At 32.9% G+C, this 59,106-nt stretch overlaps 2 protein-coding genes and 1 long non-coding RNA gene across 3 annotated transcripts; 2 read left to right on the top strand and 1 right to left on the bottom strand.

Moving 5' to 3' along the window:
* The first annotated feature begins 25,392 nt into the window (after positions 1 to 25,392).
* LOC133195041 (uncharacterized) lies at positions 25,393 to 25,965 on the top strand. The gene has a single exon (XM_061330926.1). The coding sequence runs from the start codon at positions 25,393 to 25,395 to the stop codon at positions 25,963 to 25,965; it is 573 nt and encodes a 190-aa protein (XP_061186910.1).
* Positions 25,966 to 26,064: 99 nt separating this feature from the next.
* LOC133194575 (uncharacterized) lies at positions 26,065 to 27,083 on the top strand. The gene is made up of 2 exons (XM_061330511.1): positions 26,065 to 26,245; positions 26,502 to 27,083. Exons 1-2 carry the CDS (start codon positions 26,140 to 26,142, stop codon positions 27,044 to 27,046), a joined length of 651 nt encoding a protein of 216 aa, XP_061186495.1. The 5' UTR covers positions 26,065 to 26,139; the 3' UTR covers positions 27,047 to 27,083.
* Positions 27,084 to 39,788: 12,705 nt separating this feature from the next.
* Positions 39,789 to 55,002, bottom strand: LOC133194574 (uncharacterized). The gene is made up of 3 exons (XR_009722123.1): positions 54,975 to 55,002; positions 45,083 to 45,226; positions 39,789 to 39,914 (listed from the first exon to the last, which is right to left on the bottom strand). It is a non-coding gene; the product is annotated as an uncharacterized LOC133194574 (long non-coding RNA).
* Between the last annotated feature and the right edge of the window lie 4,104 nt (positions 55,003 to 59,106).

Raw genomic sequence — 59,106 nt, 5'->3', positions numbered from 1 at the left:
AGGTGATAGCCGTATCCGAAATTCCAGAGAGCTTGAGAAAGGACTACCATTTCTGAAAGTGATGCAATTACACGCAGTTTTTATCGGGGATGAATGAACAATTGTCGATAAAAGGAGATAAACGGAGAAAATGTTTTATTTATGTCTTACACATTACTTTATATACATGTTGACTAAAGTTTACTTAATGATTTATTTATTGCAATTAAGACTACTGTAATTCTTTGTGTACAAGCGAGATCAAAACTTTTATCCTTTATTCTGTGTTTTTTATTGCTCTGCTACGTTGAAGCAGCCTCTTCTCTTCAATTCTGTAAACTGCGTGTTGAATTGACTCACACTTGTCCCGATCTGGGCCAAAATGCATAAATAAATAAATAAATAAAATTAACAAAAAAAATAAATAAAAATCAGCTGGATGGACAAGGTAGCATAGAAAAAATAGATCAATCTATTGTTTTGGAATTTTTTTTAGCCTAATGTTCTTTTCTTTCTTATAAAAAGAGAGTTAAGATTTTTTGTCGCCATGAAGTCTTTTCAAGTTAATACTGCTGAAAGGACAAAATATAAAGCAAAATCAAGCCGTATGAGAATAGGCACGAAAGACGCAATTTCAGCTGAGGAGGGGAAGGGAAGACATACAGGTATTTGTCAAATAGTTCATTGAAAAAAGAATGAAGAAAGTCAACAGACGCTATGAAAATTTGTGTGTGTTCCCGGGGGGGGGGGGGGTGAACTGGCATTTTTAAGCATATATTGGTAAGGGTCTGGAAGCAAATTCTCTTTAGAAAACGGCTACAAGATTTTATTGATTGTGTGGATATTAACGTCTTTTGCATTTTAGCGAGTGTGTGTGAGTGGGGGGGGGGGGGTTAACTTTTATGTCATCTAATGTTAATCACAGAATAAATCAATAAAATGTCCTGATGTTAAGAGGGAGAGAGGGGGATCCCGATAAATGTTTTTAAACAAAATTGCAATCAAAGTTTTAAACAATATAATGAAAAAAAAATACAAATTTATTTAATTTCATTATCTATTTTAAAAAAAAATTTCCAGCGAAATGATAGGCGGTTATTTTTTATTAGAAAAAATACCATATGCTATTATTAAATGAATGGGGCTGCTTTAAAACCAAACAAACTACGATTGAAATTATACTAAATAGTTTAGACATCGAGATCGAGATGCCTCTCTCACCTCGATACGTATGCGGATACGGATACTTATACGGATACGTCAGAAAGAACAATCTCTATTACTAGTCATTTCTATTCCTGGTCTAGGAATATGATTGAATATAATCCCATTGGTATTCCATATCAAATATTTTTCTAAGGAAAGATTTCTGAACAATGTTTGTCAGACAACCATTATATATGACCTCATTTGACAAAAGAATTTTGCTTTTAATTGTTTTGTGTGAAAACAATTGAGACAATTGTTAATCCCAATTAGAAAACTATTTCACCAATTAATATGTACTGTTTTAGAAATTAGTCTTACAGTGAAATTAACTTTATTCTATATCTGTTTAAAAATGAGTATTTTCTATGAGTTCAGCATGGCGAAAAAAGGTTTTTCCCTGGTCTGTTTCGGTGACCTCACCTGACTGAGGACAATCGGAACACCACGAAGTTCAGTTTTTGGGTCATTTTAATTCTCACCTAAATTGAGTGGGAAAATTTCTGAAATGTAAAACAGAAATCTTTATTGTTACGGGAACCTATACTTTAATTGGACTCAAATGGAAAAAAATCCCCATATATTATCTTTGATTGAAAGAGAGATTTACAAAATACAGAGGTGGGTAGCGTGTCCTACCTGTACAAGGCACATACCAGATATCTTAGATAGATCAGATAAAACTCTGCTGGATTCACTGCTATATTTCTTGTGAAGCAAGCAACAAATCTGCGAAAAATGTTATTATGCAGAAATTGTTTCTCTTATAATGATATGTGTTGATCCCTTCTTGAAATGTCTTTTCTTGTTTCTTTATATACAATACGTATAATGTGCATCTAAGTGAGTAAACCAAGTAAAGGTGCGGAAGCAACTACTAAAATCAAATATATTCACGGTTAGTGGTTTTTAAAACGATCTAAGAATGAAAAAGTCTGTGCAGCAAATAGTTTACTGACAAAAATAATAAAAATAGTTTCATTAAAAAAAAAAAATTATTTTTATAATTCCGTTGGTCCGAAAGTTTAGAACATTTTTGTAGTTTTGTTTAACTTTATATTACTTTAGGCAATCTTCACGCAGTATTTCAAAAAAATTATTGAAAAAATCATTGAAGAAGCAAAGAAGATTTAGGATGCAAATATGAGCGAATTGCAAGAGATTATCTCTTTTTCGGATAATTCCAGAAATTAATAATTTCATAGAGGCGTGCTTCTCCTTTGTTCCATTCTTTTAAATCTAAATTGTGATATAATTTTCAACAACAGAATCCATCCAACGGATGCACTATAACACAATTTCATGACAGCCTATGAATACGCATTACGCCAATCAGTTTTATAACATTTGATATTACAAGGCTTTATTTTAAATTTAGATCAAAAATGTAAAATTTATCTCCAGGCTTCATATTATAATTCAAAAATAATAATGTGCGGATAAAGAGGGGAACGAGGAAAGTTTCCCGGGCATTTTCAAAGTTATTTTCTCCATTAAAGTAACCAATAATGAACTTGCTCCCTCCTCCTCCTCCCCCCCCCCCCCCTTAGGAAACATACACCCTCAGGAAATAGTGAAGAGAGTCATTAAATGGAAGGAAATTGATTAAGAGGCTAAGGAAAGTAACTGTCCAACCACCTCCTCTCCCTACCAAATAGGTTTATCAGGTTCGGACATATTATTCCCTTTTCTTTTGCTTGTTTACACATATAAATGCAATATTTTCAACTACCACGAAAATTCTTCAAATTCGATGACAACGTTAAGCCATTTAAAGGCATCTGTGTTTGTAATATATGATCGATCTCTGTTATTGCTTAATTTTACATTTTACAGGGTGTTTTCAATTTGGTAACACTGACCACGAACTGGCATAACTGGTGTTATTGCTTGCTTTCTAATGTTTCTACTGCAGACTTGGAAATTAACAGGATGGTTTTAAATTCTTTGAACTTTGTTCAAGATTTATTTTTTTCTCCAAGAAATTAAAGCCATGTTGAGCAGGACAATCAACATACAATAAAGTATTTGTCACACTGTACATGCTTATCATAGGCGTCGGAAACAAATTGAAATGTGGAAGGGGGGTTATTGAAAGTTGGGGACTAATTCCCCCAAAAACGTTAAGGACTAAGCACCAATTTTCAATGCCTATATTATGTCTATCTTTCCAAAAAAGTGGGGGGGGGGGTGGTGGTGGTAAGAACACCCCCCTCCTGCTCCGACGTCTATGCCTATAACGTTATTTTATTACCATTGCGATTGATACCGTAGAAACAAGTTTTAGGACCATGGAAATAAAATGATACACACAGTATCCTTTTTTTCTTGAATTTATTTCTAATATTTTCGGCCGTCACGGTAGCTCAGTAGGTAGAGCGCCCGCTCTTGATCAGAAGGTCGTGTGTTCGAATCATAGCCGCGACTGACCGAAGTCGATAAAAAGGTAGCAACTGTTCCTTCGCCAAGCGCTCGGAACGTACTTTGAAGTGAAAGTTGCAGGTCCTTCGGATGACACCTTAAAAGCCGAGACCTCCTTTCACGGTAGACTATGGCAAGATAAAGTACCCTAGCTGCTCAATGGCCCTGAGTGCCGAGTAAAGGTCTAAATTTGAAGCCCTTCGCCTGTGTATGGTGACGTCTGTATATGAGTGAAAAATTCTCGAACGGGAGGTAAAACAACAATCATTCAATCAATCAATCAATCTAATATTTTCTTTTCAATTCCCCACACATTACAAATGAAGGATGAGTAGTATGTTAAATTTCAAGGATGTGGACAATTGATCATGTCCTAAATTCGAAGTATTAAAAAAAAGGTTTCTAACCCGGTTTTTAAAATACATCAGCCATAAAAAGCGCTCTAAAAGCAAGTCTTAAGTCACCCTCCCCCCCCCTTCAGTTTTGAAGGGTATAATTTTCCATATGTCATGGAAAAGTTACAATATCTTACATTCTAGTAGGTATGAATAGTTTTTCAAAGTGTCGATCATGGAGTGTACTCTGTCCCATCTGTGGTTCATCATAAAGCATTATCTTCCCATGTGTCAAACCTCAGGCGTGTCAGGTTATATAAGAAACACCGTAGTACCTCTATGTATTTTAACTATTCATTTTATATATAAGGAGATTGGATCCTTCTATCAAAATTTTAAAGAATATTTTGTCAAGTATATTTTAGTATCTACATACATAATTTAGTTAAAATTCAAAACAAATAATAGGGTCAATAAGTTTCGTTTTGCGCTGCATTTAATATGACGTTTTTGCATTGTAATTGAGTCTTACAAATAAATCATTTTTTCGAAGTTTTTTCTACAATATTTTTATCCAAATAAATCATGGGACAAAATACCATCTTAATCTATTTTAAATAGACACATAAAAAATTCTGGAAAACAAAAACTTTCAAATTTCTTCGTATAATAATTTATTTGATTTGTCTGCACTCACAAAATGTCATTTTGTGGCAAGTAATGACCAGCATAAAACATTTCGCCTCACAAATTAACTTTTTGTGCAAACTGCTTGGAAAAATAGGAATCCAAAATTAATAGAACTGTAAAAACGTTCAAAGAGAAATCGATCATTTTATTTGAAAACCTTTTCAGCAAAATACACTTTCTCATTTCATGCTTTTTTGGAATTAATCATTTTTTAATTGAATATGGTAAAATTGGCATTGTAGAATCCAAATTTATCGTAAGAACTAAAATATGGTGCAGAACCTTGGAAATAAAGATCCAAACAAAAATTTGCTCAAAATCTAAGGATACAATATAGCACCTCCTCAAGGGAAAAAATATTACAGTTAACTAATTACAGCTGATTTGTCTTTGAAAAAAAGCGAGTTAAATTGAGCTGTTTCGTGTTGCCAAGTGTATATTATTTCGCCATGTCTGTAATTTTGTTTTTTCGGATTAATGTAATACATTTACCTCATAGTAATGGAATTTGTAACCCTTTAACAGATATCTGTTAACTTTACTGAATGTTGAATGAGTAGCAGTGCATTATGGGCTACTACAAGTATCAATACGAACTCAGTTGTGTTGAAAATGAAGGGCAACGTGAATTGTTCCTTGGGGACTCATCTTCAATTCTTTTATGATATTCATGAAAGACATATTGACAATGATGTATAATCTTTCATTTCTATGCTCACATTTACAAAATTTGTTTTGTGAAGCCTTATATCAACTTAATTGTAATACATCGGCGTAAACCATTGTTCAACAGTTCAAAGAGACGCAGGTGCTGTTGTGTCGATAAAGCATTGTGTTTTTTCACGTGATATACATGAACATAGTTTTAGACAGCAGTACAATGTGATCATTTATTATTCAATTAACTCCTCAATATCATCAAAATGCTTTATGTACACGCAAACGTCAAAGCGTTTGTACGGTATTTGAAGCAACTAATTATCATCTAAATGAACTCAAATATCAAATCTGAGCATGGAACAGTGTCTTTGGAATATAATCTTTCAATTTCAGCCTTTTAAAGAAATAAAAGCTGTATGGTTTTTCCGGTGACCAAGTAAATATTATGCAGAAAACCGACGAAACCACATGTCGCTGTTGAATCGTAAACACGTAGTAGACCTTCATGCTTTGCGACTCATTCATTTGATTGGAGAACGGGTTTGACGATAACATCGTCACTTGTAGAAAAGTGCCTTCCATAAAAGGTAGTGTACCCGACCTGTTTAATGTCCCTCTAACTTAATCCTACATTTATAAGATATTGAAATATTTAACAAAATTTCCAAAGTAGATCTTCCGTCATAGTAAATGGTTAAAAGAAATTAAACTATTTTTATTTAATGATTGATATGATTGCAATTGACGATTGGGGTGCACATTTATACAGTTGATAACTCTTTCAGTCATTCTTTAAAATAGACCAATTCCTGATCAGAAAAAAGTGCTACATGTATAATGACATTATTATTATTATTATTTGGATTTCCGCCAAAAAAAAGGAGAGGAGGATCACACTGACGACGTGGCAACTATGGCGACGTACATGTAGTTGGTAGGAGTGTGGCCTAACTGAAATCGGACTTTTTCAGGAGAGATTTTGTGTACTGTGTTCACATTCCCGGGAGTCTGTATTGCATTTCCCAAGGTGAGAAATATTGTCATCTGAAAAGGTGTGTCTCTCTTGTGAACTTCCTATTACACTGGAAAAAATAATATACTTCCTTGTCAGTGTGCTTTGTTTGTTATCGTAGTGATTTCAAAGAAATAAACATTCCATGAGAACATAAAAAATTTCAATTAGTCACTGTCGTGTATGCACATATTTATCAATAAAACTGAAAACACAAAGCAGTAAGAAAGAATTAACCGTTTCTGGAGACAATGTCCGGGTTACAGCCAATTTATAATGTTAATCTTTTCTAATGTATAATATTACGAAAGAATATTCGTCACATTTTTGACCCGTAGTTCTTAAAGTTATTTTTAAAAGATCAGAAAAAAAGGTCGGAAAATATCTATGTCACAATGGGGAAATTTAATTTCTAACTTTATATAACTTGATTCATGCGCTATTAAAATCAAGTAGTAAATGTAACTGACAGGAATTTAGAGAAATGAAGCATTTTAAGGAATGAAAGACTTAGTTGCATAGAAAGACACAGAAATGGTAGCCGCTTAAATACATAAGTGATATGCTGCATAACATATACATCGATAAAACTAGTTCAAGTGATCCGCGACAGCCAAAATATAAGACTTCTGGATATCTGCTGTTTAAGGAAACGGGGTAATATTTAACGGGCGTTTTAGATATTGTAACAATCACCATATAAAGGGGATGCCCTACTTATATAACCTTTTATTATGGCCATCACTTTTATAAAAAAAAAAGATACATGTGTTAATCAAACTTTTGCTGTTGAATGATCTTGATTAAAAAAAGTTCCGCACACAATACCGTAGATAAATTGAACCACCTATTTAAGCTTTGATAAAGTCTAACAAAAAGTCACGATATTTAAAGTGGACAAAATGTTTTATAATCTTTCAGAGAAAAAGGTCATGCCGGGAGTATATTTTGTTGTTCGTCAGACAAGCAGGAACGATAAAGAGAGTAAAATGAACCCTTTTCTCGAAAAGACCATGAGATCTATGAAGAAAGATGATTCTGGTATATACATTGTTGGGTTTTCTACAAAGAAGATTGAAAGACATCTGAAGACAAGTTCTTCTTTCATTGACCCGAACAATGGATCTGAGACACCTCAGAATGTAACACAACCACCTAAAGACATTTTTACAGGATCTACTATAAATCCATACCTTGGTATCCTATTGCCAGTAATTTTAATTGATGTTATAATTCTATTAATTTTATGTATAATAGTATGGTGTATTAAAAGATATGATGAGAAACATATTCGGGAAATGACTTCCGATCGAACAAATAACGTCGTCTAAGGGCAATGCAACACAGGAATAACAGCTGGAGATTGTGACGGGCAAAATGGTCAGTTAACTGAAGAATCAAGCAGCAATGTCGAAGAAAATCCTAGTCCAGCTTTCATAGGACTTGGATGCGACGGGACCAATAAAATAAAATAAAAAATGAACAAAAAATGACATAGTTATCTTCACTTGGCAAACTTCGATTTTTTTACAACTTTGAAAAAAGTGCTTTTTTCAACCACTTATCCGCGTCTCGGCAAATAATTCAAACAATTCATCGTGTTCAGTGATACAAAAGTTTAACTGTGTTTATGGCTATATAAAGGACATATACATGTATGTTTGTTTGTTTGTTGTTTTACGTCCCTCTGGAGAATTTTTCAATATTATGGAGACGCCACCACTTGCCGGTGGAGAGCTGCAAATTTTGACCTATACTCGGCACTTAGGGTCATTGAACAGTGAGAGATCTTTTCCGTGTCAACATCTACTGCGACACGGGACCTCGGTTTATTCGGTCTCTCCGATGGACCAGTCTCCACGGCCCACAGTGGGATTCGAACCCGCGAAGTAAGGATCAACTCCTTAATTACTCCGCAACTCTTTAGCAGACGCTCTACCACTGCGCAATGCGGACGACCATATCTGTTTGTAATACAAGGTAGTATCTAGAAGAGAATATTTTTTCAGAGACGTGTTTGGTGTATAATAAAAAAAAATGATTTTTTTTTTCTGATGTCCAATTGAATAGTAGAATTGGCATTTGAATCAATGATAATTAAATGTAAAAAATGAATAAATAAATAGATAAATAAAACAAATTCCACACACAGGTCAGAAGAATTCATTACAGCAGAATACAATACTGTATCAATTTCATTAATAGACATATGCATTTAGCCATTACAGAACTTGCTTTTTTTCGCCGACAAATTTATTATTTTCTAATGCATGGGCCAATCTTTCAAGAAAATTTGTTATTGGACTTGAGTACTTTTAAATTTTTTGTCGATCTCGCGTCCAGTTTCAAGTTTTAGATTGTGGGAATAAAGCAAATGTAGAAGGATGAGTCCTTTTAGAGCTTAATAGGATTTTGAATTAAAGGTCATACGAAAAAATGTCCTGAGCATTTTGGATGGATACGGAAATGAGTTCATCTGAGGTACATGTACTTTAATAAGCCTGAAATTATACATTTTGTTTTTTTTTTTTAATGCAAGTTAGCAGCAGTAGAGTCGATCAAAATTACTGACAGCAAAAATGAATATCAGCTAGCGCGGCGTATTTCCCTTCTCTTATGACGTCAGTAAGCCCCATTCGCTACATTCAGTACTAAAATTTATACAACCGATCATTTCTTTTGATGCGTAATTTGAAGAAATATCATTATCTTGGCTAGAACCTCGCATAAATATACGATGTTCAAACAAGTTAGTATTTGTCTTTTTACATCCAATTGCATATTTGCAAGATCTTAGTATGTTTTATCTGTGTAATTTATTGTCGACAAAGAGAGAGAGGTTTGTACTCGAAAAGGTGAATACAGACGCTCTCAAATATATTACAATTGAATAAATTTCTAACACAAGAATACTAATGATTTGTATTCTGATTAAATTTTTTAAGCCATGATCAGATGATGCTATGTATGTACTCTGTAGTACGCGCATTTGTAAGTAAAGCTGAATATTCGATTGACCACATTGTGTGAAAGTGAAACAAAACTTGCAAGTAAATGACTTCATTTATTTATGGGAAATGAAATGATTCTATCGCTTTCTCTCCCCCAACCCCTCTGACATGTATTTACATTCTGAATTGTTTAAATTTGTATCAGTTTATTTTAACACAGATTTTATACTAGAATAATTTAAAAAAATGTTTAACTGTAATATGTCGCAAATAATGGGGATATAGAATTTTTTAACTGATCAATGTATGCACGCACTGTATGATTATTTTCAAATTACTATTGGTAAGCCAAACTATTAGAAGTATAGGTACCGTAACATTACAGTGCATGTTTATACATACTCGTAATGCCGGTATATAAGTTTTGAGCCATTTTTTCTTGTGACAGCAAAAATACGATGATTTCGTTATAAACTCAGGTATACTCTCTCTATATCGTTTTTACATCAGTCCTCGTGTGTCGGATTGTAGAAAGCATGCACTCAAATACGTTTTCATTGATCCACGTTTATCATGAACTTCAATATCCCTGTTTTTTTTTTTTTTGGGGGGGGGGGAGGGGGAGGGGGGTTCTGTTGAGCTGGATATTTCTCCTCTCGATATATCTCACATGTTTATTTAACAGATTTTATAGGTCTATTAAAATTTTTATTGTAAGACGCTTCAGGTCAATGTTAATCAAATACTCCTTTGTTGTTCTTAATTTCAACAGAAAAAAATCCATTTTCATAATGCATATTAATAACATCATGTATCATATATGTATCAAACAGAAATAAGAAGATTTTTGTTTATAAAGTATTAATTTAAAATTAGTAATCATAGTTGGAGGGGGAAACTTTTTATTTCTATGGGGTATTCATCAGGATCATCCTATGAGGAAAAGCTTTCGTTTTCAGTTGCTGTGCCTAATTAAGGATTAGTTCAAATTGATTTAACTATACTTTAGAATCAGGTAGCTCATCAGAAAACATAATCACATTCATATCCACAAAAAAATGCTAAAATTAATTCAGTAAACACGGTAAAATTAAACTAGATCTAATGCGTTATTTACATCAATTGGTCTTTGTGACGTCATAAAACCACAAAGCGGGTAACAAATGTATCAAGTGAACATGTTAAGACCTTCATTTTTCAGTTAAGCACTGGGAAATTTTTTATTAGACTTAATTTGACATTCTTTCATACCAGTCGTTATATTTAAAAGTAAAATACTAGTGTTAAAATCCGTTTCATATGACCTTTAATGAAATGGTACATGAATACCCTGTGAATAAAATGATCAAATTATTAACAAAATAAAGTGAAATATACACCGTAAACTTTAGCAAAGAATTACTTGATAATTTCCTTGCTGCTGTTTATAATTATCCATTAAAAAATTCTTAATTATAAAAAATAAATAAATAAAAAAATAAATTACAATGATATATGGTTTCTCAACAAATGAAATGAATCAAATCCAAGGAAAACACACATAAAAGGTAGTACCTCCACAACATGAAATATGCAGAACATACAAATGGCATGCATAAAAACAAAACAAACAAATACACACAATCTTACCTGACATGAGGTGTGAAGGTAATTTTATCATATACTTGTGTACTTCTAATATTGTACAGCTTAGGACAATATTCTACATATAAAACGTAGCGTCTATTTAAATTTTACGACATGGTTAAATTCGCTCAGAAACACGAAAATTGACTTTCTCATCTGTTACTCATGGAATCTTTAATAAATAATAATTACTTAAAACATAATATAGTTATCTGAGTAAAATTAATCAACTATTCAGTGTGCACACAATACAATTACTTTAGCTCTCAAACTCCTAAATAATGAAAATGACGATAGTACATAAATATTTACATTTTTTTTCCAATGCCTTTCTCTGAGATACAACTACAAATAAGGTAATAGTTTTATAACCCCATAAATCATATGCTCAGCACGTGACAGAACTGCATGCTTTTTTGCTGCGTGTTGCTTAGTAATACATCTGGTGGGGATGCTGAGATTTCTTATTATTGCTTTTTTTTAGTAATAATTATCAATTTTCCTTCAGTGTAGTACATTGAAAACCATCGATAAATCTGCATAATAATTATTTCCTTAAAAACACTACGAGTGGCAAAGATATCAAGTAATGCTACTGTTTAGACAAGTGTGTTCTATATCAATTTTAATAAAATTTCAACAATATCTTTTTAGATACGAGACACGCTTTTTCATCAAATTTAACAATTGATTTCAAATCCGAAAATACGATTTTCCATGATTGTTGGTTTATTGTATTTTAGCACAGTTGTTGTCCTGTTGTGATTATTTGACTGTATATGCAGATTCGGTTGTTTGGCAAAAGAGAGGTCCATCGGTCACAACACACGCATGAGTATCTTATCTCAGCTCTTCTTACGATTTTACTAACGGATAAAGAGAATATTGACCATGAAATAGTGCTTTTCATATTTTTTTAAGGATTGAGATATATTTAGAGTACATTTAATGTTTGTTAGTGTTAATACATCTCTTAAGTCTTTCAGTTGAATGCCTTAATATTTAGAAAATTTCTTAAATACATGTACTGTTATATTCATGTATTTGTTTTGATGAGTTTACAATTAATGAATGCAATGTATTTTGCTTTCATATAAAAATTGTTCTCAATCGTTTATTATGTCGGATATCATTAAGATGATTCATTTGATAAAATGACTGACTAAAAGACGTCTGCACAGGCGATTCATGTTTGACCATGAGCTTTTTAGCAATCCGGGAGTATTTCTCTTAAAAAATATCTTTTTTATGCATCTTTCATGATACTAAAGAAACTGTACAAACTTTTGGAACATTGTAATTTATGTGATTTTTTCAGTTTCTTGAAATGCAGTGAAATATTGTCAATCTATTAATTAAATATACAAGCCTACTGAATAGATAATTACATGAATTGTTTTGATGACGCCAAAAGAATCCTAATGAAGATAACCTCTACAATTTATATAACAAGGGATAAAACATCTGAAATCAAGAACCATGTTACCTTTCACCCATTAGATATATGTGTAAGTTACAGAAGAATGCTCATTTTCATTTCCTGTCAGCATACCAACACTGACGCTTTTACAATCATTATTTGGAATTCTTAAGAAAATGTGTTTTATGTCAGTTGATTGTACTGTACTTATATTTAATTGTTGGACGTTGTTATTATTGTAAATATTTATCAAGTGCCATAACTGGCATGTCACAATTTTGTAAATAAATTCGTTCAAAATTATCTTTATTAATTATTTGCTGCTCATTTCTGTATGTTTGAGAAGTAACTTTCGTCTGTTTCTTCTTTAATGAATGCAAGTTTAAATGACTATGTGTATTTTGTGTTGACAGGTAAATAATGTTTAGTGCCATATGATCTTGTTTAAGATAGTATACAGATTGATTCATTTAATGGAATTTTCAATCCCCATGTTTCACCTAATTGCATGGTTACCAAAATTTTCATGACAGCAAATATTACGACTGAGACACATTACTGCAATCTGTATCTACAATATGATATTACTAGGATGTATTTATAAATCTCTATAAATAAAAGTGGAAATACCGAAGATAAATTTAGATTTTGAGAGGTGTTATTAATTGATACTATAATTTTATTTTTCCTTTATTTAGTATTCCTTAAAAATAATTTGGAATAATATAAAACATAATATACAGATAATTTAGACTCTTTCGTCAGTGCAAATTTTCATTGTCCTCAGTATGTTTCCATGCTTTTTAGGGGCAACAAAGTTATCCAAATAAATCTGTGGTGGCGAAAACGGATCAATGTTAAAAAAGTAGATGTAATTACAAGTCAATTTTAGTCCTGGTCTAGGAATATGATTGAATATAATCCCGTTGGTATTCCAATGATCAAGTATTTTTCTGAGGAAAGATTTCTGAACAATATTTGTCAGATAACTATTATATATGACGTCATTTGGCATAAGAATTTTGCTTCATTGTTTTGTGTTAAAATGATCGAGATTACTAATTGCTAATCCCCACTAGTAAACGATTTCATCAATATGTACTGTTTTAGAAATAAGCCTTACAGTAAAATAACTTTATTCTATATAGTTTAAAAATAATTATTTTCTATGAGTTCAACATGGTGAAAAAAGCCTTTTCCCTGTCCGCTTCGGTGACCTTACCTGACTGAGGACAATCGGAGCACCACGAAGTTCAGTTTCCGGGTCATTTTTATTCTCACCTAAATCGAATGGGAAAATTTGAAATGTGAAACAGAAATCTTCACTAAACAGAATTATAGATACTAAGTATATTATGGAAACCTATAATTGGACTCAAAAGGAAAACAAAAAACATATATTATCTTTGATAAAAAAAAAAAGGGATTACAAAATACAGTGGTGAGTAGGTTGTCTTACCTGTATATGACACATACCAGTTATCTTAGTATCGATCAGATAAAACTCCGCTGGATTCACTGCTATATTTCTTGTGAAGCAAACAACAAATCTGAGAAAAATGTTATTATGCAGAAATTGTTTCTCTTACATTGATATGCGTTGATCCATTCTTGAAATGTCTTTTCTTTTTTCTTTATATATGCAATACGTATATTTGCGAACCAGTTTTAAAATGATGTGCATCTAAGTAAGTAAACCAAGTAAAGGTGCGGAAGCAACCACTAAAAATCAAATATATTCACGGTTAGTGGTTTTAAAATGATCTAAGAATGATAAAATCTCTGCTGCAAATAGTTTACTGCGCTTTCATTGACGAAAAGATTTATTTATTTTTATAATTTCGTTGGTCCGTAAGTTTAAAGCATTTTTAGTAGATTTTCTTCAGTTTATATTACTTTAGGCAATCTTCACGCAGTATTTCTAAAAATTATTGATAAAATCATTGAGGAAGCAAAAAAGATTAAAAATGCAAATATGAGCTCATTGCTCAAGATAACTGTCTCTTTATCGGATAATTTCAAAAATTAATAATTTCATAAAGGCGTGTGTCTCCTTTATTCCATTCTTTTAAATCTATATTGTAATTTAATTTTCAAAAATAGAATTCGTCCAACGGATGCACAATAAGACAATTTCATGACAGCCAATAAATACTAAAACATGCACTATGCCAGTCAGTTTCATACCATTTGATATCACAAGGATTGTTTTTTTTTCAAAATTTAGATCAAAAAAGAAACTCTGCAACATTCAACTTATAACTCAAAAATAATAATGTGCGGATCAAAAGGGGGACGGGGGATGTTTCCCGGGCATTTTCAGATTTATTTTCTCCATTAAAGCAACAACAACAAAAAAACAACCTTGCCCCCTCTCCCTCCCTTAGGAAACATACACCCACAGGAAATAGTAAAGAGAGTCATTCAATCGAAGGAAATTGATTAAGAGGCTAAGGAAAGTAACTTGTAAAATCAGATAATTTTCTAAAATGAATTTTAACAATATTTGTCAACTATTTGAAAACTATTATACCGTAAATCTGGAAATTTTTACTGTAGATAAATTTTTGGCAAATTTGCGCGTGCATTGCATTCGCAAAAATATTTTTCTTAAAAATAAATCAACAACAAAAATTATAAATAAAAATTTTGCTGACAGCTGATGTTTTTTCTAACCCAATGAACAGGTGTTCGTAAGCAGTGAAAAAGAAATCTGTTTATACTACAAGCTAATACCTGTGATAATTCGTGCCTTAACTACATTCAATATCGTCCGATGGTTTGACAGGCAGTATGTCTTTTTTAAATTATTTCTGCAAGAAAGAAAAGCCAATTGTTTTATCTAACAAGTTTACGAATCCCTAGCATGACAGAACCTTACCGGAGATCTAAGTCTCGTATAATGAAACCCGATGAAAGAAAGGAGATTGCGCATGCGCAACTTATAAAGTGTTATAAAAATTATAAGCGCTTTTTACTTTTAGGACCGATGACAATTCGCAAAATTTTAAAACGTAAAAATTAAACAGCACCTTTTTGATCCAGATTCGCAAAAATAAATCGACGTAAAAATTTCCAGATTTACTGTACATAACCTCATCGAACATGTTAGTTTTGCTTAAAGTAATTAAAATTAAAAAGAAAAGCTAAACTCTGCCAAGGAAGCAGTTATTAAATATGTACAATTTTATTAATATGCTCTGCTCTACAAGAAAAAGGTGTTTCATCTTATACATTTTTCTGTCTGATAAACATTTATTGATTATCTATTATCAGGTCAATCTTGTGAAATAACATCCCCCACCTGACCGTTTTGGTGACCAGAACTGACTTTATATTAATGAAGGTTTAAATGAATATATCGTATTACCATCCTATTTAAATGAATATATCGTATATCGTTTTACCATGAGATATTTGTTAGTATTTGTGATAAAGATACAATTTGACTCATTTGATTCTATATATTGACAGAACCCTGTCCATCGAATGGCTTAAGGTATTATGTGACACCTCTGGAATTAGTTTCAAATTGTAACTTCTCAAATACATCAAAATAAATACATGTATATAAAATCTCTTATAACATCAATATTTCATATTTTAAAATAGAAATTGCAAACTATGACATTTATTTGCAATTTTCTTCATAAATTAGAGTCATCCGATACATGGACATTTAAGTTTATATCTTGAGAGTATTTATTTCATATATCGACGACGTATTATTAACTAATAATATTTAGTTCCATTCCTATGTCGACTCGATATATCCCAGTGAACTTGAAATAAAAGATACACCAGAGTCTGCAAATCTGTTTCATATTTGGATTTTTAAGTAGAATTTTGACTTTAATGGTAGCTTTATGATAAACGGAATGACTTCAATTTTTCAATTTTCAATCGTCAGCTTCCCTTAATTATGTAGCAATATTCACTTATCACCTGTATATTGGGATTTTGTCTCCCAGTTGATTCGATACGCAAGAGCATGCTCTACGTATGAACAATTTCTAAATCGAGGCAAGCTATTGACAAACAATTGATGAAACAAGGATATCAACAGTCTCGTTTGAAGTCATCATTTCTAAACCTCTATGGTCGATACAATGACCTTGTCAGGAAATGCAATCTATCATTAAATCAAATGCTGGCTGACATTTTTCATGCTAATTGTTAGCCTATTATTTACACACTGAATTGTCGAGCACACGGCGGGTGTGACCAGTTGGAAGGGAATACTCACTCCTCCATGGCACCTGATTCCACCTCTGATGTTTTCTGCGGTCAGTGTTTGCTCTGCTCCCGATTTGTATTGTCTAAATTGACTTTGAACTTGGATACTGTTCATTATCTACAAATTACATATGATGTAATTATAAATGTCTTAATAAAGAAATTAACTTTTTCTTATATAGCTTTTAAAGATCTGATATCTGGACAGATGTTTAAGTAGTTTTCAATCTTTATGCACAATGAAAGTTGAGGTAAAATCTTGAGGTAAAAGGTAAAATATAAATACATCATATTATGATTCTTTTAAATATATCCTCATTGAGTTTTCTAAACATGCAAAAAGATTTGAAAATCTCAGGTTAATTTTTCAAATATTACAATTTTTGTATACGAGGGGTGAATTACTGCAAATTTTGACCTAGACTCCGTAGGGCCATTGATCAGTGAGGGATATTTTTCGAGCCAACGTCTTTTACGACACTGGACTTTGGTTTATACGGTCTCATCCGAAGGACATGTCTCCACGTCACACAGTGGGATTCGAACCCGCGACGTAACAATCAACTCCTTACTCCGTGACTCTTGAGCGATTTTACCAAAAGTATCATTTTTGAATTTACTTCTAATATTTTCGGCCGTCATGGTAGCTCATTCGGTAGAACGCTCGCTCCGTGATTGGAAGGTCGTGTGTTCGAATCATGTCCGCGTCTGACCTAAGTCGATAAAATACGTATCAACTGTTCCTTCGCCAAGTGTTCCGCACTTTGAAGTGAATGTTGCGGGTTCTTCGGATGAGACCTTAAAAACCGAGGCCCCGTTTTACGGTAGGCGTCAGCACAATAAAAAACCCTCACTGCTCAATGGCCTTGAGTGCCGAGTAAAGGTGTAAATTTGAAGTTCTTCATCCGTATATGTTGACTTCTCTATGTGATTGAAAAATTCTCGAACGGGACGTAAAACAACATGCAAGCGATCAGTCGATTTAATAATTTCTTTTCAATCCCCCACATATTTCAAATTAAGGATGAATAGTTTTCTAAATTTCAAGGAAGTTGACAATAGAACATGACCTAAAGAGATAAAAATAAGTTTCTTACCCGTTTTTTTAAAATACATCAGCCACGAAAAAGCTCTGACAGCAAGTCTAAAGATACCCCCCCCCCCCCCAGTTGTGATGGGTATGATTTTCCCAGGGAAAACTTAAAATATCTTACATTCTTGTAGGTATGATAGTTTTCAAAGTGTCGATCATAGAGTAAAATTTGTCCCATCTGCGGTTAATCATTAAGGATTATCTTCCAATGTGTCAAGCTGCAGGCGTGTCAGGTTATATAAGAAACACTTTGGTTTATCCATGTATTTTATTATTCATTATATATTTAGGGGTTTTTGATCCTTCTATCAAAAGTTTTAAGAATGTTTTGTCGAGTATATTTTTAGCATCTACTTACATAGTTAAATTAAAATTCAAAACAAATAATTGGGGTTAATACGCCTGTTTTGCGCTGCATTTAATATTGACTTTTTGCACTGTAGTTGAGTCTTACAAATAAATCATTTTTTCGAAGTTTTTTCTACAATATTTTTTATCCAAATACACCATGGAACCAAATACCATTTTATTCTATCTTAAATAGACACAAAAAAATTCTGACAAAGTTAAAGTTTCAAATTTCTTCGAATAATCATTTAACTGACTTGTCTGCACTCACAAAATGTGATCTTTGTGGCAAAACTTTTTACAAGCAATAAAAAATTATTTGAAAATCTTCAGCTTTTACTGAATTTAAGCGGAATGGTCAAAGTTATCTTCTATATTCAGAAAAAAAAAATGAAAAATTGGGGTCCATGATGTTAATTTTTAGATATTACCTAAAAAGTGTCGATTGTAAGCTAACATTGGGACTATTTTTCTGGATCTTCAGAATATATTTGCTATATTTGTCAGTATATGATGATAGAATTCATCAAAGGTAAGAATACAATGTAGCACCTCCTAAAGGAAAGAATATTACAGCTAACAATTTACAGCTGATTTGTCTATTGAAAAAAAGCGAGTTAAATTGAGCTCAGTTTCATGTTGCCAAGTAAATATTATTTCGCAATATGTTTAATTTTGTTTTGTTTCGGATTAATGTAATACATGTACCACATAGTAATGGAATTGCCAACCCTTTAATTTTCGTCTAACTAAATAGCTACATGTATAAGATTTTGAAAGAAAATTTCCGAAAGTAGATCTTCCGTCATAGTAAATGGTTAAAAGAAATTAAACTCTTTTTATTTAATGATTGATATGATTGCACTTGACGATTGGGATGCACGTTAATGCAGTTGGTAACTGATTAAGTCATTCTTTAAAATAGGTCAATTCCTGATCAGAAAAATTGCTACAACGACATATATTTGGAATGCCGCCAAAAAAAAAAAAATAAAAAAAAAATAAAAAAAAAAAAAATAAAAAAAGGGAGTGGAGGAGCATATTGACGTGGCAAATATGACGACGCAGTTCGTAAGATTGCACGTAAGCTTACTGAAGTCGGGCTTTTTCAGAAGGGATTTTGCTTACTGTGCTTTACATTCCTTGGAGTCTGCATTGCATTTCCCGAGGTGAGAAATATTGTCTTCTGAAAAGGTATGTCTCTCTTGTGAACTTTTACTACACTGGAAAAAATATATAAATTCCCTTTTACGTGTGCTTTGTTTTCTTATTGTAGTGATTTCAAAGAGATATACATTAAATGAGAACGTAAAAAATTACAATTAGTCACTGTCGTATATGCACATCTTAATCAATAGTCCATAAGATATATCACACTGCGTTTGATCTTAAGCATATTCAGTTCCATGAGGATATTGCACTTTTGTTATAAAGCATTTGTCTAACTTACCATGTAACACTGAAAACACAAAGCAGTGAAAAAGAATTAACCGTTTCCGGAGACAACGTCCGTGTTACAAGATAAACCAGTTTACAATGTTAACCTTTTCCAATATACAATATTACGAAAGGATATTTGTCACATTTTTGAACCCGTATTTCTAAAAGTTAATTCTTTAAAGATCAGGAAAAACTATGTCACAATGGGGAAATTTAATTTCTAACTTTATATAATTGGATTCATGTGCTATTAAAATTAAGTGGTAAAAGTAACTGTCAGGAATTTAGAGAAATGAAACATTTGAGGAATGAAAGATTTAGTTGCATAGAAAGACACATAAATGGCAGCCGCCTACATACATAGGTGATATGCTGCATTACATATGCATCGATAAAACTAGTGAAGTGATTCGCGACAGCCAAAAGATAAGACTTATGGATATCCGCTGTATAAGGACACGGAGAAAATGTTTAAATATTGTAATAATCAATGTATAAAGAGAAGGCCCTATTTCCTTATGTTATAACTATCTCTTTAATAAAAAAAAAGAAATACATGATTGAGTTAATCTTACTTTTATTATTTAATGATCTTGACTAAAAAAATGGTTCGCACACAATATCGCACATACATTGAACCACGTATTAAGTTTTGATAAAATGAAAAAGTCACGATATTAAAGTTGTAAAAAATGTTTTATTATCTTTCAGAAAAAAAGGTCATGTCCGGAGTATATTTTGTTGGACGTCAGACAAGCAGGAACGATAAAGAGAGTAAAATGAAGCCTTTCCCCGAAAAGACAAGGAGATCTATGAAGAAAAATGATTCTGGGATATACATTGTTGGGCGTCCTGAAAATGAGATCGAAAGACAGAATCAAACAAGTTTTTCTTTCATTGACCTGAACAATGGATCAGTGCCACCTCAGAATGTAACACAACAACCTACAGCCATTTTAACAGGAACTACTATTAATCCATACTTTGGAATCCTATTGCCAGTAATTGTAATTGATGTTATAATTCTATTAACTTTATGTATAATAGTATGGTGTATTAAAAGATATAATGAGAAAGATATTCGGGAAATGAATTCTGATAGAATAAATAATGTCACTGAAGGTCAATGCAACACAGGAATAGCAGCTGGAGATTGTGACGGGCAAAATGATCAGTTAACTGATGAATCAAGCAGCAATGTGGAAGAAACTCCTAGTTCAGCTTCCATAGGATCTGGATGCGACGGGAACAATAAAATCAAAAATGAACAAAAAATGACAGAGTAATCTTCACTGGGGCAAGAACTAAGTGCAGTAATGCCGCTTTTCTGCCCCCTGTTTTCTCAAAATTTGAACTGAATCATATATGCTATTTTTGTACATCATTGAATAAAGACAATCCAGTCTGACTATTTCTGGGCTTCTTTCATTTTCTCACATGCATCACCGACCATTCGAGGACTATGACACCCCACATTCCTCCGAGGACTATACTTTCTAATTGAGATATTTTTTCAAGATTTGGTATATTTATAAGGTTTGGCACTAGATACACGATGGGGGTTTGCATTATGTTGTATTTTGAAAATTAAAGCATGATTTTTTCACTATGCTTTAGAGGACGTTGTGTTAACGTAAGAGGACGTTGTGTTAACGTGAGAGGACGGTGTGTTAACCTTGAGAGGACGGTGTGTTAGCCGTGAGAGGACGGTGTGTTAACCTTGCGAGGACGATGTGTTATCCGATAGAGGACGTTTTGCTTATGCCCCACAAAAGAGATGTAAACAAAGTTAGGAAACACACTTTCTGTTTTCAATCATTCTTACGGTGCGTTGTAAGAACGTGCGCCATGTGTGTTGACAATAAGGGTCATCATTCGTCATACACAGGCGGGAGGGGGGGGGGGGGAGATAGCGTCGTGAATCTTAATTTACATAGTTTTAATCAAGACCTTCTTCGACCCTTCAAACACATAAAATATTCATGTAGACCTCAACATTGTTCCAACCAGCAAAAGTACCGACTTTGTACGGTAGACCCCCCCCCCCCCCCTCAAGTATTTCCCGGGAAAATGGTTTTAGAGGGGGAGTCCCCCGGAAAAACTGGATCTAGAGAAGGATTTCTACTAAAGAAAGCCAATATTTTCGAGAGATCATACACAGCTTAAAAGCTATAAAGTGTGACTACCCCTCAAGCCAATTTTCTCTCCACCTAAAATTTAGTTTTCGGCTTTTGTTTTATATTTTTCATAATTTTTGCCGATTAAGGAAAATAATAAAAGAACTTCAACACCCTTTTTTATCAATGCCGTTCCTTGATAGTACTACTTTAATGATAAGTGAACTTACAAAGGCTGATGATTTTAATGGCATTTGGCCCAACAAAAAGCATTATAGAACAGATATAAAGAGCTGGGTTTCCATAGTGTTCTTTTTCTTCCTTTATTTACATTCATGAAAATAGATATTATTAGATATTATAATTCATTACATGCATTTTATAATACAAAAGCAAATCTTTGAAAAGAAAATATAAATCTTTTATGGACATGCACTGCCATGTTTATCCTCGCAACAAAAGTCCATACACAACCCCCATGGCAGTACATTTTGTCATTACAAAAAGTACTGTATAACAATAACATAGGTTTCCATAGTTGAATGTATTTACAATGTAGAATTGTCATATAATTTAATGCGTTATATTTTCTCCTTTTCTATATAGATTACAAACCTCTCTACGCATAATTACGAGAAATCATGTAAAACTGATTCATTAATTACTGGTTATCAAGTGACATGGATTGATTTTTTACTCAAACTACAAGTATACTTTGGCCCCATGTTTTTTGAGAATTTTTGTTCCATCTTTTAAGTTAGGATGAACTTTCCCTCAAAATGAATAAATTATAGTTAAATAAATTTTAAAAAAAACACCAAGGAAAGAAAGAAATAAAAATTAACCCCCACCCCACCCCAAAAAAGTCTTTCTTAATATTACATTATAGAAATTGATAATGTGAAATATTGATGATAAGAAGCGATGCGTAATAAACTCTTAATAGGCGTCGGAACCGGAGGGAGGGCTAGAGGGGGCAGCCTCCCAAACTTATTTTTTCAAAGATAGACAATATAGGCTTTGAAAATTGGGGCATAGTCCCCAAACGTTTTTTGGGGGTGGGGGTTGGTTTAGCCCCCCTTTCAAATTAGCCCCCCTTTTCAATTTTTCAGTAAATATACTATTATTCTAATCTTAGTTTATTTTTCAAAAGAACGTTTTGAAAAAAAAAGAACAAGGTTTCAGTAAATATATTCCGAAATTAATATATGTATATATAATTTAGTAGACAAATGATATAGAAAGCTGTATATCACAGTACAGAACTATACATGTACATAAATGTGGGGATTACCCCCGCGTCAATATCCAAAATTACGTTCATTCATGCAGTTGCTACATGTAAGAGATATTTCCATGCAGGTGCTAGATGCTAATTCCATTCAGGTGCTATGTGCTATTCTGAGTGCATATGCTACACTAACTTTTAAAAAATTCCAAAGATAAACAAATAAACCATGTGAATAAGTGCAAGCAAGGATGCATAATTATAAAATATGACAAAATGACAAATGGTTAACAGAAATTAAGAATGCATTTGATCAACCTTGTTTATTTTTTTTTTCAAAACTCCTATAGATTATGCTATAATCAAGCAAAGATTTTTTTTTTAATGTGTACAGTCAAAACTCTTTAATAGTATCAAGCAAAAATGTTTCTGGCAGATTGAATTCTAAGAGAAATGTTATCCACCGGTCGTCACATACATGTACAGTATTCCTGGCTCGAAACTAAAACAAACAGAATCTGATGAAAGAGGAGGGAGGAAGAGTAAAGAAGTAGCCAAAGGCGGATCCAGCACATACTGGCGCGCGTCGGGCATCCCCCCCCCCCGAACTTTGAGTTTTTTTTTCTTTTTGGCTTTCGTAAATTGTGTTTGCTTAACTTGTATACACTTTTAATTTATCCACACGTTACGACCAGGCACATAGTTTCAGGACTAAGGATGAGCTAGTATCCCTAACCCAGGAAATTCGCCCCGGGAAATAGTCCTGGCCTTGGGGAACTGGAATCTTGCTAACTCCCTCAATGATGTACTTTAACAGGAATTTAACAACCGTGACAGCATACTAATACTTATAGATTCAGTACTCACTAGGAAAAGGTGATTGGTGCATGCGGTGCCAAATTACAAGATGTTGCGCTTAACAACCCAAATCTTAATATAAATCAAACTATTCTTAAATACATTGATTTGATATAAACTGGGATAAGGACTGAGATATGAGCGCACCAATTTGAAAAATCTCCAAAGGACTATATTCGGTAATGACTAATATTTGCCCCCAAAATCAAACTTTGACGGAGAAAAATATAATTATATTCTAAAACAGGGGAATATCTGCAAACTTCAAAGCACTGAATATTTTCATAAGCCATGACGCCATATGTTAGAAATGACGTCAGAAAGATGACGTAAATTTAAAATTTCCATGATTTATACAGAAAAGTGTATATTACGTCGATATTTTGAGTAAAAGTCACGGAGCGCAGGTCTGCTCCAACTCAATATTTTGATATAATGTGTAGAATGATAATATCAATGGAATATGTAAATATTCTTCTTGAGCAGGCCTGCGCTCTATAAATTTTATAGCAAAAATTGAACAAATTTTGTCCATTTTTTCCTTTTTCTGAAAAATAACACAAAATCCGAATAGTTTGTGACGTCATAGAAACAAAAGTTGCCAATAATCTACTTCAAAACTATAATATTTTTTGTTAATTTAGATTTCTCACACAATATACACAATTCAGCACATTTCAAGAAATTTTCAAAATATGATTTTTGTGGAGGCAAAAATGTGCATATACCGCATATAGTTCTTTAGTATTTAGAATTTCCTTATTTACTACGAAATATTAATTGCCGGCAGAACTTTAACACTTTTATTAATGTTCTGAACTAGATTTTTTTTCCAATATCAAGCGGTGCATGCAGTGCACATGTAATAAAAAAGGAAACATCATACAAGACTTTGTAAGGGACTAGAGGATATTATACATGCATCTAAAAAGAATTGGGCATAAATCAAATGAATGATACAAAATTAACTAGAAAGGGGTTACACTGACAGACCCCTTTCCTTCTTGTAAATGCATGTACATTTTATGAATTCCGAAAGCTCTGCGTTTCCTCTCCTTAGGGGGTTGGGGGGAAGGTTATTTGACTCTATAAAGTTTAAGACTGAAAATCCCAGGGGTAGGTTTACGGATTCTCTCATCAGCTCTAAATCCTGACTATTGATCAAGAAACTGATAACTAATTACAATGTAATTCTGAAACCAAAAGTAGATATAGCTGAACAGGAAGAAAAGAATTAATTTAGGTACGTGAAGAAGTCAAAAATGAGATACTTAGCCCCCTCCATTTCCCGGATTTCATAAAGGTATAAACTTTCATGTAATTTGATTTAGTCAACATTAAGTCAAGACGACGATGTGCTTATCCTAATACATATCTAAATGATATCAGAAGCGCTGGTGCCAGGAAAACAACTAGAATATATTGAATTTACAGAGCTTAGTTATAGTTACACTATAGATATTAATTGGTCATTGGTAAATACACTCACAGTTTTTAATTCACGAGGGGCGGAGCCCCGAGTGAATTAAAAACTGTGAGTGTATTTACCAATGACCAATTAATATCTATTGTGTAAGTTACTTGTACCAGAGGACCAATCAAAAAGTTGAGCTAACGTTTTGTACCGCCTACTGCATGCTACATATTAATGATCAAATATTAACATTCAACACTCATTGTATGGACCAATGAAAAATCAAGATATTGTTTTGTACTGCCTACTCCTGTATAAAAGCTTAAAACAATTAAAATTTACAGTAGTTTAACAAAAAATGGATCTCTGGAATGTTCATGAGATAGATGACATAACTTTGAGTCAGGCTGCAGAATTCCTTGAAGCCGAATCAAATTTTGAAAACTTGTCCTTAAGTGATTTCCTTGACATTGATTTCGGAAATTTTGATATATTGTCAATGGAAAATATTGATATTACAAGTTCTGATGTGAAAATGAAAACGGAGAATTCTGATGTGAACTCAGCTGGGTCGCGCTTCGGAGATCTAAAAGAGGAAGAGGATATAAATCGTCTAATTAAGGATACTGAGAGTAAACATACAAGAAAAAACTCCAATTGGAGTAAGAAAACATTTGATGAGTGGCGAGAGTACAGAACAAGCCAGACAAACGTCCCTATACCTGAGATCGAAAATTTTACAGAAAACGATGTAAATGTATGGTTGAGCAGATTTGTACTTGAAGCCAGACGCAAGGATGGAGCACCGTACCCTCCTAACACGCTTTATCAACTTTGTGCCGGACTGATGAGAGTACAGAAAGAAAGCGGAACTTTTATGAATTTTCTAGATGAAAAAAATCCTGTTTTTTTCCGTTTCGACGAAGTTTGAGTGCAAGAATGGCTGAGTTAACAAAGCAGGGTGTTGGAACAGTAACACATCAAGCGGACCCCATATCTCGTGACAATGAGGAGGAACTCTATCTGGTCAAAGGGAGTGTTTGGATCAGGAACAGCAAAATCACTTTTATATACAGTTTTCTTCTACAATTGCAAACTGTTTGGGATGAGGGGGACAGACGAACATAGAAACTTAGAGCTGAATCAATTTCAACTGGACAAAGAGCCAATGAGTCTTACATTCTATGGGAGAGCTAACAAAACCTACAAGGGTAAGTTACACTTTCTAGTTTTATATATTTATATTTTCATTCTTTAGAGTAAATAAATTGCGACAATATTTAAGCGTATCTTAGGCCTACTTTTCAATTATTGTTGCTAAATATCTGAAGATTTTTCTCAACTGTCTGTTTGTTTTATCTTACAAAAGGGGGGTGGGGGGTGTCTAAACACATTTGTGCCTAAGAAATGAAAAGTTTCATAGGAACGAAAAAAATGTAAGAAATTTAATTGGTATTTTAATTTTAGGTGGGCTGAATCAGAGGCACATTTCTCCAAAAACTATTAAGCATGTGTTTTCTGACCCCAAGCTTTTCCTTATTTACGAGGAATACATTCAACTTGTTCGAATGATTTCTACTGATGAGAATGGTTCTGAACCATTTTATAGGCGTCCTCTGGAAAACAAGAATAACTTAAAAACATTTAGTAAGCAGTGTCTTGGTGTCAATAAGTTATCAAAGCTTATGAAAAGTATTTGTGAGGAAGGGGGGCTCAAAGGCGCATTCAGTAACCATTCAGGGAAAAGAACCTGTGCAACGCAACTTTATCAAGCTGGAATTCAAGAGCAGGAAATAATGGGCCGTACTGGGCATCGTAGTGTACAAAGCGTAAGAAAATACAAGAGGCCTTCAGGAGAAATGTTGGAAGAAATTTCAAATGTATTGGAACCACCTGTGAAACGCGAGAAAGTTGAAATGGAGGTGTCCGAATCCACTGAGAGGATGTGTTCTAAATCTGGCTGCACTGGTGTTACTGCGTATAACAATTGTGTGTTTGAGTTCAAATTTTGACAGTACAATGCCGAATTCCCGAGTAATCAATCGTGTGTGTGGGTTTTTTTTTTTTTGGTAAAATTTGTGAGGTACACAGAAATTAAAAAGAAATGTGAAATTATGTTATGTTAAAATCAAAGTTGAAATGTTTTTATAGCATAATTATGTGAAGTACACAATATAAGACAATCTAAGAAAAAAATTACAAAAATGAGAATTTATAAATGTTTTAATTTGTATTTGGAATAAATTGTATATTTAGTGCAATTGTGCAAAGTTGTTTGTGTAAAATGACATCATTCTTTCAGCAGCTTTGAATGTGCTGTCAAACTATGACTGAAATTGACATCATTCATTCAGCAGACAAGGTCTAAAATTTACACTGATCATCCATTCATCAGTCAAGGTCTTGACACTATGGCTTGATGCCAAAAGTGGGCGTGACTAAAAAAACTGTGATTCTTCTGGCAAATACACCACAGCAACATCAAAGTAAAATCTGAATTTACCGCCAGTCCTATGGTACAATATAATTTAATCCAATAGTTTTTGTAAAAATATTAATTTCTTTTATGAATTAAATCAATTTAGTAGACACTGCGTCGTGTCACTGTATATGTATGCATTGTACCATAGGACTGGCGGTAAATTTAGATTTTGCTTTCATGTTGCTGTGGTGTATTTGCCAGAAGAATCACAGTTTTTTTTAAGTCACGCCCACCTTTTGGCATCAAGCCATACTGTGTCAAGACCTTGACTAATGAATGAATGAATGATGTCAATTTCAAGACCAAGGCAATGGCTGATGAATGAATTAAGTCAACATTTTAAATTTCAAAAATACTAACATTATTTAGCTTGTCGGTGTCCGCTTCATAAATGGTTCTGTATGTTTTCTCCGCGTATCCTTAATCAGTAAATGATACGTCCTATCTCGAATTCTCGTCATTTTCTTTCCCGTCTCCAAATACATATAGCAATTTCACATCAGAAGTCCCCGCATTTTTTTACTTCCAATACCATTTCAAACTTTCATTAAAATGTCACAAATCATTTCATTTTTTCTGTACGCCGATTGCCATAAAGAAAAAGTTCAATGCCGATGTTTCCCATATCCATCCCCCCTTTTTTCAAAAAAAAAAAAAAGATCTAGAAAGATAACTTTTCTTTCAGAGTTGACGGCTTGAACATAAAAGCCTACAATCGCTACCCCTATACCTGTACCTGACAAAAATCATGTTTTCTGCGTCTTCAACATTTCAAAGGTACAATATCTTCACACGTACCAATTCCGATTTTTTTTATCAACAACTTGTAGTAGCAGTGCCGCAGTAAAGTATGATCCTTGCAGATGGAGACAGCTATTTATACAGACTCCGGACCGTGTCTTGACACCTCGTAGTAGGCGGTGCTATTTATCAACTCACTTTTCTCTCATTGGTCCTCTGGTACAAGTAACTTACACAATAGATATTAATTGGTTAGCTGTAAATACACTCACAGTTTTTATTCACTCGGGGCTCCGCCCCTTGTGAATGAAAAACTGTGAGTGTATTTACAGCTAACCAATTAATTTCTATAGTGTAACTATAACTTTAACCGTACAAATAGAAAAGAGAAAGTGATAAATGAAAATACATTTATGAATTGATGAATGAAACATGTAGCAGGTTAAAACGTTCATAAGCGTGGCTACGGCGCGGATGCAGACGGGCACTACCTCCAACCTTTCTACAGAGAGAGAGAGAGAGAGAGAGAGAGAGAGAGAGAGAGAGAGAGAGAGAGAGAGGGTCTGTTACATCTGGGGACGAACAACCACAAGAAGTGGCATTATGAAAATAAATCTTATTACTAATCTCAGTTGTTCCTTATATGTGAATTATAAATATATCACAATGTTATAATGTTAATCTTTATTGTTATTCAAAAAGGGAATGCTTCAATTTTTTTTTCAAATTGACTTATCCATTAATATAAATATGTTTTAAAAAATTGCATATAGATTTTCTTTTCTGTTTTTTTTTTTTTATTTTATTTCTCTATTATATCTATTACAGCTCAATACATGAAAACGGGATAAGAATGGACAAACCTGATAAAAAATTTGAAATGAAAATCGAGGAATAGCGATTATCTATAAAATTTCTGAAACATTTTATTATTACTAATACATATCAAGCGCGGATACAGGCATTTTCCGGAGGGGGGAGGAGGGTACAGAGCCGCGCACTCAAAAAAAAAGAAGACTCAGACATTATTGTCAAGCAAGGATAAAAAACCATAAACTTATCCATACCTTATATAGCTATTTCGTTTTGGAGGGGGAGGGGGTGTTAAATCGCTTTGCCATTATAGACATATAGAAGATGTATAAATGTATGTGACTTTCTATGCCATTGTAACAGGGGTCCGTGTTTTCTAGAGGGATTGGGTTTACTATTAATATCATTTCAACAACTCTAAAAATCCCAAGGGGACCGGATCCCATGACCACGCCCCCCCCCCCCTCCCCAATTACGAGATCTTAACTAAAGATATTCCTAAGATGCTTTTGTTTTACATCCAAAGACATATCTTAAGATAGTCCTAAGATATGTACAAAGTATGCTGCTGGTTCTGAGTTGGTTGCAATTGGGGAGAGCCGCATATGATTTGGTGATAGAAAGCGAATTCGTGTCGGACGTCTGAGAAAAATTGATTGAAATTCTAGCTTGAAGTTAATTTTCAATCCAAATTTGCTTTTCTCATACGCTTGATGCAGAAGACAAATAAAAATTTCAATATCCGAATAGTTTGAATTTAATTCAGATTAGAAACTTCTATCCAATCTATTCTTTAAAAGAAATCATCAATATCTTTTAGGGCACGACAATTTTCATTCTATTGGGGGGGGGGGGGGGTAATTAAGAGGGGGACGCTGGCAGATTTTGGAAATAAAGAATCTGTTCTTGAAAATACATGTATAAAAAATCTCTCCTCCAGTGACCGAAATCAGTGGTATTAAGCCGATATCCATGCCAGTAGGTACGCATACATGTATCCTCAGATGTCGAAAAGCTCCACAGCTTCGAGAGTTTACATCTATAGATATACTTATATATCCCTTCAATCTGTTGGTGAATTAAAATGATTTGAAGATATATACATATAGTCTTTAAACCTATAAAGCAGAGAGAAATTTGCAACATATACCTTTATACAATACATTAATTCAAAGGAAATGATTCAAGCGCTCCAAATATGAATAATCACCAAAGAAAACCCAACATTTCAAGAAAAAGAATATGGGTCACAATGTAATTAAATATTGGGACTTTATCAAAGATTTAAGCATACACTTCGATATTGTGGTTGGCGAAATAATGTACGGTCGAATCTCCAAATATGTTACGGCTCCTCGAATATATCTGTTTTTGCATCGCTTCGTAGCATACAAAAATGTATATAATTATTATTTTTGCCTCATTTCTAAACTGTTTTTACAATGTATGGATTATTTCCGTACTGTATAAGGTGGAGACCGGTCCTTAGGATAAAACCGTATAAACCGAAGTCCCTTGTCGCAGTAGATGCTGGCACGAAAAAGATCTCTCTCTGCTCAAAAGCCGCAAGTGTCGAGTACAGGTCTAAATTTGCAGCCCCCCACCAGCAAGTGTTGGCGTCTCAATATGATTGAACAACTAAGCAAACAAACAAACAAACAAACATTTTTATACATTGTATTTACCGGTACATGTAAAAGTATATGTATTCTTTCTCTACATAAGATTTGGATTTGGATTCATCTGTCTTTTGCAGATACACCTGTATGCATGGTATTATTTAATCTGAGACCCCCCCCCCCCAAACACACACTTTCCACACTTTTCTGTGGTAGCGTTGAACCGCTTGCACCGTATTGTACAGAATATATTTCGTGAAGAAAAGAAAATGAGAGTATTACACCACCACCCTCCCCCTCCTTTCTCAGTTTTAAGAATTTAAGTTTTGTAAAATAGTCAACAGCCTATTTCCCTTTATTGCTTGTAAACATTTGCTTTTTTAACATTTAAAAAAAATCCTGAATGTTTTCCTGTGCCTCAACCCCTCTCCACCTTAAAAAACATTGTTACAGACTTGAAACTACAAACTTTACTTTTCACGATTGAAAAGATTCATTGTCGACGGATTTTTCCGTATTTCACGATCATGACAAGGAGCACACGGCGGGTATGACCGGTCGGCAGGGGATGCTCGCTCCTCCATGGCATCTGATCCCACCTCTGACATTTTAGAGGTCCGTGTTTGCTCTGTTCCCGATTTGTATTGTTTAATGGACATTTGAGCTTGAATACCGTTAGTTATCTACATATATTTCATTCATTGAAAGGGCAGCTCCCCTTTTTTGTTGCAGTATAGTCAATTCAGGGTAATGTATTAATAAAATTTGATACTGAAAGATGGAACACCTATCCTCCCCCCTTACACCTCCCACGAAATAGGATTTTCGAGTATGTTGAATTTTTTTCTCTTGCTGCCCCAACCCCCCTTTTTTCAAAAACGATGCTACGTTCCTGTGAAATATTTGACAGATACATTAATGCGCAAATTGTTAAAATGCAAAGAATTAGAAAAAATAAAACTAGCAGGTACCGATATCATTTACACATGGTTTTTATGTCCAAAACATCAAGGTACGCTTATCACCTTCATACGAGATATATAATTTATTTGTCGGTTTTATTCAACTCTGCTTGTCGCTAGCTAATTGTTACATGTAAGACTCAATATATCTACAATTCACTTTGATTCATTTAATGAAATATGACAAAAATAACAAAATCAAGCGATGTAAACTCATGAACCTGTCAAGCTCGACGTCATCTTGGGAGTTGCGTACCTACTGGTACAGATATCGGCTTAATACCAGTGAATATTAAAAAAAAAATAATCCGACAATGACTGGTGCGCCTCTCGCATGAAATGCATCTTTGCTAACCAAAAACTTTTACACATGTAGTTGTTGGAAAGCTTTTTCTTACAAATATTTTTGATATAAACAACAAATTTAAGCATTTGCTGTTAATGAATACATAATATGAATGTGTAATAAAATATCTAAAGAAAACCTGGATAGACATTTAAATTTTTTAGGTAAAAAATTTATTTATGATAATAAAACACATTACTTGTGAATATTTTTTAAGCCTATGGATAAAATCTTCATAAAACTAGTCAGAACTATGGAGAACATGTTAGTAAAACATATTTTAAAAAGAAATTGAAATGAAATTGCAAAATTTTAGGGAAACTATTTTTTTCAATATTTAGACCAATCCTACGGAAGCCCGTTGAGGCCAGTTCAGAAAAAGAAATATTTTTTATTGCGTTTAAACGCAATAATTATTGCGTTTAAACGCAAAACATTGCGTTTAATCGCAATAATTATTGCGTTTAAACGCAAAAGATTGCGATTAATCGCAATGTATATTGCGTTTAAACGCAAAACACTTTGCGTTTAAACGCAAAAGATTGCGATTAAACGCAATCTTTTGCGTTTAAACGCAATACTTTTTGCGTTTAAACGCAATACTTTTTGCGTTTAAACGCAATAATATTTTTGCGTTTAAACGCAATGTTTTTTGCGTTTAAACGCAATAATTTTTGCGTTTAAACGCAATACTTTTTGCGATTAAACGCAATACTTTTGCGATTAAACGCAATACTTTTGCGATTAAACGCAATAATCTTTGCGTTTAAACGCAATAATCCTTCCTTATAAGGATTTGTTTGGCATTTAAACACAATGATACTGTAGTTTCAAAATCAAACATGAATTAGTCAAAGCTTATAATTACATCTACTAGGACCCGACACTTCAACTTTAAGAAGATCCGATTTGTTCTGTGTCTTTTTGCAAAATTTTCCAGTTTTTGAAAATTGTAATAAAACAATGGCATCCTAACAACCTGAATGTCTTAAATGTATTAGAACCCAAAACTCTTAATGAAGTCTCTGATCAGTTGCTTACGTGTATCACAACTTATAGAGAAAGTTTCAGTGGTATTAATAGCACTTATCAATTTGATACATGTAGTACACATCGATCAATCTGTTTTCATTTGATTTTGATTTTGACCTCATATAAATCCATCATATATGTTCTTATGTTTACTGTATGCAACCATAGGAAGGGTTATGAATGTACATTGAAGTCTAAATACTTCATCATGTTGTACGTAATTCCAACATTTCCTCAGTCCTTTCCAAAAATCCCTTTATACATGATTTAAACTTGTGACTGCAACGTATGGGACAGTTTTTTTTAGCAGAACAACTGACCGAAACTTCATTAAAAGTGTAGAGAATAAGCTTAAGACATGTCTCGTTCTTAGGATCCCTTTGTTTTTACAACCCGACATTTTTTTCTCCTCTATAAATTCTTATTAGTGATTTACCTTTCAGAGAGTGTTTGCTCGGAGAAATCTGACTCTATATAGACAACACACAATTTCCTAATAAGTAAAAAGAGAAAGAAATAAAAGATATAAGTATTCGTGGGTCCATTGTACTCTGCAAGGTTTGATACAAATGACTGCCTTTAAACACAAAGATTATTGCCTTTGAACGCAAAGATTATTGCGTTTAAACGCAAAAAGTATTGCGTTTAAACGCAAAAGTATTGCGTTTAAACGCAAAAATTATTGCGATTAAACGCAAAAATTATTGCGTTTAATCGGAAAAGTATTGCGTTTAAACGCAAAAATTATTGCGATTAAACGCAAAAGTATTGCGTTTAAACGCAAAAATTATTGCGATTAAACGCAAAAGTATTGCGTTTAATCGCAAAAATTATTGCGTTTAAACGCAAAAATATCATTGCGATTAAACGCAAAAATTATTGCGATTAAACGCAAAAGTATTGCGTTTAATCGCAAAAGTATTGCGTTTAAACGCAAAAATTATTGCGATTAAACGCAAAAGTATTGCGTTTAATCGCAAAAATTATTGCGTTTAAACGCAAAAATATCATTGCGATTAAACGCAAAAATTATTGCGTTTAATCGCAAAAGTATTGCGTTTAAACGCAAAAGATTGCGTTTAATCGCAATCTTTTGCGATTAAACGCAAAGAGTTTTGCGTTTAAACGCAATATACATTGCGATTAAACGCAATCTTTTGCGTTTAAACGCAATGATTATTGCGATTAAACGCAATGTTTTGCGATTAAACGCAATAATTATTGCGTTTAAACGCAATAAAAAATATTTCTTTCTCTGAATTGGCCTCAACGGGCTTCCGTACAATCCCGATCAAAATTAAAACAAAATAAACAAGATGAAATTATTGCCTTCTTTAAGTATTTACCACTAAGAAATTTATTTATTTATCAAGTTCAACTACTTTTTAACGCGTATTACACCTTAACAAACTTGTATTTCTTCTGAAAATATTATCTATTATCAATTATTATAAAATTCTGGTTGGGATCAGTTTAATTTCGATCGGGATCGGGTAAAATTTGTAAAAAATAATTTCTCTAAAATTTCGCAATTTCGTTTCAATTTCTTTTTCAAATATGATTGTCTAAGTATCCTTTGTAGCTGTGACTTGTTTTTTGAATACATTATCCATATGTTTTGAAAATATTCACAAATAATGTACTTTTTCGAAAAAAAAAATTTAGTAAAAAATTTAAAATGTCCATCTGGCTTTTCTTCACATATTTTATGAGATATTTATATTATGCATTCATTAACATCAAATTTTTAACTATAAAGCATCTTATTTGCAAATAAAACATTTTTTTTTTCATTTTCTATGAAAAATTGGAGAAAATTCTTATAAAATAATTAAGAGCTAGGCCTTTCAATGCTGAAACCATGACTCAAGGAAGCTCTAAACACTGCACACTAAAGAGTTCTATTTGTAGGGTAGTTTTATTGGGTGATTTGCCCTTAGAAGAAAAATAGTATAAATGGGAATCTACAGTTAATGACAATTTCTTATGAATTAAAGTATTCTTAATGTTATGTTAGACCAAGATTAAGTAATTGAATACATTATTTCCATTAATTTTCCTGATGCAAGTAAAAAACAGTGATTTCTGTTCACAAATAGTTCATTGTCTTTGAACATTTTTTCTGCAGAAATAAGGTAGGTACCCTATGTTGAAAATGAACTTGATACACTGAATATGTGCACCTTTATATGATATATTTTTCTCAAAGCCCAAAAAGCATTTTTCATTAGTGTTTAGAGCTTCCTTAACATGGATGTCTTAAGACCATGGAATTAAATTTTGGTGTGGCATTCCTCCTTAAGGAAGTAATTATGGGTCCAGTTCCTAATGTATAGAAAGCCTCATTTGCAGTTTGTATAAACAAGAGCATAAATTATTGATATAAAATTTTATTCAGAAGAGAAATCACAAATAAATACCTCACCTTTAATATCATCAATGTTCATTTTTGCATACTTAAACATACATCAATAACAAGATGTGTTTGTGAAACACTGATGCCCCCGTATGGCAGCTTATGGCGAAGGTTAAAGTTTCTCAAATGTAAGTCAAAATCCAGTCCAAAAGATAAAAAATGTTAAATTTGAAAGCCCTAGCTGCAACTGTTCAAAAGTTATGGCGAAGGTTAAAGTTTTTTAAAAGTCAGTAAAACATTAAGGTCAAGGTCAAAGTTGTTGGTATCCAAAGGAAGGTCTTGTCACAAGGATTACATATGTGAAGTATGAAAGCCCTAGCTGCAACCATTCAAAATATATGGCCAAGGTTAAAGTTTTTCGAAAGTAGGTCAAACTCCTATCTCAAGGTCAAAGGGTCAAAGTGGTTGGTATCCAAAGGAAGGACTTGTCACAAGGATTACATATGTGAAGTATGAAAGCCCTAGCACCAACCATTAAAAAATTATGGCCAAGGTTAAAGATTTTCAAAAGTAGGTCAAACTCCTATGTCAAGGTCAAAGGGTCAAAGTGGTTGGTATTCAAAGGAAGGTGATGTCACAAGGATTACATATGTAAAGTATGAAAGCCCTAGCATTAACCATTCAAAAGTTATGGCCAAGGTTAAAGTTTTTCGAAAGTAGGTCAAACTCCTAGGTCAAGGTCAAAAGGTCAAAGTGGTTGGCATCCAAAGGAAGGTATTGTCACAAGGATTACATATGTAAAGTATGAAAGCCCTAGCTCTAACCGTTCAAAAGTTATGGCCAAGGTTAAAGTTTTTCAAAAGTAGGTCAAACTCCAAGGTCAAGGCCAAGGTGAAAGTTGTTGGTATCCAAAGAAAGGCCTTGTCACAAAGAATACACATGTGAAGTTTGAAACCCCAAGCACCAACTGTTCAGAAGTTATGGCCAAGGTTAAAGTCTCATAAAATTTTGCAAAAGTGGGTCAAACTCCAAGGTCAAGGTCAAAAGGTCAAATATGATGGTACCCAAAGAAAGGTCTTGTCACAAGAAATACACTTGTGAAATATGAAAGTCAAAGCTCCAACCAATCAAAAGTTATGGATAAGGTTAAAGTTGACAATAGACAGACAGACAAACAGACAAACAGGACAAAAACAATATACCCCCTGGATCTTTCGATCCGGGGGCATAATTAAAAGAATTGTTATTACTTTAAAAATATGTAACTATATAAATCAATACTAAAAAAGTCTTACATTTCCAATGTTTTACTGAGCGTACATAAAAAAAAAAAAATGATGTTTGACTGCAGAGTGAGATATTGGACATTGGACCGCTTATGTCACAATGTTGGCAGGATCAGCTTAATCTTATTTTCATCTGTTGGTGTTCGACAGTAACAGAATTGACCAAGTTTAACGCAGTGCAGGTAAAGGAAATTAACATCATAGAAGCCAGCACGAGTACAGTCATAACTGAGGTACAATGTGTAGTAGGCCTCTTGGAGTAAATAAAGAACAAGTATCAGCTGTCAACATGCAGTAGACCTGAAACAAAGTGAGAAAAATTATTACATCACTTATGTCAGCTAAAGGTGCTGTGAGCGAGCTAACAAAATAATAAGGTTATAACCCTGCTGCAATTCTTTTATTTAGAATGTGTAAATGTGACCTTGAACTTACCAAATTGACTTTGGTAAAAAAAGGACAGATCTTTGGACATGATTAATCTAAGAGTGAAATATGGACATCCAATTTTTCTCCATTAATACAAAATAATAGACTTACATTTTTTCTGCCAGAGACCTTGAACTTGTCACAATGACCCTCAGGTCAGAAAAAAATTTTTGTAGCAAATCAAAGCTCAGTTACAAAGTTATTGACTGGACAAGAATGTTATCTCTTATCTGCCAGTGACCTTGAACTTGCCAGAATGACCTTGGTCAAGGTCAAGACAAACTTCCAGGTCATAAACAATCTTTGTAGCAAGTAAGAGCTTCCAATGATTCTACATTACAAAGTTACAGCCTACACAAGTGTTTTATACCTTTTAAGCCAGTGACCTTGAACTTGCCAGAATTGCCATGGGCCAAGGTCATGACACACTCTCAGGTCTTCAATAATCTTTGTACCAAGAATGAGCTTCAATGATTCTCCATTGCAAACTGATATCCTGGACAAGAAGTTTATATCATTTCTGTCAGTGACCTTGAATTTTGACAGACTGTTTGATGGGATCCCGCCAATCAAGTTGGGTTCATCAGGACATTTGAGCAATATAAGCCTTAAAGATTCAACAAACTTTCATAAAATAATTATCATTAATATTAATAAATTAGTTTAAAACTATACTAAACATAACTATTTACATCATATTGAAACATTGTACTGAACAAAAGTAGTTTTGCCCTCGACTTGTTAATAACAGCTGTGGCTAAAAATAGTGATTGGGTCATGTGGGGATTTTTTCTTTACAGAGCAATGACTGTTTACAATATAACATATAAGAAAGGATAAGATAGGCTAAGATCCCTTTTTGGCCCCTGGTTTGGGGTGTCTTTTAGAATGTTGCAACAGTTTTTCAGTTAAAAACCTGTTGTCACCCCTGCCATAAATTGAGTATTGTTTCTAAGTTATGGGATACACAGAGGCCACAGGAAGGTCAGGAAAAATGTCAGTTTCGGAATTTTCTCATTTTATGCAAATTTTCATTGGTTTTACAGCACATTTTGGTTCAGAAAACATAGAGCACAAGCTTGCCTATCTACCAAATTTATATATTTCATACAATAGTATCACATGCATCTTACGTATAAAAATCTCAGATAGGCAACCTTGTGCTCTATATTTCCCAAAGTGAAAAGTATCTCAAATCAGGGGTTTAAATTTTCCTGGAAAACCCACTAGCCCAGGGGCTATTGACCAGTAAAAAATTACTAGCCCAAACCTCGAACTAACTAGCCCAACAACTTTTTCATGCGAAATGAAAACATAACAAGTACATGTAAAAGTTTTAAAGGCTGTGGTGACAGAAACAAATTAAACTACAATGTAGTTCTCAGTCTAATGAAACCACTCGACATAGAAAAGTGAAAGTAAACTGTTGAGATTTTTTCCCCATTCTGCTAGTCCGATGGACTATCATTACATCTGAATTAGCTAGCCCGAGTCTTAAATTGACTAGCCCCGGGCATCGGGCTACCATATATTTCAACCCCTGCAAATTTGACGAAATGCAACCAGAATTGAGGAAATTCTGGAAAATAACCTACTTCTACACCCTCTTGTGGCCTCCGTGTAAGCTTTGAATCAAAATTAGTGCTGGTTTTAAAACAAGCATTATTTTTAATTCTTACCTACAAACTATCACAATTTTAACTGTGTTCTGATTTTTACATCAAACAAGGGGCCAGATTCGGGCATTACCATACCTTGTCCTTTCTTTAAAAGTTTTTAGATTATTTATTTGAAGGACTGAAATGGGGGTTCAACAGTTATTTTATCAATACGACCAACTGGTCTTTTACACGACTGGACCACTCATTTACTAGACTGGGTCAAACATGCCTTAGTGTCAAACCCTGTTGAACTAGCCGGAATGACCTTGGGTCAAGATCATGACACACCAACAGGTCATAAACATTCTTCGTACCAAGTTTGAGCTTCCAATGACCAACAAGTTGGCACCGATAGACTGACAAGGTGATTCTTATATATTCCCCCAACCTTTGTTGTGGGGGTAGAAGACCAGCATGATGAATATAAGACAGAACATTCAGGATCTAAATGAAAAATGGGGAACTCCTGATACACGTATCAGAGTGGAAGGAGATGCTCAATACAAAAATGCCACCTTCAGTGCCATTGGGAAGACCCAATTCTAAGCTGCTACCCAAGTGACATATACTGTGTTCTTAGAGGAAGAAAATTGTAGCAGTGTTCTATGGAAATAAATTTTGTAAGAAAGGTGAAAGCTGAGAAATAAAGGAAAGGAAGTTACCTGCCCAGCCATGAGGACTGCACTGTCACCATTCCTCCAAAGACAATGATTGTGGATGAGAAGAGATGGGCTGCAGAAAGTGAAAGTGAGCTGCAAAGTGATGACCATCCACTAGTCATCTTCTATTTCACCAGTGGTAGTTAAGGTGCCACTCTATATAGATTATCTGAAAAACAAGGAAATTTCATTGAAAACCTAAAAGACTTGCTGCAATTCTTTGATTCTCAAAGAAAACAGACAGCTATGGCTCAATTAGCAGCCACACATTTCTGAGAAGAATAAAAGAATCCACACAAAGGAAATTTGCCTTTGACCTAAAGCTTCAATGCAAAACAGAGTAAAAAAATATCAGTACTATTAGCACTATTCCATGAGATTTACCTTTGATTAAGTGGGCCATGTCTTCTACCATCAATTCAATCATAAGCTGCTACCAGAAACAGTGTGGAAAGTCCTGTCAACTTACCGGTAATTCCTTTTCCTGTTGATGACTGAAAAGCAATGAGTGGAAATTTCAGTGTTGCCTAGTGACTATGAATTAAACATGACAGAAGAAAATGTTTGTTAGAAGATTATTAACTTGACTTTTAAGTCCAAATAATCTTAATAGCTAAAATTAAAAGAGTGTTCCAAGGAACACGTGTCGCCTGATGAACAGCATCATTATTTAAGATTAAAAGAAAATCTAAGGGTGGTCAAATATTATTTGATACAAGCATTATGAGGGCTGTTAAGAGATTATTAGTACATAGTGTTTATTTTTCTTTCCAAGTAATGCCTTTTGGTGAAAATGGCATATATGTTTGACAAACACTAAGAATTAATAAAAGCAACAAATATTTTACAAATATTTTATTTCTTCTTTTCAATGGTATATTGATGGGTAAATAGAAGGGGTACCCGGTGCCGTCACGAAATCATATATTGAAATATGTTATACCTATGTTCAAACTCCCCGTGGACCCATATACAGCCAGAGCGAAAATAATTCAAATTATATATCGGTATTTATTTTTTCAATTTCATTTCAATTCATTTTGTGCAAGCTTCTTAGAATTTCAATCAAAAATACGGAGATCATAAAAAAATCTAAGCTAGGTATAGATATCTCATTACATCAATAAAATAGATTTTGACGTCAACGCGACACAGCAAGCATGCCTATAGAATTTTACGTAGCTCTGTGGAGAACTCTTTTCCAGACTAAAAGATCTGCTAAAACAATAACAACTAGTGCTAACTGTAATGAGAACTGTTTCAGATGTTCCCCAAACACTTCCCCATTCTCTTATGGGCCCCATTCACTACAGGCTTCCTTTAATTATGCAATTCTTTTGTTTAATAAATCTATACTTTATTTTCAGTGGTATTTATTCGAAAAACAACACTGGTATAGTTCTTCGAGTATTAGCCAATTGGATTTCAGCGCATGCTAGGCCTGAGTATCGCAAACTACCTAACAATATGATACCGGTACATATCATGATACGGTCATGTGATATACAACATGTACCATGATACAGCTGTCACCAATTGAATTAAGCTTTATCTTAACATATAATTCTTTGCTAACTCCACAGTTATAGAAAATATACAAAGAATATCTTGATAACCCTTGTCAAAGTTAATAAAAGGTGGATTTATAGTCTTGATATTGTATTTTTTCTTTGCTACCTTTTTTCAACCATTTTAAAACATTAAAATTTGTTAGGTTGAATGTAGAAGTTACAAACAAAACAATGAAAATTATCTTCTACTGTATCACAATACATACATGGTGATACGCTTATCGTCAGCCCTTGCGATCAATACGATCGATGTATTGCTGTATCGTTACACCTCTAGCGCATGCACATGCCCATATTTTCTAAATATTTCATATTCCTTCCTCCTGAAGAGACTCACAATAAATAGCTATGTAAGAAATCTAAAGATTTTCATTGAAAACTATGAGAGATACAGCCATATAAGTATTAGCAAATCAGAATCCACGTTCTTGCATTCAATTTTCATAGTAGCACAATGTAGGAACCCATTACACCTATCTATATTGTAAATTCCATCCAGTTTTGTTATAAACTAAGAAAGTTACTACTGTAACAGCCATTTAAAGTTTAAGCCAATCAAATTGCAGCACACTTGCATGAGCGTGTTTTCACAATATCTCATATATTATATCAAAATGTAGAGCCTTTTTGTGTGTGACTATGTTTTAAATTTCAAAGCATTTCATCAAAAAAAAAAAAAGGTTATTGAGATTTTTTGTGTCAGTCAAACAGAGCAAAGCACACATGCATGCACATGCTTTCTTGCTAATTCAACCACCTCTCCTACCTCTTACACCACTAATATAAGTTTATACAATGAAGTTCAAAGCATATCATAAAAAAAACAGGAAGGTTAATGGTGTTTCAATTGCTTCAGTCATTTCACTCCTTGCACGCGCACACATGTGCTTGTAAGTGTGGGTAAAATGACCTTCCTTCTGCACATCTACACAACATGCCTGTTAACCCTAAAAAGGTTTCATCTCAATCAGTTGAGTAGTTTCTGTGATGACAGAGAAAGAAGCATTAAAGCTTCCAGACTGTCTCAACATGGTAAAGATCTATGGCTGGCATGAGATGAAAATGAAGAAGCAATGATGCTTTAGGTCAATAGACATATGCAAGTTTATAATTCCAATGGGACATGTCTAATTACTCTATCAATTAGAAATTTTGCATAGCTGTTTTATTTGTTCTTGTTAAAATGTTGACAAATTTTCATGAATTTATGTCTTTCTTTTATGGAGTAAAAGTAAATGTCTCATTAATTTCAAAATAGCCCTTATATAGCAAAGAAAAAAAAAATCCACAAATAGTAAGACCCATACAGAATAGCATTTATCATATAAAATCTGACAATAGATATATGATTCTCCACCCTTCAAAGCTAAAGTGAATTATAAAATTGAAATTAACAAGAAGTCTGTGAGCCAATGTTCACTAGTAATACCCCTGCTTTGATGAGAATATACATTCTGATGTGAATATACACAAGTTCAGTTATGGACAGACACAAGGATGAACAAGAAGTTGACATCAGATTTGTACAAAAATGAATCCCAACATATGACATGCATAAACAAAGAGTGTGCTAAAATTTCAAGCATCTGCAATCAGTAGTTGCTGAGAAAACAGCGACCAAAATTTGTTATGTATGGTATGGACAGATGCACGGATAAACAGGAAGTTGACATCGGATTCGTACAAATATAAATCCCACCATATGGCATGCCTTAACAAAGAATGTGCTAAAATTTCAAGCATCTGCAATCAGTAGTTGCTGAGAAAACTGCAACCAAAATTTGTTATGTATGGTACAGACAGACGCACGGATAAACAGGAAGTTGAAATCAGATTCATTCGAAAATGAATCCCACCATATGGCATACCTCAATAAAGTGTGTACTAAAATTTCAAGCATCTGCGATGGGTAGTTGCTGAGAAAACTGTGACGAAATATTTGTTACGGACAGACAGACAGACAGACAGACACATAAGGGTAAAACAGTATACCCCCCTCTCCTTCAGAGTGGGGGTATAATAATTAAAATAATTATTTTTAATAAGCATATCTTTATCCCAGATATCTTCCAAAAGAGATTTCAGTCTCTATTCACTCTATAACGATACTTTTGGTATACCCATCCTGATGTCTTTTCATTGTATTTAAATTTCAGTTTGTGTGGTTATATTGCATACAATTTCAAAATACAGTGTCATGAGCTCATATACAGTAAAATGTGATATAAATGCTAATTATCAAAATCCTGCTTCTCAAAATCAAAAATCAAAGGAAAAAAAAAAAAAATAATTCAATCAACCGCCAGAGTGATTTTATAAAATCAAAGGTCAAGGTCAACTGAATTGTAATGTAACGAACTCACTTGCATTGAACTCTCTTTGTTTGAATAATCGGTTTGTTTGAAATGAACTATGTTTCTCCTAAAATGCTGGTACAGTTTCTTTGCAATAAATACTTGTTTAGATTGAAATTGGTTAACTTGAAAAACTCTGTTAATTTGAAGTGATTTTGGAGTCCTCTGAACACAAAGCCTATAGCAGTTTTGATAACGAGTACATTGAAGTTGCCGAATGCGACGCATGGACTCAGGTGACTGACTATATATAAAGTCTAGCACGTGTTAATTTTTCACAGGTGATTTGATGTTGGTGGACCTGTACAAATTTAATTATGTGTTGTATAGATAAAACAATAATCATTGAGCATTTCTCACCGGAACATATTAGTCGCCATTTTTATTTTCTAACTACGGCATTAAGACCGACATGGATAAAATACGCAGGGATGTCATGTGTACATTGGTGTGTGGAGAATAGGGCTGTGTATTGACCAAAATATTTCGATAAGATATTTTATAAAGCAATATGCAATATATTGGATTCTTAAATAAGTCTAGCAAAAAGGTCTTGTAAATCATTTAATGCATAAATTTGATAAAAACTGGGTGTTTTAATACCAAATTGGAAGTTCATATGTCTCACTGTCTTTACAAAGAACACTTCAAATTCAAACTTTTAATGACTGAAAAACTAATATGTTAAAATATAGTTGTATATGAATTTTGCAATAGTTAATTAAGATGTGTTATCTCCTTAAAGTTTATCTTATTATTGACCAGTTTTAATTAAAAACAGTTAAAAATTATCTTTGGTGACTGAAATTCCCAACTTTTTCACAGAATTATAAGAAAAACTGTCTGCCCAATACGTATTGGAAGTTAGTTTGTCGATACGATAAATTCCTGAATATCGATATGTATTGATTAATCAATATATTGACACAGCACTAGTGGAGAAAGTGCCGGAGTAAATAAATCCACTGTAATTAAGTAAATGGAAAATAAACTTCTTGAATTGAAGTATATGAAGCATATGTTTTCAATGCCGATGAGACAGGGCTGTTCTATAGATTCGAACCTGACAAATCATTGCATCTATGCGGCAATGTTCAGGACGAACTTTTTTCGTGTATAAATAGTCTTGATAGTTTTCTAACACAGATCAAAAAAAAAATAATAAAACAGTAAAAAAAATTCAGGACTTTTTTGAAAAATAGAGATAAGTACATTTCTGAAACACTGCATGTAATGTTATGTAAAAAATATGAATTCTCACATGTATATTTTTTTTACTGTACAGTCAAGCCTCGTTACCTCTAACTTGAAGGGACTGAGAAAAAACTTCGAGATATCTGAGGATTCGAGATATCGAGGGTAAAATACTTAAAGAATAAGTGGTTGGGACAGCAAATCACTTTGACATATCCATGGTATTCAAGATATCAGTGTTCCAGATAATGAAGTTCAACTGTATCTACATTTTTTATGTAATTCATAGCACACAGATATAATGAAATTCGGTTAATTTGAAATAAATCTCAAGGTCCCTTAAATTTCAATGTAAACGAGTTTGACTGTATATGGTATTTTACAAAAGCCAAAGTGCCAAGCAATGCAAGTGCAAAGTATCAAATCCATTCCAATTACAGTTCTCAGGATCTAGGGTATGAGAGACAGACAGACACCATGTAAAGTGATCTCTAAGTGTCGCTTTTACCAAAATTGTTTTTCATAATTATTTTGTTTTCTTACCTCTCTGAAGAGCATGACAAAGGTTACATAGGTGATAGGTAGAAATACATGTCATGGGATGTATTGGTGTAATCTTTTTAGTGAGCAGATTGCATCATGCATTGTTTATCTGCCGTTGCTGATCTTTAACAAGGAAGACTTCTCCTAAAATAAGAAAAATTATTTTCAAAAGTGAAGTTACCTGTTACTCTTAAAGGGACATAGACACTGATTCGACATTTTGAAATATTTTCTCAAATTGTCTGTATTATATCATGACATATATGCGGCTATAGCATTTCACACGGAAATATAATAAAAAACTTATTTTATCTGTAAATTATTGAAACTATGAATTTCGGGATGCGTTTGATTGACACATCCTTGCACTTTCACAAGTAAACTTCATTCTTAATACTTAAGAAAAGTAGGTTTTTTGATACATATTAATGAAAAAATATAAAAAAAATATAATCCAGAAAATTAAGAGTAGAAATGAGAAGGGCAAAACCAACTAACCAGTATTGTCAGTCCGTGCTCAGTGATGTGTGAAGAGTTTAACAAATTGAACACAAAACAGTTTACGTTCCATTGGGTGTGTTCAATTTGTTAAACTCTGCACACATCACTGAGCACGGACTGACATTACTGATGAGTTGGTTTTGCTTTCTCACATTTCAACTGTGAATTTTCTGGATTTTATCTTTAATTTTTTTCACTAAAACACAACAAAATTTCTACTTTTTTTAAGTATCAAGGATGAGGTTTTACTTTGTGAAAGTGCAAGGATGTGTCAATCAAATGCGTCCCTAAATTCGTAGTTTCAATAATTTCAAGGTAAAATAAGTTTTTTTTATGATATTTCCCTGTGAAATACTATAGCCACACATATGTCATGATCTAGTCAAAAATTTTAGAAAATATTAACTTCAAATCTGAGTCTCTGCCCCTTTCAAGGTCATACACAAGAAAATAATTCACTATATTTTTCTATAAAGCCTTGATTAAATTAATCAATTAATATGACCCTCACTAGATAAAAGATGAAGAAAAAATGAATGATGCTTGGACAAAAATTTGAGACCAGAAATAAAATAATTCCTTATGCAGCTTTTAATAGAGAAAATTGATATTATTGATAGGTAAGATACCTTCAATCATATGGATTTCACATGCTGATAAACAGTTTACACACCATCCAGGAAGTTGCATCATGAGCACCTAAAAAAAGAGTATTCCTTAAATTCATTGATTGCCCACAAGTATAATATTCCTAATATTTGAGTAAAAAATAAATACTGTAGGCCTAAAATGAGAAACCGAAAAAGAAAACCTGAAAAGAAATTGTCTCTTTCTACAAAGAACAATAACTGACTAAGTTCATTTTGATTTGCTATTCCTGGCTCTAAGCTAACCATGGCATAACAAGGGTCTACTGAAAAGAAAGGGTAAATGATTGCGCCCATGGGAAAAGGGCCCTTATGGCAATTTTTACACATTTTAAGTTTTTCATGGATATTAATAGAGCAAGGTTAGAAGTTGCCATATCTGAATTTTTATGGCCCTACGTCAACTCTAAGTAGGTTTTTTCTTCATTTATATCAATGATACTTTTTAAAAGAGGTAAACAATGACGTCATGTTACTTTCGCACCAACGTCAAAAGTTTTCAGAGTGAACATGACTTTCACTTTGCATTGTAATGTTACTGCGGTAATAAATGTATGTTATTGAGCATTTCCAGAAACATTTTTGATCATTGTCTCTTTTAATAATTGTATAATATGATAATAAATAGTTGTATTAACTATTATCCATCATGCAGTGGTGTATAGAATTATGAGTGTTTGTTCGTTTGTTTGTTTTACATTTCACTATGTTGGAATGTCAGGAAAACCCGAGAAGCAAGCGGCTTCTGTTCAATATCAATTTATTCTCTCAAAACCAAAGTATTCATCTCGTGTAATAATCGTTTGAGAAACCTGTAGAATTCATTCGAAAATCATCTCATTTTAAGCATGGCTCTCGATAGGACTAGATGTCAATTTTTTTTTTTTTTTTGGGGGGGGGGGGGGGGTTGAATCCAGTATAAACGATATCTCTTTCGAAATGTGAAGTTAAAAAATATTTCAAAAAAATTCTCGGGAACAACAATAAAATAGATGCTGCTGGGTAGTGAAAATTTGTCGTGTTTTTGTTTTGTTTTCTAAATAAGACAGAAAATTTGTGAAATGTAGTGAGTTACCGTATACGCTGTACAACAAGTTAAGGACATTAAGTTGATTCACTGCATGTTAAGCAATATTCGATAAAAAAAAATTTGTAAACAAAAAATCAGAAGGACTTCTACCCGCATGTGGTAACAAAACTTCTTTTTTAAATTGAAATGATACACATTTTTTTCAGTCACAGCAAGGAAAATTTTTGAATAATTAATTTTAAGTAAGCAGGTTGATAAATTATAAACAAATGGATGAATTATAATTCACATGCATTTAAAATGAAAGGAACAGATCCAGGATGACCAGTGGTTGGATTATGTGTGTGTGTGTGGGGGGGGGGGAGGGGGGTTAAAAGTTAAATGACAGAAACATGCAATACTTATAGTTAACAGAGCTTAATAGCATACGAGGGTTGTCGTATTTTTAAAATCTTCCTATATTTTAGATGTGCAGGGGGGATGCCTTCCCACCACCAACCCCATAATCTCCAAATACGTCTTTTGGTTAGGTTTGAAATAATATTGAAATAATTCCTCAATTTATTTTTGCACCTTGAACTCTCTCCTTACGTACATGTATATGAGCAGGGTCATTTTCAAAACAAACAGCTATCTTGAGCTCCACATTCCTGGAACTGGAAACTTAACTGCTATCAAATCTAGTTAATCGTGAGAAAAATTGCGTCCTAGAATAACGATTTTGTTTGATTCTGTAAAATTAAATGGTTTTAGAAGAACATGTATACACTGGGTATTAACAGATATCGGGTATTTTATTGTCATTTCAACAAATTTTATCCGAACTTTGAATGAAATCAATGTCATTTTTTTAAAAATTAATATCAAATAGATTTTTCTAAGAAATAAATCATAAATAATTATATATATGTTGTCGTTATGAATCAATGACATGCAGATTAATTAATAGAATTTTTTCGGTTGGGGGGGGGGGGTGTAAAAATTAATTGAAAGTTTTATATATCCAGTCAGTTAAATGCGACTGGTTCATAATATTCCCTGACTGGCTGAGTTTTTAAATGACAAATTTTTACGATGTGGCACACATTTAGGTACATGTATATATTGTTATGTGATGGTGTGTGTAGAATCCCCCCCCCCCCCCATTTCTCGCGGCTTCATTATCGTATGAAATTCTAATGTTATTGTTTTCAAATGTTATTGTATATGAAGTTTTACAATATAAAAATTCCATTCTGGCCCCATGCCAGAGACTTGGATATGCTTATTCTTGTAAAGCTTTACAGATACACTGTAAAGTAGTTAGGTTCCGGTAATATAAAATGACCCTGGCCCTCTTCCCCGGTCTCCTTCACTGCCACAAAAATAAAAACTTGCAAACATATTCTTAGTCTTTTGTGCAGTATATTTTTAGCATTTAATTTAATTTGTACAATGCATGTTTGAATACAATTTGATCTTAACAAGATTTATTTCAATAAATCCAAATAACAAAATCAGCCTGTTTACATAATTCAACGGCAAGTTAAGCAATATCATACTAAACAGATAACTGAGATTATTATTTCAATAAGAAAACGAGTTTTAGATTGATAATAGAACTGTAATGACATACAATGCTGAGATTCTATGAATGACAAGGATTACATATATTTGACTTTTAAGTGACTAAAAACTGCAGATAAAGCTAAAACCTTCGAACTTTTTTATGCACAACACGAGTACCAAAATGTTATGTTTTCGAGTTACTGAAAATAAATAGACAGCAAAAGAAAAAAAAAAAGAGATAGAGATTTCTTTTCATAATACCATATTGTTGTGTTTTTGAAAATTCGCCTTTTCATTAAAGTTTCACATTTCACATTGTATTAATAAACTCGATTTAATGTAACATCTCTCTCGAGATCTCTCTCTCTCTTTCTCTCTCCCTCTTTCACACACACATCAGGTATACATACATGTAAACTTTTTTTTAAGCTAGAACAATTAGAACAATTTTATTTCATTCGGTAATTTTTGTTTGTTTTCAAGTACTTACATCGGAAGTGGCAACAACAAAAATACAATTTTTTTTTTTTAATTTCATTTTATTTAAATTTATGATCATTATTACTGAAAAAAAAATTCAAATTCAAGTTATTTTAAAAAATAATTTCATGTTAAAATAAATAGATGCAAATGTAAAAGATTTAAAAAATAAATGAAAGTCTGGTTCAATGTAGCATCTATTTCTTATTCTATATTTTTTTTCTCTTTCACTTTGACAGCAGCTAGTTCCATAAGCTTTCAAAAATACTTTTAAAGAAAATATAAATATAATACTTACAATTAAAACGTTTTTTTAACTGATGATAAGTAAGATTTTTAAAAATATTTTTTTATACTACGAGAGCAAATTTGTATGAGTATGTTGATTTTGAATGGTGTTAAAAAAAAAAGAAAGTCCCTCTCTGGTACCTCTCTAGTATCTCGCTTGTCGGAGTTACCTCTCTTGTTTTTATTTATAGTTCTTAAAAATAATATCACGTCTGTCATTCGTTCGTACTTTCGCTAGATTTGTGAAAACTTACAAGAATACTTTTCTTTTCTGTTGAAAGAAGTGTGATCAGTTTCAAATTTTTGGCAATTAAAGCATTTTATAACAAAAATTTATGCACGATGTACCAATGCTTCAATGTTTACATGATCGATGAGTTGAGAATGGTGGGGCGGATCTTATACAGGAAAACAATTTCCTCTGCAATATTTTGATAATATACCCGTGTCTAACAAATAACTTCAATTTGTCTATATATCAAAATCGCATTCGTTCATCCATATTCAATTATCCAGAAAATCACCTTGACTGAAGCTTCAGATATACATGTATAGGAAATGCATAGCCCAGATCAGTCTCAGAGACGTATAAAGCTACAATAACATGTAGTAAAGAAACGGGTCTCGAATAAAATTCTAAATATTTTAATTAATATCAGTGGACTAGAAGATCAAGAACTGAATTAAAGATATAAATGAAAATAAATAATTATTTCAATGTTGAGAACAACGACAAAAGTGAGCTTACATGTCAAAACGTAAAACACGTGGATAAAAAAAATCTGCGTCGACGCTCACCGTCTGCAACGTCATATCTTTATGACGTTATTTCTCTGTTTTAGCAAAATTGCCATATGGCCCTTTTGTCATGGGCGCAATCAAATTATTCATATGATAAAAAATTAACAAATCAAACTTTGTAAATAAATACCCAAGCATTTGGTTTTGTCTTTGATTTCGACAAAATGTTATTGATCTCCAAAAATTTTTGTTTATGTGTGCTGAGCCACAGTAAAATTTTAAATGTTGTAGAACTGTATATCCATATCTAGATTCAGTAAGAAATTTCTAGTCATTTGACAAGTTAATTTCAGTTTCACCAAAGTTTGATTAACAATGTTATGGTTAATAAAATATTATCCAATTTAAGCTTATAATTATATTATTAAAGTGCAATTTGTCAAAGTAAAAAATGCCTGTAAAAAGAACAAGTGGCCATGGGCAACAATGCTCACCCGAGTCACTATGGCCTTGCTGTTCTACTTTTTTTTTTACTACACATGATGATGTGTATTTATTCATATGTAAAAATTTGATTGTCCATTGTGGCCCCACCCTGCCCTGGGGGGGGGGGGGGTCATGATTTAAACAAACCTGAATGTACACTAGGTAATGAAGCTTTCAGAGAATTTTCATTTTCTGGTCTACTGATTCTTGAGAAGAAATGGTTTTAAAGATGCCATTAAATTTACAACAATTCTTAATTATTTCCCCTTGGAAGAGGGTGTAGCCCTTCATATGAAAAAAACTTGAATTTCCTTTACCCAAGGATGCTCTGTGGCAAGTTTGGTTAATATTGGCAAAGTTGTTCCGGAGAAAAAGATGAAAATGTGAAAAGTTTATGTCGCCGCCTCCAACAACAACAGTGACAGACAACAGACAAATTTTGATCAGAAAATCTCTCTTAAGCCTTTGGCTCAGGTGTGCTAAAATAAAAAATGGAGAAATAAAATTTATTGTTAATGACAGTTTTACTTATGTATTTTAAAACTCTTTCTCAAATACCATGGATATGTCTAAGTGCTCAAGTTCAGTGAGTTTATGAACTTTACCCGCTATTCTTGAAACCTCAATTATCTGTTTCTCAAAGGTTTTTTTTTTTTCAGTCCCATCTATTGCCATAATAGGCTTATCTCCAGGGGGTACTCATGACTAGCAATTACATAAGCAATAATGTTTTTGGATATATCAAAATAAATAAAACTGAATAATTAAATGACAAGATATGCATTCGACATTGGGTGACACAATTGGGGAAAATATTCTGGCATGTTACCCTCGAAGTAAGTGATTGTGAAATTTACTTGTCTGAACATAACTTTTACTTGTATAAAAATATTTCATAAAAGACCTATTTAACAATTTGAAAAAATATTGTACATTACAATAGTCTATAAATACATTCATTGAGTCTGTTTTTGAGATTTTGAGTGGACACATCTATTGCAAATTACTAAACTGTATCATCCTATCCTAAAGTAGATGTAAATCATGTTATATAATTACATGTATGAAAGAAAAATAGTAACAACAAGAAATAGCTGACTATATGACTTCAAATTTTTCTTTGCCTTCTTTTGCTTATCCTTTGTAGCCTAAATTGTCTTTTGCTAAAGCTCTCCTGCCAGATAATAAAAACCCAAATTTCCTTCAGTAAAAGTACACGTTTCAAAGTTACTGTAGTTCTAAGTAGTAAACTTCCTGGTACTTTAAATATTAAAATTAAAATTGTGACAAATGCCTGAAAAACATCAGATATTTCAGACAAGTTTCATAGTAACATTGTTCCTGATCAAGTTTGACAACCAGGGCCATCATTATTACGAGCAGGATCATTCAACATTTAACTATTTACAAACCGCATGCATGGCATGTTTTCATTTTGAACTTCCGATAAAAAGTTGACAACAAATTTTAATTCTTTAAGTTTTCATGCTCAGCTAAAAAAAATTCTGCCTAGAAAAATATCCCTTGTCAAATCGGACAGTGATCAGTAATTATCACTTGTTCATGAAAAATTTTACTGGTACATGTACTGGACAAGTGGATGAGCATACAATGTCAGGCCCAGGAACTCTGCCCCATTTTTTGTTTATATATGCCTAAGCAACCAACAGCATTAAATCTCGAACCCAAGCAATTATAATATGTAGCATAAAAGCACACGAGGATGATCAAGAGGGTGTTACAACTGTTTCTGTTTTGTTGTATTTGTTTCTAGCATTTGTTATTAACTGTTTATGATGTGATGTGAATTCTTCATGGTATATATAGTGAAACTATATTTGTGATAAAAACCCTTACAGAAAAAACCAATAGAAACTTATAAGTGTTTTATACTTCACTTATAAGCCACTTATAAGTCACCTATAAGTTTTGCAATTTACTTATAAGTGTTCTATAAGTCAAAGTAAGTATAAGTGAGGAACAGATTTTGTTAATACTTCACTTATAAGTGAAGATTAGCCAAATATCAGTGAATATTTCACTTATACTTCACTTATAAGTGAAGATCAGTATGGTATTAGCCAGAATAAGTGTGGACTTAGAATTTTTACACTATACCAGACTTCTCTTGAGTTGCATTGTGGGTATCCAAGCTAACCAATCAGAAACTTTGTCTCTGAAGAGATAAACAACAAGAATTTGAAACTAAGTTAGTCTCTGTGAAAGGATGTTGTTGGAGATTTCAAATTTATTTTGAGTATGCCTTCACATCAGGTTCAACAAGTAGGTTCTATTCACATCATCTTTTTATTTTAACTTCCTTTGCCTGAAATTTTGAATCAGTTGCTTTCAGATTTCATAAATTTGAAGAAACCTCAAGGTCATTAAATCTTAATTGATTTCTTTTTGTCCAACATTTTTGTTTGTGAACTGAAATAATATATAAAGTTTGCATCATCAAAGAATGTCATATGAGAGGGAATTTTTTTTGTCATAAAATGTTAACTTAATTTTTTCATCTTAGGTGAAGATGCATATGCATATATGTAAAAAAAAACTTTGAACATCATGCAACCCCTGCATGATTTGAAGCTCTGTTCTAAATTAAGATCTTAGAGGCAGTGCTGTACTTCACTTATAAGTGACAAATACTTGATAAAGTATAAAGGGCTAATACTTGACTTATAAGTCACTTATAAGTGACTATACTTGCATAAAGCAAAAGTGGCTAATACTTGGCTTATAAGTCACTTATAAGTCAAGCACCTCATTTGCATATAAAATCCTAATGAGTCACTAATCAGTCACTTATAAGTTAAATGTATCAGTGAAGTATAAGTCCAGTATAAACAACTTATAAGTAAAAGAATAAATCACTTATAAGTCACTTATCAGAAATTTCTGTAAGGGAACATGATAAAAAAAATTATTAAAAAATGTTTTTCAAAAACGTAAATGATACTAGTAGTATAAAAACTCATTTTTAAGCATTTTAGAGTAGAATATAAACATCGAACCTAATGGGTCCTAGAAAAAACTTTGTGATATCCTACGATTCAAGATACTGAAGTTAAAATATGTACTTGTAGCATAGCATAAATTTTCCATCTTTAACGCTCAGTTATACCTCGATAAATATTGCTAATGAGAGGAGGAGCGCAATTAAAATTTCTATCTTCATGATAACACAAATCTAAATAAGTCAGTTATTTTTATAGCTAATTTAGCCTTCATTAAGTTCAACAAATTTCTTTAAATCTGTTCAGAATCAGACAAGTAAAAAATATTTATGCATTCGGACACAGGGTTTAACATTTATAAGGCATGTCTGATCGACACTGACTAGTAAAGTTTGGTCCTGTCTAAAAATTGAGTGTACATCTGACATGTAAAATTAATATAACAAGTGTGCAGCATGTGTATTTTATTCATCTGCTCTCATGTACACACAGGATTCGAAATACCCCAAACTGTAGGGGTCCACAAATACAGTCATGACTTTAATGATTTTAGGTTAAAATTAAAAACAAGTAATTGTAATTTGAAGTATTCTATCAATACTAATATGTCAAGTTTCATCCACCAGTATAATGCTACCACATTGACGAGAAAAAACCATGCGTTTTCTACATGGGCATTTCTTCAATCAATTTGTTTATGTACCAGTATAAATTTATAAGAATCCTCTTGGGTTTTAATGTGATGGAGGAGGGTGCATTTACATGTAGTCATCAGGATGTTGTAACGCGGTCTTAAAACTCTTTAATAGCTTTGGGGCAGGAACTACTTTTAAATTAGTTAAATAATCTAACTGCGTCTGCAGACGAGCCCTCCTAACACCTCTCTTAAACCGGGTCTGAAGCACATTAATCATTTTAATGATTATAAAATTCTATCTACAACTACTTCCTCTTCCAGATGACTCCAGTCAATTGCAGTGCAAACAAAAATTGAGTTTTATATTATTTGGTTTTGGTGTTTGGTATCTCCACTGCTTTACTGTTGTTACAAGGATTACAGCAAGTTAAACTATGAATTAAATTATTTTTTAACCCCACTAGTGATTGTACCAGCTAAATGACTGTGTATCAGTGTATCGTCCAAGTGTAGAATTGTAGATATCTTTTTATTAAAACTTTGAATTTGATAGATTTGAACTTAGGCGACTAACCGTATGTTTCTTACACATTCTTCTAATACTTCCACAACAAAAAAATCGCCGCAACCATTCTTATTAGTCATCCTAAGCTTCCTCACTGACCTCAGTCCTCGGTCGGAGCCTGTACTGCCATTTTGGTTGGCTAAATAACCCGACCCACTATTGTTTCGTAAATTGCCAACCCGTTTTTTTTTAAATACAGAACATTTAATTCTAATAAATCAGATCTTATTTCCTCTGGTAATCCATCACATTTTTTCAGACCAGCTGTACAGCATTTGAAGACAGAATAAAAAGATAAATATTTATTTATAATTGCCATGTCGAACCTCGTATCAGTCGATGCTGAAGAAAGATGGTGATGAGGACGGAAATGCACAATTCATTTATTTTATTGATTAATCCTATTGCAAGTAATTGATGATAGTATCGTCATGATTTTTTCATAAATATGCAATACAGAATTAAAAAGTTTTGAAATTATTGGTAAATAAACATGATAAATAGCAATATTGATAATGTATTTTTTATCACCCTGTACACATACTGAGTGTAGGGCACTGTATTACAGTATATCTGGTAGAGTTTGAAATGACATTTGTTTAATCATAAAATATGCTCTTAAAGTGAAGAAATTGCATGCGTCTAATTAAATAAACGAGAAAACTACATGCATGGGTCCCAACTTGCATTTCATTCTATGTTAGGGGTCTCTTAGCAATACCCAGAGACCTATATAGTAATATAATATATACTAACAAAATATCACATAATTTATTCGATATATACACACCATCTTGTAAAATATTGTATCGTGTCATAGGAGATGTTCTATTGCACACCTTAAACATACACATAGCCCAGTCACCCTGTTGTATGTGTTAAATGTCTATGCATATTTATGTGTTATGTGATTTACATTTGTTGTGCAGTACTTATACATTGTTTAAAAGAAATTTTAATTATTTTAAAGATAAAGTCTTGGGTCCCTGTATTTATTTTGGGGCATGCAATAATCACTAATTTAATTTAGGGTACGTGTACATCAGAAATTAAATTTGTGTCTATGATTTAGTTGTTTTCAATTTGGCTTTTAGATCAGTCTCTACTCCAGTGGAAGGATGATTCCTCTTGATTCTGGAGTCAAAAGGTCAAAGTTATGATTGCGGGGTATGGATATGGAGTGAAAAAGAGAAGATAATGAACAGTGATCTATTTCATAAAAATTACAAACAATACAAATCTTTGAACACTGCATAAACACAGACCCCCTGAAATTCCAGAGGTGGGATCACGTGCCAAGGAGGATTAAGCATCCTCTGTTGACTGGCCACACCCACTGTGAGCCTTATGTATTGATTAAGTAGATGGAATATTCGATAGTCAAATTTAGCATATAAACAAAGGCCTAACAATTGGTATGAAGCAAGTCAGCCAAAATACGACCCAGTGATAGGTTATATTTGCTAACAGGTAAATCTTTGTACACCCTTGATTACACCTGGATAACAAATCTTTATTTCCTATATAACCTAATAATTTCTCTGTAAACCCAATTCCGCTAATATTTTAAACTATTGATTTACTACATGCTTCAATACATCGTGACATCATGTTGTATGGTGTTTATTTGATATAGAAACTATTCATTGTGATGTCACATTATTTAACCCCACCCACCCCACCCCTGCTTTAGCTGGGTGTAAGGAAATTTACACCCGGCTTGCTAACCAATCAGATCTCATGTTTTAAGATACATAAGAAATAATTAAGGACTTTTATTGAAGGTTATATAAAGATTTTTCAATCCAAAGAAACATGAACTATATCAATTGAGGCAATGAAATTATAATTATTTTACCAAACTTTTTCATTATTTCATAAATATCTCTAAAGCTTTTGAATATGGTCCATGTATACTGCCCTACTCATCTGCAAAAATGGGTACAAAACTGGTTGTTACAAAGAAACTTGGAAGTACTTGCACATGGACTACTTGGGAGCTACATGTACTTCATAGTTAGATTACTTTTTCTGTTTAACACGACAAAATGCTATAATGGTTACAACCAAAAGATTTACTTGAAATGCTTCACTTATATAGTGGCATTTATTATCTTGATACATCAGCTTTGTATATTTATTAGTATGATTGCAAATAGATGAACAGGCAGGCACATATGCTAAAGTGTTCCTTCACTTTGATTTTTTTAATTATTTTAATAGATACTACCTATTTTTGAAACATATTTTCTGATCTGTTCCTAGAACGAATCATAAAATTGATAAATGAATGAACTTCTTTTCTACAATTTCAGTACTGTCCAGTAAATGAAGCCAGGTTTCTCAAACTTTCCATTTTGACATTTCTGATCAATTTAAATTTATTTAAATTATGTATATAATATCTTGTAGTTGAATACATAAAAAGAGTGGGTAAAATGTATATAATTATGAACTTTTAACTAATTGTTAATTTATTTTATTTAAATTATATGTAGTAATTGATTAATGAGTGGTTGGTTGTTTAGAACTATAAAAGTTTGCATCAAAATGTGAAAAATTGTTGGTGATTCATATGAAATTCATCAAATGCTAAATAAGAAACATGCACAGTCAAACCTCATTATTTTAAAATAGATGGAACTGAAAAAACTAATATATAGGAGTATTCAAGATATAGGAGTATTCAAGATATCGAGTGTTAATTTCTTAAAAAATAAGTGGTTCGGACTTCCAGTTAACTTTGACATATCCATGGTATTCAAGTTATCAGTGCTTGAGATACCAAAGTTCAACTGTATTTAAATTTTCAGTGACTGAACACTTTTGGAATGCATCTGATACACCTGCACAAACAAAAGTTTCTAGAAAATAAACACTTATTTAAAATTGCAGTGCTTTCTCCTGAGAAATTTTAGGATTCAAGGAGACTCATTTATAACTATGAATGACTAAAAAGGGTCAATAGTTCAATGCTGTAGTTCCTTATTCTAGCTTGACATTTGATTTTTGTTGTTGTTGTTGTTGTTGTTTAACGTCCCTCTCGAGAATTTTTCACTCATATGGAAATGCTACCACTTGCCAGTGGAGAGCTGCAAATTTTGACTTGTACTCGGTACTCAGGGCCATTGAGCAGTGAGGGATCTTTTTCGTGCCAGCACCTACTGCGACACTGGACCTCGATATATATGGTCTCATCCGAAGGACCGGTCTCCATGTCCTACAATGTGATTCGAACCCACGACGTAAGGATCAACTCCTTACTCCGCGACTCTAGAGCAAATGGTCTAACCACTGTGCCACACAGGTGACGCTTGACATTTGAAATTCAAAGTAAAAACATTAATGTTTTATACACAATTTATAATACTCTAATGCTTCATATATGGGCAAAATTTAACATGAAAAAGTATATTTTATCATCTATGGGACTATAGTCATATGTTGTTACCTACCATAAAGCCCTTTGGATTCCATGGGATTTGATCACATGACCAACCTGTATCTATAGCCCCATGTTAATTTTAAAGAGGATAGAATAAATGTGTCAGAAATACTTAAGCTTGTCCCTTAATAACCAGTCCTTTAGCTATAATATCTAAGTTTTCTTAGCTTTAAACCAAAAGAAATTTAACTTAAAAATCCAGCTGTTTTACAAAAATTATACAGTCATGTATCTTTATAACCAAGTTGATTTGTAAAGGCAAAAAAATCAAAAATGTGCAGATAGTGAAAACAATTACAGGGTATGCGATATATGGTATAGGTCTAATTGGCGACTAATTAAGTCGCCATAGCACCTAAAAATTATGATTGGTGCCTAAAATTTTTCTAGAATTCGCCAAATTGGCGACCATTTTAAATTGGCTTGGTGATCATCAAATTACTGAACTATAAACATTTTCATTTTTTTTTTTTTTTAGAAAGAGCCGAAAAGAAGCAATGGACATGTCTCTAATATTGACTAATATCAGTTTTTAGATTGGTGCCTAAGAAAAATTTACCTGGCGGCTAAAAATTTGCATTGCTGACTAAATTTTTTTTTTCATAAGGAGCCAGTTGGTGCCTAAATTTTAGAGGTCACATAGAGGCCTGTTTTAGAGTCAACATATTTAGTGCATGTTTATCAATTTACCAGTCG

This window comes from Saccostrea echinata, unplaced genomic scaffold (assembly GCF_033153115.1).
Source record: "Saccostrea echinata isolate AGI-Se365-2 ecotype Australia unplaced genomic scaffold, CSIRO_AGI_Sech_v1 ptg000029l, whole genome shotgun sequence".
Taxonomy (NCBI): Eukaryota; Metazoa; Mollusca; class Bivalvia; order Ostreida; family Ostreidae; genus Saccostrea; species Saccostrea echinata.
Note: the sequence above shows the minus strand (reverse complement) of the source record. Positions and strands in the feature narration are given on the sequence as shown.

Excerpts from the sequence above, each read along its gene's own strand:
- LOC133194575 (XM_061330511.1), top strand. The coding sequence starts at position 26,140 with ATGAGGGGGACAGACGAACATAGAAACTTAGAGCTGAATCAATTTCAA. Across the intron at positions 26,246-26,501 it reads AGCTAACAAAACCTACAAGG|GTGGGCTGAATCAGAGGCAC; the intron begins GTAAGTTACACT and ends TTTTAATTTTAG.
- LOC133195041 (XM_061330926.1), top strand. The coding sequence starts at position 25,393 with ATGGATCTCTGGAATGTTCATGAGATAGATGACATAACTTTGAGTCAG.